At 36.4% G+C, this 72,089-nt stretch overlaps 1 protein-coding gene and 1 pseudogene across 1 annotated transcript in view; one reads left to right on the top strand and one right to left on the bottom strand.

The window, feature by feature from the left end:
• Positions 1–35,301: 35,301 nt before the first annotated feature.
• Positions 35,302–66,891, top strand: LOC111169568 (programmed cell death protein 7 pseudogene; annotated as a pseudogene).
• A 4,617-nt stretch (positions 66,892–71,508) lies between these two features.
• The window catches only part of LOC111169561 (melanoma-associated antigen B10-like), a 2,163-nt gene continuing 1,582 nt past the window's right edge, over positions 71,509–72,089 (bottom strand). Inside the window, exon 1 of the mRNA XM_089904657.1 lies at positions 71,509–72,089. This exon is cut by the window's right edge and continues 1,582 nt beyond it. Coding sequence (XP_089760783.1) covers positions 71,709–72,089 — 381 coding nt within the window. The 3' untranslated portion in view covers positions 71,509–71,708.

Here is a 72,089-nt window from a genome sequence, read left to right as displayed (position 1 = left end):
TCATTGACCATATACTAGACCACAAAGTAACTTTAAGGAAATTCCAAAAATTTAAATAATGTAAATTATAGTCACTAATCACAATGTAATTAAATAAAACTATCAATAATGAATAAATAAATCAAAACCTCCAGGGAGATAGGGAAAGAAGTAAGATGGAGTATTATATATTAGAGTAGCATAGAACACTTAATTAGGAGTATGGGATTAACAGATACAAACTGCTATACATAAAATAGAGAAGTAACAAGGAGTTACTATATAACACAGGGAACTATATTCAATACCTTATAATGATCTATAATGGAAAATAATCTGAAAAAAATATATCTAGATGTATAACTGAATCACTTTGATGTACACCTGAAACGAACACAATATTGTCAATCAACTATACTTCAATTAAAAAAAATCCTGAGGCAGAAAGAATGCCATTTAAAAGCAAGACAAAACAAAACCAAAAAAATGTAAGGACACATACATATATACATACATTAAGACATAAGGATTCAAAAGAATTATTGCCAACTTTAGGAAGACCCTATCAAGTTTATTTCACATATGAACGATAAAATGTGGGATCATTTCAAGTTACCTTGTACAATGACTACTAAAGACTTTCAGTCTAGCTGCACTAAGCTCTGCTTCTAGGGAACACTCAAACTTCATTAAGTAGAACAGGCAGCTTGCAAATAAATCAAGGACTATTCAGCCCTGCTTTTTTCAAAGAAATGGAGAAAGATAATGTCTTAGTTTAAGTGAACTCAGGAACAGAACCCAAGACAAGAAATTGAAAGCAGGAATGTTGATCCTCAGAAGTAGGAGTGAAAGAATAGGGTCAGTGAAACAGAAAAGGGGGAAATCCCAGAAAAAGTACTCCCAGTTTTGGAGAATCCTCTGAGGTAAAAAGCAAGCAGAGAGATGCTGGCAATGTGCAAAGGAAATATCCATCACACCCCAGCTATGTTAGAGGTGATGCCAGCCACCAAGTGTGCGTTACAGGTGAGATATTTGGAAAGCAAAATGGGCTCTGTTCACGCTATTACTAAGGCGTGGCTGCTTAATGGCTTCAGGTCCCCCTTTCACTCTTCTTTGGAAGCCTACTTTGTTATAACTCTATTTAAAACTATTTGTCCCTATGGAGTAACTTCAGTACTCCATATCATGGTGCACAGAACTCTTCAAACCCGACCCATCTGCCACCATTTTATTACATACTCCCTTCATAACTAGGGTTGCAAGAATTAGCAAATGGGCAGAAGACCTGAACATTTTTCCAAAGAAGACATACAGATGGCTAACAGGCATATGAATAGATGCTCAACGTCGCTAATCACTAGTGAAATGCAAATCAGAACCACAATGAGATATCACCTCACACTGATCAGAATGGCTATCATCAAAATGTCTTCAAATCATAAACGCTGGAGAGGGTGTGGAGAAAAGGAAACCCTCTTACACTGCTGGTGGGAATGTAAACTGGTGCAGCCACTATGGAGAACAGTATGGACGTTCCTTAAAAAACTAAAAATAGAGCTATCATATGATCCAGCAATCCCACTCCTGGGCATATATCTGGAGAAAACGATAAGCTGAAAAAAATACATGCACTCCAATGTTCATAGCAGCACTATTTACAATAGTCAGGACATGGAAATAACTCAAGTGCCCATCAACAGACGATTGGTTTAAGAAGATGTGGTATACATATACAATGGAATATTACTCAGCCATGAAAAAGAATGAAATATTGCCATTTGCAGCAAAATGGATGGACCTAGAGTATATCATACTAAATGAAATAATTTAGACAAAGACAAGTATTATATGTTATCACTTATATGTGGAATCTAAAAAATAATACATATGAATCTATACACAAAACAGAAACAGAATCACAGACATAGAAATAAAACTTATGGTTACCAAAGAGGAAAGGGATGGGGGAGGGATAAATTAGGAGTATGGGATTAACAGATACAAGCTACTATATATAAAATAGATAAGCAAGAAGGAGATACTGTATAACACAGGGAACTATATTCAACATCTTGTAATAATCTATAATGGAAAATGATCTGAAAAAATAGATATACATAACTGAATCACTTTGCTGTACACCTGAAACTAACACAATATTGTCAATAAACTGCACTTCAATAAAAAAAGACCTAAGGATTCAAATGAAAGAATTAAATGGTTATTAATTGCAATTAAAAACCATAAAACGTTTTACATAAAACTTTAAAGAATCTATAGACAAAATATTTACAAGTAGTAAGTAAAATCATCAAGGCTGGGACACAAGTTGAAGATAAAGCAATTACTTGTATTCCTATATTATCCTTTAAATAAACAAATAAAAATGAGATTAATAAAAACATTTACTAAGTCATCTAAAAAAAATAAAATATCCAGAAGTAAATTTAACAAATGTGAGCAAGATGTCCTTACAAAATATAGCTGAGAGAAATTAAAGAAGATCTAAATAATTATTCATTGACTGGAGAACGGAATGTTTTAAAGATGTCAAGTCTCCTCCTACTGAATCAATGCACTACCAATCAAAATTTCTGCCGTTTTTTAAAAATGGAAATTGATAAGCTGACTCTAAATGTGTATAGAAACATAAAGAGCCAAGTATAGCCAAGGCAATCTTGAAGAGCAAAATTTCATTACTTACACTACCAGATATCAGAAATGATTAAAAAACTACAGTAATTAAGACAATATGGTATTTATAAAAGAAGAGTAAATTAGGCCAATAGAAAAGACCAGAGATTTTTGAAATAGATCCACATATATATGAGCACTTGATTTATGACAACTGAATGCATTAAAAAAGAAGTGCCTATTTGTAAAAGGTACTGGATCAACTGAGTATTTATGAGGGAGGAAAAAACTTGATTTCTACCTCACATAATAAAAAACTTAGTTGTAGATGAATTGCATATCTAACTGTGAGAGTTAAAACAATATGTCAATTATACTTCAGTGAAAAATACACATATAGTGCTTAGAAGAATATGTGGTAGAATATCTTCATAACCATGGAATAGACAACAATTTCTTAAATAGAACACAAAAACAATAATCAAAAATTTTAAAAGTGATAAAATAGGGTACATTAAGATTGCCATACTTTTGGTATCAACATACACTATTAAGAGAATGAAAAAGCAAGCCAAGAAATAGGAAAAGATAAGTTCAGCACAAACTTCTAAGTCCTTATGTCCAAACTACAGAGAGAACTGCTATGAAACAATAAGAAAAAGAGACAGACAACCCAATAGAAAAATAGACAAAAGACTTCAATAAGCACTTTATAAAAGAGAATATCCAAATGGTCAATAATCATATGAAAAGCAGTTATTTTCATTGCTTCAATTTATATAAAGCTCAAAAACTGGCAAATTTATCTCTTAGAACTTTAAAAAATTAGGATAGTAGTTATGTTTTGGAAGGAGTAGCAACTGGAAGGAGGTATGTTGGGGACTTCTGAATTTTAGGAACAGATGGCATTGCTGCAACTTTTTTTTCACAGTACTGTCTCTGCTGTGGTTCTTTTTTTTGATCTGGATGACAGTTACATGGATGTGTTCAGTTTTTGAAAATACACTGAGCTGTATCTATGATCAGCTCACTGTTTTTGTTTTTATGGACACTGAATTTCAATAATAAGTTTCTAAACACACACATTAACAACTAAAGCAATAGAGACAACAAAAACTTCACTTCATGAATAAAAAAAATCCAAGAAAAATTGCAGACCAGCTGTTTATGATTTTGCCTGGTAAATATATTATAAATTTAAGGGTTAAAAAAAAAAGAATATTAAAGATAATTTGGGAGAGAAAACAACCTTTATAATATGACTCCAAATTCAGAAATCTTATATGAATGATAAATATGATAGATTTAACTACAAAAAAGTAAAATTCTGTATGTAAATTAAATGAACAAAGTAAAAATACAGACGCAGAAAGTGTTTTCCACAAATATTACAGAAAATGTAAAATACCGTGAATAAACTTTTAAAATGTATCTTTATAGACTGTCTCTCGATATGAAATTATGGGCGATTTTTATTTCTTCTTTGGGTAATCCCTCTCTTTTTTTTTTGGCAAAGAGGGGCGCTTGGCCCCACCACGGGGCGGTGCACCCCTCCAGCGAAGGCGAGGGGCTCTGCCTACGTGCTATGGCAGTCGCCATGGTGGCCACTGCACGCTTGGGAGGGGCAGCAGCTGGGGGGGTCCGGTACCCCAAGGCTCCCTCTCGGCTCGCTAGAGAAGGCTTTCTCACTGAGGGTGCATCATCCCCCACCCATCGTCTCCCCTTCGGGTCCACGGAGTCGCTCCACGAGCCGCCAAGTCCTCGACTGGGCGGGGGGAGGGGTCTGCGGTATGGGTAAGCACAAGGCCCACAGGAGCGTTGGCTGCCACGGCCGGCGCACAACCTCTGCTGCCCCCAGGCTCGTCCACCTGGCTCTTGAAGGGAGAAGCAAGCCTGAGAAGCGTGACAGCCCCCCTGTAGCAGGCCCCGGCCCACCATGATGGCACCCAAGCCCGCGTGCGACCCTCCCACAAGGAGGGGCACACGTGGCGTTCGCCTGGCCAAAGTCAGTCCCCCACAGTGCACCGTGAGAGGACGACCACGATGAGGCGGCACCTGGCCTCACCGAGGCGGGGGGAGAGGGGGACAGGTACGCCTCCCTTACCTTCTCGACCGCCGCAAGAGAGGCACTCACAGGACACACCACCATGGCAGGAACCCGAGGAGCACGCTGGGAAAGGGGAACGACACCACCGCTCGGCCTCGGGCACCTGAGGGACGACCTGGAGCGCTCCAGGGGAACCACAGAGGGCCAGGCAAGGCACGCTCACGCGCCGACCGGGGCACGCAGCGCGGCGGCGGGACCGCCCCCTCTAACGTAGGGCGGACACCTCGCAAGGCGCATGCGAAGGACGTGAAGCGAGAGCGTCTGCAGCGTCAGAGGACGGCGGCCTGCAGACAACGCGAGGCAGGAGGCCGGAGACCGAGGGTAAGGGCGGGAGGCCACACCCCTGCCTTCCACACATCCCTTGACCGGCGGGTGGGGGTGTGTGTGAAAAGAGAGGGGAGGAGCCCGCGGACAGAATGAGAAGAGAGGTCCCATTCGCCGGGAACGTCCGTCCCTCGTCTGGCGCGGCTTAGGCCCAGCCCAGGAGAGCGCAATCCCTTACTTTTAAAAGTAAGCATGCTTAATTTTAATATCTGAATAGATTATAATGAATTTTTAAAATATATATATATTTATCCACAAATCAAGACATCTGAACTCCCCCTTAAATGTATTCTTATCTCCTAATAGCAGTTGATTTTTATTTCACAAATTAGTATTTTAGTTGACCAATTATCATCACCCATTCTGGGTGAGCACATCTCTCAATATTCATACTGTTGCCTTCTCAAATATTGTGTGTACCTTGAAATCTTAAATATATATGTATCTAACATTTTACTAAAAACACTACATCTCATAGTGAAGAAATGAGCAGCAGACTCTCTTGTAAAAAAAAAAAAAGTATTTTAACTTGATAAAAATCAGTTACCTTAATCACGCCATAGTAAAAGTCAATAAAAAGGTGTGCGTTCCCAGAAAATAGTCTTTTTGATAGATTTTTGTGTAGCATGTGAAACAAGGTCACCTAAAAAGTTTAATCTTTCTTAAACATGAATATCATAGAGGGATAATGATGTTGTATTTTAGAGTCTCTTCCAATTTTATGAGCTTTGCTCCATTGTGACTGTCATTGACTGAAGTCTTGAAAGTTCTGTGATTCCAGTATTTAATTGTCTCATCATTCAAATATTAAGCTATGTGATCTCACTATTTGTACCTATAACAACTTAAAACTTGTCCCCTTGAATAGCTTTCAAGTTACTTTCATAAAACACCCTTATTAGTTATAGTTGTTATATTCCATGAACCAATACCAGCTATCCACACCAGAGTTTGTAGCCTTCTTCCAATGCCCCTTGTTATAATCATCTGCACATCAAGGTACTTCCCATGTGTAAACAAGGAAGTCGTGGTGAATCTGAAATACTTTAATGTGGAGTTCTAAGTCTCTGAAATAAAAGAGTAACATCTTTGTCCTGGAATTCATATGCGGTGGGGGGGACCACACAGATCATGAGTTTAAACTCGGCGTTCTTGTATCAAATGAACCATGAAAACCACAGAGGATAAGCATTTTAGAAATAGATGGTATGTCTGCAACATTTTTCTTACAGAACTATATCTGCTGTGGTTTCTTTCTCAGTTATTAATGTCACCATGACACTCAGTTGACATTTTAAAGTTATTAATGACACAGCCACATGTCAACAAACATCTTTTTTCAGGGTATCGACCAAAACATACAAATGTGAATGACTGGATTCTAACCTGGCTGTTTTCTTCTGCATTTTGGTTTCCACCTTCTTTTCCAGGATCTTTAATTAAGTAGTCTGATTTGCTAATGAGAGTCAGGCCATTCACTTTTGTCTTTCTGTTGACTCTAGCCCCCAATATGTAAACAACTCAAAAAGGAGAGTTAATGTGAGGGCAAAATACTGGACTTTCATATGCTAATAAACATCATTCTATTATGCGATCTACGTAATGGATGAGGATTATTCCCTGAAGTATTCCAGAAATTCTAGATAAAGTTAAGGATTCGAGGGTCTGGCAGCGGCATTTATAATTCATTTCTTTCTGAGTGTTCTATTCAGCAAATATGTACTACATGGTTACAATGTGCATGACACAGCAATAGATATTGCAAAAAATATAAAGGTGAGTAAGGTACAATTCTTACACTCGAAGAATGCAAGTGTGTATGTGGATTTGGTTCTTAAATGAAGTACATTTTCTAATTATTTTCTTCTTCTAAATCAATGGCATAGTACCTTCAATGCATTCATATTTCTGGAACCTCTAGTTAGTAATGAAAACCAGCTCCTCTATCACATTCTTATCATCCAATTAATGTATTATGTAAACAATATCTTTAATTAGTGAATGAATACTGTGTATGTCCACATTACATCAAATATTTTGTCATTCCCCAAATTTTAATTCTTAATAAGTGAGTTGTTAAACTTGTTTCCAAACTACAAGTTGTTAAGAAATGTAAGTACTTAGAGGATAAAAGGATAGATTAACTATTAATGTAAAGTGTCTGCAATAGTTGACACCCTACTTAGCATGACCGTTATATACTACAGCCTACAAAATTGTTCTTCATGCTCCCACAGCAGAGCTACAGTGCCATATGGCCATGCTTGTTTTTCATCAAATAATTTTACATAAACAGTTGGTGAACTGTTTTTATTGTAACAGCGCACATATTTTTTGAGACGTTGGGAAGGATTGATGCAACTCTAGTCAATGCTTGTTTTTATGTCAGTGTTAAGGAGAAATTCAAATTCATATTTTTAAAATGTGGACTTTTGTATCCTTGTCGCCATGGTCAGTTCATAAGAAAGATTTTTTTTAATGTAGTGCAGGAATTATTGGCATGTTTATAAACTTGTAGCAAAAAATAGAGATTAATCATAAGGGATCTTCAGTTTAACATGGCATATTCAGTGTTTTTATTTTTAAACTCATGAATTTTTAGAGGGAGAGCTGATATGTTTTGGACTATTTTATGGGCAATTTTAATATGACTATATCTGGTTTTGAATAACAGCTTCAACACATTCTGATAAGTGATATAATAACCAGAAGATTTTTAGAAGTTTTGTATGTATCTGTGATTTGAGTTGATTTAAAGACTATTTGATCCAAAAGCACCCCCATCCTCCTTGACAAGAAATTTCATCTGTTAAAATACTAGTGGTTTCAAAAATGCAAGTAGAGTCATTTTCTTTTGAATTCTAAGGTAATGATGATCACTCTTCAGGTTTTTGTAAGGAGATTATCACAGTGCTTAGAATGCTAAATGGTACAGTGGCTGCTGGAGAGAATACTGGAGTTCTGGGAGCAGAAGCGCAGGCAGAAAGCCATGTGGCTGACAGGGTCTTGGTGCTCTGGCTGGGTGTCAGGCCCGTGCCTCTGAGGTTGGAGAACCGAGTTCAGGACATTGGTCCATCAGGGACCTCCCGGCTCCAGGAAATATCAAACGGCGAAATCTCTCCCAGAGTTCTCCATCTCAACACTAAGACCCAGCTCCACTCAAAGACCAGCAAGCGACAGTGCTGGACACCCGATGCCAAACAACTAGCAAAAGAGGAACACAGGGGCTTCCCTGGTGGCGCACTGGTTGAGAGTCCGCCTGCCGATGCAGGGGACACGGGTTCGTGCCCCAGTCCAGGAAGATCACTCATGCCGTGGAGCAGCTGGGCCTGTGAGCCATAGCCGCTGAGCCTGCGTGTCCGGAGCCTGTGCTCCGCAATGGGAGAGGTCACAACAGTGAGAGGACCGCATACTGCAAAAAAAACAGGAACACAACCCCACCCACTAGCAGAAAGGCTGCCTAAAATCATAATAAGGTCACAGACTCCCCAAAACACACCACCAGACGCAGTCCTGCTCACCAGAAAGACAGGATCCAGCCTCATCCACCAGAACACAGGCGCTAGTCCCCTCCACCAGGAAGCCTACACAACCCACTGAACCAAACTTAGCCACTGGGGGCAGACACCAAAAACAATGGGAACTACAAACCTGCAGCCTGTGAAAAGGAAACCCCAAACACAGTAAGTAAAGCAAAATGTGAAGACAGAGAAACACACAGCAGATGAAGGAGCAAGGTAAAAAAACCACCAGAACAAACAAATGAAGAGGAAATAGGCAATCTATCTGAAAAAGAATTCAGAGTAATGATAGTAAAGATGATCCAAAATCTTGTAACTAGAATGGAGAAAATACAAGAAACATTTAACAAGGACTTGAAGAACTAAAGAGCAAACAAACAATGATGAACAACACAATAAATCAAATTAAAAATTGTCTACAAGGAATCGATAGCAGAATAACAGAGGCAGAAGAACGGATAAGTGACCTGGAAGATAAAATAATGGAAATAACTACTACAGAGCAGAATACAGAAAAAGGAATGAAAAGAATTGAGAACAGTCTCAGAGACCTCTGGGACAACATTAAACACACCAACATTCGAATTATAGGGGTCCCAGAAGAAGAAGAGAAAAAGAAAGGGACTGAGAAAATATTTGAATTGATTATAGTTGAAAACTTCCCTAACATGGGAAAGGATATAGTCAATCAAGTCCAGGAAGTGCAGAGAGTCCCATACAGGATCAATCCAAGGAGAAACATGCCAAGACACATATTAATAATACTATCAAAAATTAAATAGCAAGAAAAAATATTAAAAGCATCAAGGAAAAAACAACAAATAACATACAAGGGAATCCCCATAAGGTTAACTGCTGATCTTTTAGCAGAAACTCTGCAAGCCAGAAGGGACTGGCAGGACATATTTAAAGTGATGAAAGGGAAAAACCTACAACCAAGATTCCTCTACTCAGCAAGGATCTCATTCAGATTGGACGGAGAAATTAAAACTTTTACAGACAAGCGAAAGCTAAGAGAATTCAGCACCACCAAACCAGCTTTACAACAAATGCTAAAGGAACTTCTCTAGGCAGGAGACACAAAACAATGAAAAGACCTACAATACCAAACCAAAAACAGTTAAGAAAATGGTAATAGGAACATACATATTGATACTTACCTTAAATGTAAATGGATTAAATGCTCCAAGCAAAAGATATCGACTGGCTGAATGGATACAAAAAGAAGACCCGTATATATGCTGTCTACAAGAGACCAACTTCAGACCTAGGGACACATACAGACTTAAATGAGGGGATGGAAAAAGATATTCCATGCAAATGGAAATCAAAAGAAAGCTGGAGTCGCAATTCTCATATCAGACAAAATAGAGTTTAAAATACAGACTATTACAAGAGACAAAGAAGGACACTACATAACGATCAAGGGATCAATCCAAGAAGAAGATATAACATTTGTAAATATTTACGCACCCAACATAGGAGCACCTCAATACCTAAGGCAAATGTTAATGGCCATAAAAGGGGAAATCGACAGTAACATATTCATAGTAGGGGACTTTAACACCCCACTTTCACCAATGGACAGATCATCCAAAAAGAAAATAAATAAGGCAACACAAGCTTTAAATGATACATTAAACAAGATGGACTTAATTGATATTTATAGGACATTCCATCCAAAAACAACAGAATACATTTTCTTCTCAAGTGCTCATGGAACATTCTCCAGGATAGATCATATATTGGGCCCCAAATCAAGCCTTGGTAAATTTAAGAAAATTGAAATCATATCAAGTATCTTTTCTGACCACAACACTATCAGACTAGATATCAATTACAGGAAAAGATCTGTAAAAAATACAAACACATGGAGGCTAAACAATACACTACTAAATAACAAGAGATAACTGAAGAAATCAAAGAGGAAATCAAAAAATACCTAGAAACAAATGACAATGAAAACACGATCACCCAAAACCTGTGCAATGCAGCAAAAGCAGTTCTAAGAGGGAAGTTTATAGCAATACAATCCTACCTCAAGAAACATAAAATATCTCAAATAAACAACCTAACCTTACACATAAAGCAGTCAGAGAAAGACGAACAAAAATATCCCCAAAGTTAGCAGAAGGAAAGAAATCATAAAGATCAGAAATAAATGAAAAAGAAATGAAGGAAACCATAGCAAAGATCAATAAAACTAAAAGCTGGTTCTTTGAGAAGATAAAAAATATTGATAAACCACTAGCCACACTCAACAAGAAAAAAGGGAGAAGACTCAAATCAATAGAATTAGAAATGAAAAAGGGGAAGTAACAACTGACACTGCAGAAATACCAAGGATCATGAGAGATTACTACAAGCAGCTAAATCCCAATAAAATGGACAACCTGGAAGAAATGGACAAATTCTTAGAAAAGCACAACCTTCTGAGACTGAACCAGGAAGAAATAGAAAATATAAACAGACCAATCACAAGCACTGAAATTGAGACTGTGATTAAAAATCTTCCAACAAACAAAAGCCCAGGACCAGATGGCTTCACAGGCGAATTCTCTCACACATTCAGAGAAGAGCTAAAACTATCCTTCTCAAACTCATCCAAAATATAGCAGAGGGATGAACACTCCCAAACTCATTCTACGAGGCCACCATCACCATGATACCAAAAACAAAGATGTCCCAAAGAAAGAAAACTACAGGCCAATATCACTGATGAACATAGATGCAAAAATCCTCAACAAAATACTAGCTAACAGAATCCAACAGCACACTAAAAGGATCATACACCATGATCAAGTGGGGTTTATCCCAGGAATGCAAAGATTCTTCAATATATGCAAATCAGTCAATGTGATACACCATATTAACAGATTGAAGGAGAAAAACCATATGATTATCTCAATAGATGCAGAAAAAGCTTTTGACAAAATTCAACACCCATTCATGATAAAAGCCCTCCAGAAAGTAGGCAGAGTGGGAACTTACCTCAACATAATAAAGGCCATACGTGACAAACCTACACCCAACATCATTCGCAATGGCTAAAAACTGAAACCATTTCCTCTAAGATCAGGAACAAGACAAGGTTGTCCACTCTCACCACTATTATTCAACGTAGTTTTGGAAGTTTCAGCCACAGCAATGAGAGAAGAAAAAGAAATAAGAGGAATCCAAATCAGAAAAGAAGAAGTAAAGCTGTCACTGTTTGCAGATGACATGATATTATAATAGAGGATACTAAAGATGCTACCAGAAAACTACTAGAGCTAATCAATGAATTTGGTAAAGTAGCAGGATACAAAGTTAGTGCCCAGAAATCTGTTCCTATACGTTAGTGATGAAAAATCTGAAAGAGAAATTAAGGAAACATTCCCATTTACCACTGCAACAAAAAGAATAAAATACCTAGGAATAAACCTACCTAAGGAGACAAAAGACCTGTATGCAGAAAACTATAAGACACTGATGAAATAAATTAAAGATGATACAAACAGATGGAGAGATATACCATGTTCTTGGATTGGAAGAGTCAACATTGTGAAAATGACTATACTACCCAAAGCAATCTACAGATTCAATGCAATCCCTATCAAACTACCACTGGCATTTTTCACAGAACGAGAATAAAAAATTTTGCAATTTATATGGAAACAGAAAAGACCCTGAATAGCCAAAGCAATCATGAGAAAGAAAAACGTAGCTGGAGGAATCAGGCTCCTGGACTTCAGATTATACTACAAAGCTACTTGATTACTACAAAGTAATCAAGACAGTATGGTACTGGCACAAAAACAGAAATATAGATAAATGGAACAGGATAGAAAGCCCAGAGATAAACCCATGCACCTATGGTCACCTTATTTTTGGTAAAGGAAGCAAGATACAATGGAGAAAAGACAGCCTCTTCAATAAGTGGTGCTGGGAAAACTGGACAGCTACATGTAAAAGAATGAAATTAGAGCACTCCCTAACACCATACACAAAAATAAACTCAAAATGGATTAAAGACCTAAATGTAAGGCCACACACTATCAAACTCTTACAGGAAAACATAGGCAGAACACTCTATGACATAAATCACAGCAAGATCCTTTTTGACCCACCTCCTAGAGAAATGGAAATAAAAACAAATATAAACAAATGGGACCTAATGAAACTTAAAAGCTTTTGCACAACAAAGGAAACCATAAACAAGATGAAAAGACAACCCTCAGAATGGGAGAAAATATTTGCAAATGAAGCAACTGACAAATGATTAATCTCCAAAATTTACAAGCAGCTCATGCAGCTAAATATCAAAAAAACACACAACCCAATCCAAAAAAGGGCAGAAGAGCTAAATAGACCTTTCTTCATAGAAGATATACAGATTGCCAACAAACGTATGAAAAGATGCTCAACATCATTAATCATTAGAGAAATGCAAATCAAAACTACAATGAAGTATCACCTCACACCAGTCAGAATGGCCATCATCAAAAAATCTACAAACAATAAATACTGGAGAGGGTGTGGAGAAAACAAGAGGGTGTGGGAACCCTCTTGCACTGTTGATGGGAATGTAAATTGATACAGTCACTATGGAGAACAGTATGGAGGTTCCTTAAAAAATTAAAAATAGAACTACCATATGACCCAGCAATCCCACTACCGGGCATATACCCTGAGGAAACCATAATTCAAAAAGAGTCATGCACCAAAATGTTCATTGCAGCTCTATTTACAATAGCCAGGACATGGAAGCAACTGAAGTATCCATCAACAGATGAATGGATAAAGAAGATGTGGCGCATATATACAATGGAATATTACTCAGCCATAAAAAGAAACGAAATTGAGTTATTTGTAGTGAGGTGGATGGACCTAGAGTCTGTCATACAGAGAGAAGTAAGTCAGAAAGAGAAACAAATGCCATATGCTAACACATATATGGAATATAATAAAAAATGCTTATGAAGAACCTAGGGGCAGGACAGGAATAAAGAAACAGATGTAGAGAACGGACTTGAGGTCACGAGGAGGGGGAAGGGTAAGCTGCGATGAGGTGAGAGAGTGGCATGGACATATATACACTACCAAATTTAAAATAGATAGCTAGTGGGAAGCAGCCGCTTAGCACAGGGAGATCAGCTCGGTGCTGTGTGACCACCTAGAGTGGTGGGATAGCGAGGGTGGGAGCGACGCACAAAAGGGAGGAGAGTTGGGGATATATGTATATGTATATCTGATTCACTTTGTTACAAAGCAAAAGCTAACACACCATTGTAAAGCAATTATACGCCAATAAAGATGTTAAAAAAAATTGTGTGCACTTTGTTTTGAATATTTATATCTGTATCAGTTAGCTTTTGCTGCATAATAAATCACTCCAATTTAGTGGCTTAAAACAAGAACCATTTACTTAGCTCCCAATTCTGTAAGGCCATCAGTTTAGGCTGGGCTAAGCTGGAAAGTTCTGGTTTAAACTCTCATGGACTTGTGATCAGCTGGCAGATTAGCTGAGGGCTGGCTGGCTTACAGTGGCCTTGGCTAGTATGACATGTCTCTGTTCCATATTCTCCAGAAGGCTAGTTCTGATTTGTTCTTGTGACTGGGGCAGAGTTCCAAGAGAAAGAGCAGAGGCACCAAAGGCTTCTTTGAGGCTTAGGCTTGGAAATAGCACTATGTAATTTCCACCACATTCCATGAGTCAGGAGTAAGTCAGGAAAGCAGCCCAGATTCTAGAGTTGGGATAATAAATTGCATCTTCTAATGGGGGAAACATCAAAGTTACATTGTGAAGAATGTGTATTCAGGAAGGAGCAAATAATTGAGTTTCTATTTTTAATCTGTTTATGTAATACCAAATTAAAGCTAGATAATGATCAAATAAAAAATGAGGAAAGTGGAAACAAAACTAAACTTATATGTTTTGTCTATATTTCCATATTGTACTTTATAATGGTTATATATTAGTTATGATGAAATACAAGTATTTCCCAAAATGAATCATAAATTTGAGATATTTTTCTGTGAATACTTTTGGAATTACCTAGGGAGGGCCGTGTTAGCCACACTTAAGAAGAAAGAAAAACCTTTAATGTAGAAGTTGATCTCACTTATCTACAAGTTAAAAATGATCAATGTGGCACCAACCAAATTTGTCAAGGAGAACATGTCACTTAAAATCTCTTTGAATATTTACTATGTGTCTGAAGGATTATTTTCTTTTAATAGCTAAATATTAACCCCTGGAAAAGATGAAAATTGAGTGAAAATGCTGACAGGTCCTTAATTCTGGTGGAACTCCTGGGTACTCTCTAATTATAATTCCAATTGGCCTATTAAAGTAGGAATAAAAACATTGGTTTCATTCATGCAACTTACTATATCTTATCTTTTAATGTGTATGACTGATGTTTGCAGTTTTTCCAACTTCTTAAAACGTAGTTATATATTCTGGACAAAGAATGAGGATCAGTTCAGCTTTAGCTTTCCTAAACTAGCCGTATAAATCAAATTGGTACCGCAAAGGTGAAGAGGTAGGAGTGATGTTTGTAATAGTCATTTAAATTGTAAAATATAAAAGCATTTTGGACTCCTCTGTAATTCCTGTTATGTGTCAGATAAAGTAGTTAGGTGTTAGAAAATAGATACTTTCTTTAAGCCATAGAGAGTCACCAGTAAAAGTGAATCCTTTCCACACACATAAACCAGTTTCACATAGTAATCTCTCTGTTAGGCATTCTGTGGCCTGGTGATGGCAAGTAAAGTATTTTTCTAGTATGAAATGAATTTCCTCCAAGATAAGTGGGAAGAAATATATGATTATTGGGTGGATAAGAAGCCATAATAATAATAGATGCCCTTTGCTGTCCACAAAGGTTACAGAGTTTGCAAGTGGTAGAATAGAATAGAATTAATATTTTATTTAATCTGTGTTGTCCACAGTAATCAGAGATCTTAAAATAATCCTTAAGTATGAAGAGATCATTTATTTTGGAAGAATGGGACTATTTAGTTTGTTCAGAAATTTTGGTTTCCTTTTTCATTGAGACACAACAAATTTTATGTGTATGAAAAGGATTACTTTTCAGCTCTTAAATTTTTTATATAATACAAATATTTTTTTCTCTTTGCACTTTTGCTTTTCCTATGCTTCAGACATCTTCTTTGCCACTCCGTGTTACCTTCTTACTTTAGACGACAAACTAACAAACAAAATTTCCGAGATAGTCAGCATTCTCATTGCTTGACAAGAACATGAATAAACATTAGTTTTGAAGAGCTATAAGAGCACATAGGACAAAACACTGGATCTATAGGTAAATAGTGTCTATATTTTTTTACATCTATCCATTATCTATTTCTGTGTATATGAACACACTCTCTCTCCCTCTCTCTCTCTCTCTCTCTCTCTCTCTCACACACACACACACACACACACACACACACACACACATAGAGCAAGTGAGAGAGAGGGAAGGGTTTAAAATTTATTTTGCTATATTATATTTACTGTATAATTTATTTAAAACTTTCTATTGATATTTAATAAAAGAGTGAATTAATTTCTGACATCTCTATATTGCTTGATTTTTCTCTTCTTGGGACTGAAGGCAAGGAAAGGAACTTAGAATGAAGATAGGCAATTTGCTTCTGCCAAAGAAAAATACTTTATTGTGATAGATGAGATTTTGTTCTTCTTTTTAATTGTATTTACTTCTGGCAATGTAAAAATTCAGGAGCTTCATATATTAGTATGAAAAAGAGCAAAGTAAACTTAACATCTTGAAATTGATCCTATCAAATTGCAGAATGCCAATTATATATTTATAAGGAAAAAATAGTAGTTACAACTCTTCCCCAAATATCTTTGCATCTGTAATTCAGAGCTTTTACAACTACAAAACAATTCATTTTCTACTAACCCATAGCAGAAGGAAATCTTTCTCTGCATACTTACAGGTTTACTACCTAAATAACATCCTTTAGCAGTTCTACAGATGACCTCATTTTGGGAACTGACTTGGGATATTAAACTGTAGATACTGCAAACAACTCCAAGCATCCTAAATGATACATACAAGTCTGTGCTGAGTGGTTGAGTGAAAAGGGAAATAACACACTGTTTTTGAACATGTCTATACCATTGCACACATTGTGACCTCTATCACTGTAGTGTCTCTGACTATTGAAAGATAGTCACTTTGGTAGCTTAAATTCAGTAAAGATATAAACACTAACAGACTTGAAGATGGGGAAGTCATCAGCATCTTACAACATTATGATGATAAATGATTGGTTTGTTAATCATTTCTTTTCTTACTGTAAAGCACAAGAAGATATGACCATCAGAAGATTTAGCTGTCCTGTTGCCTTTCTAGGACAGCTGTGGACCTGACAAAGGAGTAAGGATTAGAACATGATATTATGTAACTATGGAACATCAAATAATTTCCCTAGTAATATGTAGACCTTTGAATGTTGATATGGTCCCTCTCTAAACCCAATGTATAAAGTGCATTAAGCCCATGGTTTCTTTGTTTCTTAAAACTTGACAGATTCCTCACTCCCTGTGGGGTACATAGATTTTCAAACTCTAGATTTGCTACCAAAAAGAAATATGGATACACGGAAATTTGGTGTCTGCATCCCCTCAAATTTAACTGCTTGTTTGTGGGCTCAGCCGTAAACATGAATGAAGGCAAATCTGAACTTGGTTGGAATCAACATTGTTTGAAATTTTTTAATCTAGACCAGCCCCTTGTCTTTTGCCCTAGCCCCAAGCTTCTTAGCCATTTTTGCTAGTTATCTACTACTTGCACCTAGTTTTGTTCCCTAAAGTTCTTGATAGGAACAATCAAACCAATGGGTGTGTCTCTCTGGGTTGTTACTAGAAATAATAAGTTTAGATTCCCCCACACACACCAGTATATGTTTGTGAAAATAACCAAAACTGTGAAAGTCATGCGGCTATATTCAGTTCATATCAAGCAAGAAGCCTTACCATTGTCATTCAAACTCTACAAGTTATTAATGATTTCTACTTTTATCCTTTGGCCAGTCATAGACATGACCCTGGTTATCTCTACATTGAAATATTTCTTGGGAATTTTCCTTCAGTGAGCTCCAGTATAATTCCTTTCAAGGAACAATCGATTTTCTTCCCCTTTCTCCATTTAAAAATATTTTTATGGACCACAGTGACACAAGGATACATGACAAAGGATTTCTCTGCTGCAGTTACATCTCATAGAAGGTGAAATTTGATTATGTAATGTTGGGAATTGAAAGTCATTTATTGGTTTGTGGAGAGAATTCAATTTGAATTTGTATGGGATGCTCTTCTAAATCCAGTTTTATATGGTTTATGATTACCTTTGAATGCCTTTTTACCTTTTGTTCACCAAATATTATTTTTTTCCCCAGAGCTCTTACCTTTTATCTGAATTCTTACTACTTGGAACTGTGGTCCACACACCAGCATCATCTTTCCTAGAAGTTGTTAGAAATGTAGGATCTCAGACCTCATCTCAGACTTACTGAACTAGAATCTGTATTTTTAAAAGACTGTCCCCAGGTGATTCATATGCACATTTAAGTTTGAGAAGTATGATTCAAAAATATTTTATGAAAGGAAAAAGAACATTCCAGCTGGTTATTCTCATTTGCATATCATGTACTCACTACTTCTTTTTCTTGCCTACTCACTACTCCCTTTCATCTTTGCCTGGATGCTAGTTCTCAAGCTGCCTCAAAAATATGCTAGTTTTCTTGTGGACGCTAGATTGGAAAGACTTCATTTCCACAAAAGTACTTTTTCTACATTTACATTTGACATTTTATTTTCTGAGTCTAGAGCTGCACCCTGCAATAGAGCAGGTATTAGCCACATGTGGCTATTTAGAGTCAAATTAATTAAAATAAAAATTAAATTAAATATTTGATTTTTCAGTCATTATAGTCACGTTTCAAGTACATACTGTGTATTAGATAGCACAGATATTGACCATTTACATCATTAGGGAACGTTCTATTGGACAGCAATTGTCTAGAGATGACTATATTCTAAGTTAGGCTTTGAAACTGTCAGTTTCAACAGCTTTCAGATCAGACTGGCAGCTTTAGTGAACCAGAATAACCAGTTGAAAGAGAAAATCTAGTTAACTCAAAGGGTTATTCCCAGTGTATTTGGTCTATTTCTGAAATATCAAGCTCTTTCATGTAGGTTAGAAGTGTGAGAGGAAAGGTGGTATCAAATGCCTCTTCTCCTCAAGTTCCTTTACCATTATAAGGAGATCATAGTAAGAGCATCCTACTGGAATTGGGAGACTTGGAAATGGGAGCCTAGGCTCCAGTTGGCCATCAATCACTGAATGTGTGATACTGGGTAAATCACTTGACCTGTCCGAGTTTTAGTTTATTTATCTACACAATAAGGATATTCTGTTTGGTGGTCTTAAGTTTCCCATCTGTTTCTATAATTCTTAGTTCCATGAATTAGACACTTGAAATCAACCCAGTGGGTATCAACCTATGGATAGCATTTAATGAGGGATGCACATTTGATATTATCAAGCACAAGTGCTGGGGTTACAGATAGTTTTTTTAAGGATCTGCTTTCAAGGAAATAATAATCTAGAGGAGTAGCCTATAAAGTGGAGTGCTTTACCTCAGGAGAGACCAAGTTGATTCTCAAAACTAAAGGAATGATATGTTAAAATTTTCTATATTGTTTATTTAAAATAAGCCTTGGGGGCTTCCCTGGTGGCGCAGTGGTTGAGAGTCCGCCTGCGGATGCAGGGGACGCGGGTTCGTGCCCCGGTCCGGGAAGATCCCACATGCCGCGGAGCGGCTGGGCCTGTGAGCCATGGCCGCTGAGCCTGCGCGTCCAGAACCTGTGCTCCGCAGCGGGAGAGGCCACGGCAGGGAGAGGCCCGCGTACCAAAAAAAAAAAGCCTTGGAAGAATTTGATGTATGGATTATCAGTAGTAAGCATATTTATGAATGAAATATTGTCAATAAATATGTTTATCAATAAGTTAAGTATACATGCAAACATACACATCATAATGCACACATTTATTGGTAGTGCATGTTCAGATATTTTTAAAGTTTTGGAGTGAGTAATCGTAGGAGTTTGGAGAGCAGTTGTCTAGAGAAGAGATAGGAAAATAATAATACAGTATGTGTGTGTGAGAGAGAACTGCTTTAATGAGAATATAGGATTCAATAAGTACACAAAACGGAGCACGTAACCGTGAGTGGGGGTCAGGGGCAGGGCAGCTTTTCAGAAGATGTGCTACTTGAAATGAATCGTCAAAGTGAGAAGCAAAGGTAGTCTGGGCAGAATCAATGGCATGTGCAATGACACGTGCACTAACAAGCATGAAAAATGTAGGAACCACAACTGGTTCCACGTGGCTGGAAGCTACATTATATGTCAAGGAGGGGTAAGAGACAAGGATGAAGAGGAGGACATAAGCCACAAACATATATGTATATATATATATGGCTTTCCAGAATAAAGGGAAGTTTTCATTTTAAAATGTTCCTCAAAGTGCTTCAGCTATGCTACCTTTTTCTTTTTGCCAAAATTAATGTTTTTTAAATATTAATTTTAAAAATTGCGGTTATATATCTTTCTTTTTAATAATCTGACTCATTCCAAAATTATTACACAGAGAAAAGGAACACTTTGATAATTTTGTAGGTTTCCATGTTTTATTAAGCTAGTTCAAGTTAACTGCAAACATTAAAGAAAACTTAAGACCTCTGAGAATCTCCAGGACTTTTCCAAATGCTTCCAAACATTGACCTATTCTAAGCAGTGGACATCATAGTTGATCTTTCTAATTTCTAGTGTTTAGCTTTATTTTAATTTTTACCTTCCTTTTATTTATTATTTTTTAATCCTACTATTTAAAGAAAAATAAATAACTTGGGATTATGACCCTGATTTTTCTCAGGATAAAAAGGTAAAATTATTATTTTTCTACAACACTTTCTCAGTATATTCAAGGAAAATATTTGAATGTTTATGATACCAACAAGTATTCCAGCATATACCAATAAAGTATAATTTTATTAACCTATTAATTTAATTAATTACTATTAAATTCATTAATTTAACAATTGTGTCTGATTAAACATAGATGCTATTATTTTTTTCCCAGAATTTTTTGATTAAAAAATATTGTGAAAATCAGGGAAATTTCAATATAGATGTATGTTTGAATGATCTCACAGGAAATAAATATTTCCCTGGGAATATATTGCTTACTCACCTGACATACTTGAGTTTATTCAAGGCATAAGGGCACTAGATGGTTAACTGTCTTCTGCCAGACTCTAAGTATTATAAGAAACACGATTACAGCTCTCTTTTTTTCCCCTTCACTAGTTGCAGACCTCTGGGCTTGGAAACTGAACTAGAAAGTACAAAGTAATAATAGGATTAAGACATAAGTTGCCCTAATCTTTTGACTGGCTGGTCAACAACATCAATTCTTTCCTGTGTTTGTATTGGAGAGGAATTATATATACCCTATTAGGAAAATATCCACTACTGATTATTTCTAATTTTCAGGTATATTGAAAGTAATAGTAACCAACTCTAAATATTCTACATAATAATGAGGTTCCATAAATTTTACTTTAACTTTAAGAAAGACATTTGTATTGTAGTCTACAGGTTAAAAAGTTGTGTCAATTATTAATTTGCATCTCAGCAGAAGATTCCTTTAAATAACTGTGAAAGTATTTCATTTTGAGTTTTATCGACTTTGTTGACCATGAAAAACAACCTTTTTGTGGTGTATTCTATTAATTATACTTAAATACAGTAAAGGAAATTTTCCTTTCAAAAATTGTTAAAGAACAGTTGCATTTCTACTACTTCTATTATTGATTCCAGGAATAGCAAAACTCTGAAAATGCTTTAAAGGATAAATTCTTTACAGTTTGTTTTTTAAGGCATATTTTGTCATTTGTTCTCCATTATACACAATTGTTTTGTAATATCAAAGCATTTTCAATAATGCTTCCTAAGAGAATTTTTTCTCTCTCTGTTAGCAGTAGATGGATATTTGGGAATATAAAATTTTATTCACTTTTAAATTGATGACACATGCCTTAGATTACAAGCTCTAGAGAGGAAGACGTGATCAACTATGATGTACCGAAATCAACGACGTTCTAAGTATAAATGAGCAATAAAATATTTTAACTCACACAGTATCTTAGGATGTTAAAAATAAAATTATATTTGATACAAAATATTGATTAGATACCATTTGCCTGTCACTTACAAGACCATTACTTAAAATATCTTTTTTTCACAGACCTTCTGAAAAAATCATGTTAACTCTTTTTAGCAATTAAACGAACTGAGGTTCAGAGAAAATAAAGAGCAGAGCAGTGATCAAATACATGGTAAAACACTATGTGGATAGCTAACCCAGAGTTTCTGAGTTCTGGTATACTCAGAGCTGCCTCTGTTATTTTCAATGGATATTCAAAGTTTAACTTTTCTTTCTTCCCAAAACTTTAAGTTGTAATTTGTGGATGCCATGTATATGCAGAGATATATATAGGAAAGTAAGTTACTGTACCTAGCAAAAATATAATATATTAGTCAAGGTTATAAAGTACTTGGATTAAATGAGACTAGCTAGGTTTTACCTTGAGTGTCTTGTGACTTGCTATATAACCTTGAGAAAGGCCTTTTTCATCCTCTGAGCCTCAGTTTCCGCATTTCTCCTTGTGTCCCTCAGGTCTCTGTACAATGATGCTGCAAAGCAAATAGCTCCAAATCGCAGTGGTTTGAAACAATAAACATTCTTTTTTCTTGCTGACAAGTTTGCAGGTCAGTCAGGGTGGCTTTGTTTCAGGCTGTGGGTTGGGTCTAGGTCTGCTCCACAAGTCTTTCTTCCTGAGAGGAGCAGTTATTTTTGTGGCACATGCACAGAAGGACAAGAGGCCAAGCCAGACCACACCAGCCCAGTTAAAGCTTCCACTTGCTTCATATCTACTATTTATTGTCCAAAGCTAGTCATACGGTGAAGCTCAAAGTTAATAGGGCAGAGATGTAAAATCCACCTATTCTGTTAATAGGCTCTACAAAGTTGCACAGCAAAGGGAATGTGTGCAGAATTCTGTTAAGGGAGGGAGTGAAGAATTAGGAACAATAATTAAATCTACCCCATTCCTCTTTAGTCGTCAGAAGTGTTGCTGTGCTTTGTTAAACAAGACTGTTCCAACCAACTTTATTTTAAGGTGCTACATATTTCCATGTAGCTTTAGAAATGGTGTATGTATGTAAGGATAGTTTAGTAGAATTATGGTATGTTGTTTATAGGCTAATGAAAAAATTCACATTAGAAAAATATGTTTGCTTTTAGAGGATTAAATTTTAAACACGTACTATGAGGCTCTGATAACATTAATTATTCATTTCTTCTACACTGTCATTTTATTTACATTATTTCAAGAAATAGAAATCTTACAGAAGCTAAGGGATTGTATAAGTAGACACATGATTTTTAATTTAGTTTTACATACTTCCTTTGCTAAATAGGGCAGCAGTTTACTGGGCAGTGCATAAAGCAAAGCTCTCCCTATTGGTACCAAGTTGGCAGGCAATTTGGTTTTAATCCTGTCTAGAGATTGCTTGTGCGTTCCCGTACATTTCAGCTCTGATCCTCTAATGGTCATCTGTTATGCTGTGATTACATAGATGAACTGCAAAGAGATCATCTGACTAAATTGTCAAGTTAAGGGCACGGTAAGGAAAATGTTACAATTCAGAATAAAATAGGCTGTGATTTACAATGAAGTTTGACACTTTAAAAATGGTATGAAAAATTATTAAATAAATAATAAATAAATAATTTATTATCCACTTAATAAATTCTGCCCATGAAAATGTTCTAAGGAATAATTTTCTGCATTGTTGACAATCTCAACAGAATGGCTAGATTTAAGATGGGTTTGAGGAGAGAAATACCTTTCACTCCTGTAGTTAGTAATATTAAAGCTAGAAAGTACTGGGAATTCACATCACACCTTCTGTAAGGACCGGTAGACTTGAGTTTGGTGTAGCATTTTTTTGTACTCTATTAACAGGAGAAAAACTGCCTATTACAAGCTTTTCCAAAGAATATTATATTTCTTGACGCAAAAAATCACTTCCTTCAATGCTTCCCCTTACGTAATAATAATCAAAAGTAAATTTTTACAGAGACTCACTGGTTCCTCAATGATAGATACAAGAGGTTGAGCCAAAATCCAAGGTGGGCAATAATCTCTCTTGGTATATGGGACTTGCTACCACATCACCTTCGGCTAGCTTTGGAGAAGCGTGAAACGCCTTTTTAACTCATGTTTCATCTAGAATGTAAACAAAGGTTGCATACTTCTAAACATCATCTTGCTTTTGATATCCTAATGTTCAGTTCCCATGTATAAGACTTTATGGACAAAACCTAACACCTGAGTTCCTCTCGGAATCTTAACAGCAGTTAATTCCACGATGCCTTTTATCCTTTTCTCATTATTAGCTGGCATTTAGTGAGAATTTTTTAGATTAGCTAAATTCTTTACATGCATCATGTCATGTGTACTGTCTACTAATTAGCTGACCTCTGCTTAATTGTCTTCGTCTGAACATTGGAAATTATCATAGTACTGATCTCCTGGGGTGGTTTTATGAATTGAAGAAAATGATGGGTGTAAACTGCTTAGAAAAAAGTGTGCATCATACGTAAACAAAAAATATAAAGTATTTCCATTCATACATTCAAAAGCATGTAATAAACATCTACTGCATGTTCAAGCACTGATCTATAGGGACTGGGAATTCAGTTTTGAACGAGACAGGTAAGGTTCCTATTCTCGAGGAGTTGACATTTCAGTGAGAGATGACAAGCAATAAATAGATAAAACAAACAAGATAGGTTCTAGTAATAAAATCATTTTACAAATGAAGAAATTTAATTTGAACCAAGGCATGTAATTTGCTCAAGATCTCAAAGCTAAAAGATGGTAGAGCCTGAATTAGAGTCCAAGATTATGGTACCCCAAAGCCCAAACTTTAAGCCTGCCATCCTTCCCATGCTGTTATGCTTATTATGACCTTTGAAACTTTTCCCCACTGCAGCCTTCCTCTTTTGCGCTTTCTACTCCATCCTCTGAAATCACTGTACATGTCTTTACCTTTAGTGAAACTTGATTCTCCTTGAAAGTGAGCATATCAGTTATGATGGTGGTTCTCAAACTTCACTGCCTATTGGAACCACTGGGGATCTTTAATAAAATACCAATATCTGGGTTGCCCCCAGAGATTCTGATTGAATTATTCTGGGTTGTGGATCAAGTGATTCCACTGTGCAGCCTTCCAGAATGATGGCTGCTAATACTCTGCATGTATCCCAAAAGGTTATCACTAGGTTGCCTACCTTTTAACTTTAACTTCTCTCTTGGGACAATTTCCTGAATTCTTTGGAAATTCCTATTATTAGGGGTCACTCCTGCATTTCCCTTGATCCAAGTGGATTTCTCTCCCAGATCATCACTTGCAGCTCTTTTCAAAGCCCTAGTATCGAAAGTACATCCCATTACTTGATGGTGGTGTCTGCCTCCCTCTAGATGGCCCTATTGGATGGTCTCCTGATCTCTTTATTACATTAAATAAAATCCTCATTGCATTTTCCTCCAGTGAACACTCCATTATTCTGGCCCCATCACAGCCAAATTTCTGAGAAATGTCTCTCCACTTACTCATCTGCAGTCATCTTCCACAGCTGTATTTCTATTCAATCTGTATCTTCATGTGTTACTAGAATATAGAACACACAACTCAGGGGATGTGAGCACAATACAATTTTGTTTTGTCCTCACCTTGCCCATTTTATTCAGTGGCAAAATGTAATGCTACCTCTGAAGAGGACTCAATACAATGTCATATTGGCTCTTTCTTATATCTAGTCCACAGGACTCTCTTGAACATTTCATGCCCCAAAGATTATAGGCTGATCCTAACACAGCCACCCAAATCCTGTGGTTAGAGACACTTTAAGCTTTCTCAAGCAGGAATCAAGCACAGGTTCTCCATATCTCAGGACTACACAATTGAGTGTCCGTATGGAAGTTCCCATTACTTAGACCCATGACAAAGGAGGGGAAGGTGATGAATTGCAAATCTCCAAAGAAATCTATTCCTCCTCTATTATTTAACCCACTTTTATGATGGAATGAGATCGAATATTCCACATTTATAATGGAATACATTCTCACATTATTTCCTTCATTGCTTCACCTGGACCCACTAAGATCAATCTTAACATCACTACAAGTAGTACAACCAGACGTCATGTGTCTCATGATGTGATGTAATGAAGTATTCTTGCTTAAAAAAATTGAATCTAAATCAAATCAGCCTCTAGATTTAATGTAGAGTTTATACAAAATACATGGCTTTAAGGAACAAGTTAAACGATACTACCAGAAAGCATGGAAGTAAAAAAAAAAAAATGTAAGAAGCTTTATAGGACAAATGACCTAGTTTTTCCAGAAAATCAATTGCAAGGGGAAAAAGGAGTGGGGATACGCAGCTCTTACAGAATAAAAGAGATTTAAAGGACAAAAGAGCCAAACATGATAAGCAGATCTTGTTTGGAACCTAATTAAAATGAAAAAAACTAACTGTAAAAATACTCTTTGAGAGAATCAGAGCATATGAATATTGTCTGGTTATTTAGATAGCATTAAGAAACTATTGTAAATTCTGATATGTATAAAAATAGCATAATCATTATGTTAAAAATCAAAATATCTATCATTTATGCATTATAGCAAAGTATTTATTTGTAAAACGACATAAAGTCCGGTATTTATAAATTTCTACCTCCCAAAATTTTGGAGAAGATCAAAAAGTGGGCTAGTACTAATCACGGGACTGGGTTTAGTATACTAGTTTCTCTAACTTTGTGTATGCTTGAAAATTTCTATAGTAAATTTGTAATATTGTTTTTGCCTTTTTAATTTTAGTTTTGTTGTTCTTGTTGTTACTGTTGAGTTTTGTTTATCCTTTCATAGCTCAGAGGTCTGTATATTTAAAACTGCCCCAGGTGAGTCTGCCCATTGGCTAGTTGTAATTACTCAGTTAGGGGATTATTCCCAATTGGATGTTCAGCATCATTTCCTCACCAGCTCAGGTCTCACATATTAATCTGAAGTTAGACCTATTTAAAACTTCAGCATTGAAAGAAGATTTCTGGATGTGTGACTATGCAAATCACCCTACTTTTATTTTGGGGAATTAGGAAAAATTGATAATTGTTGGGGTTTCCTGGCACTGTTGTTTTTTAACTATTAATTGGTACAGAGAGTGCACAAATCATTAAGTATATACATAAAGTTTTAAGTAGTGTCTAAAAATGAAATTAGCTTGGTCTTTCTCTTTAGAATAAGTCCCCTAAAAGAATTATCATACTTATTATCCCAGTTCTGTGAAGATGGCTAAAGCCTAATCAAAATGTGGCATCCCACTTTCCTTTTGACTGTATGTCTTAGCCCTACCTCAGAAAGTTACCAGATTTTATGGAAGGTAGACTGCGTCCATATTCCTATGTGATAACAGGATGCCTTCTTGGAAAGACAAGAGATATTGAAGTTCCAATATCCTAATCAATAATAGTGATTCTTCCAAAGCAGTATTTAGCAAATTTGCCTCACCATAAAATTTACCTCGGATATTTGTTAAAGACGCAAGCTCTGGGCTTCTCTCCTGGAGATCCCTAAAGATTTTGACTCAGTAGGTTGTGGGTGAGCCCCTTAATGTATTTTTTAAAAGTTCCTCAGATGATTCTTATGAAAAGCCAAGTTTGAGAAACATTGCTCTACAATAATGCATTTCACTTTAACTAGGTATGGAACATGCAGGCACATTTTTATTGCCACCAGTGAGCTCTGCTTCTGGGACGTGGCTCGTGCAGAAAGTCTACAAAATATCCAACTGCAAAGAAATAGCTAGAATGCTTATATTCCTGCCCAGGTTTGCTCAACCTGACAGACTCAGGATGTGGTAGTTCTCAACTCTTACATATTAACAATCACCTGGGTAGCTTGAAAACTACCAGGGCAGAAGACCAAGCAGCCCAGAGGGTATTATTTAATTGGTATGTCATAGGGCCTCGATATTTTTATTTTTTAAGGCTTCCCATGTGGTTCTAAAATGAAACCAGATTTGAGAAGTACTGAGATTGAGTTATACAGTAGGCAGTTGCAATTTTAGCGAGTATTGTGCTTCTTAAAGAGAATGGGGTTAGCACAATCTATGTGTCCCACAAGATCTAAAAGAAAATAGCTCAAATTCCAAACCCATTCTTCTCCCATTATGTATACTTTCATTTGTGTTGTGTGCGGTAGATGGGATGGTTTGGACTTAATTTCTTCTTCGTCACCTTTGATTATAATTTCCCCTTTACTGACATTTTGTTCTCTATTCTCAGCTTTAAAGTTTTTCCTTTTGTGTGTCTAGGAATCCAAATTAAATGTGGAATTCAACCTATTTCCTCACTTTTCTCAATAAAACTTTATTAAATTAAAGTAAACTGTACTAAGAGAAGGTGAAAGGATTGGTTTGATGCCTAACTATATACAAAAAAATCTTTATTTGTATGGCCTTAATACACTCAGCTTCTCTGCTGCATTACTTGGGTGTCTCTTCTCTTATCTTGGAAGTAGAAAACCAAACATAGGAAACCAAATCTAGAATTGCCCTGTTCCTTTAAATATAATGAACATTAGCTGAAGACGCCGTTCCGTGGTATGCAGGAAGTCCAATTTCCATTTGTGTGAAGCTCCTCAGATTGGGTTCTCACGTTCACTTCTGACCCTAAATTCCATTTCCCCTCTAAATTGGTCCAGATGATGATGATCTAAAGAGTCATTCACGCTTTCCCTGTTCTACATCATGCTAGCTTAGATATAGAATTCTGTTCATTTCCTTCATCCATACAAAAGGCTGTTGTGTAGCAAAATTTATTGAAATATGGGACAGATGGGGGGATTTACAGAGCTGAAATGTAAAAGTAAAAGCAAATAATGGAATATCTGCTCTTTAAAAAAGTCTCTCCATAGTTGCTCCAACAGAAGCTTCAACCTCCCACATTTTGTCTTCTATCGAACACTGCACATTGTCTGTCCCTGTGTGAGTAAATTGAAACCAATTACACTTGATAAAAATCTATCTATCTATCATCAATCATCTATCCATCTATCTAAATTATAAAATTTTGCTATGTAGAAAGTTTTGTTTTAAATTTTAAAACTCTGACCACTTTCTAAAATGTATAGGTCCTAAAGACTGGAATACCTTTTGTCTACTGATAACCTGGGTTTGTATATGTAAGATTTGAGAATATTGGACAAGGTCGAAATTTATTTGTATGAACATGATGAGAAAAAAATTCTTTGTCATTAAAAAATTTTAAATGTACAAAAAGTCCATAAACAAAATTAAGTATAAACCACATGATGGGAGAGTTCACAGAATAGAAACTCAGATGGGAGAGTTCACAGAATAGAAACTCAAACAGTCAATAAACATGATGTTCAAACTCACTAGTTACTGGGGAAATGTGAATTAAGCCCCAATAAAATGCAAATTAAAAGCACAGTGAAATACTATTTCAGTGCCCATTATGCTTAGAAAAAAATGACGTTACTAAGTTCCATCAAGGATGTAAAGAGTACAATTGAGTTGACATAAACTTTTCTTTAAATTAAGGACTTCAAAAATCCCCCACTGGATTAATTCTGAATCAAGGTAAGAGGCTCTTAGATTCAATAGGCACTCCATTATTTATTATAGAGAAAAGATCATATAATTATCTTGGCTTTTTTTCTCTTTAATTATTGTCAATCTTCCTCTCAAGAGCATAAGCCCCATGAAGTCAGGAATCATCTATTTTGACCACAGGTGTGTTCCTATCAGTTAGCAGAGAAACCTTAGCAGAGAAAATGGTTGCTGATCAATAATATTTTTGAATAGATAAATGAATATTAGTTTTGACATGTGTGTATTATTTGGGGAGAAGATGTGGATATGCTGAGGTCTGTATTGAAGCTAATTGAGGAAATAGCATTACATGTCTTTTTCAACAAACATATAGATTAGAATTTTTAACCAACAATTCAGCTAAATACAATTCAGTTCAGTTAATAAAATTTCTGGGTTTTGTCAACATAATAGCTTTTTAAGTATTTGAGAAATCACATACTCGACCCCTAAAATTCTTCCTGACCACATATAAGAAAGCACCAACTTAAGGTCTCCCAGTAAAAATGTGTTTTGCATTCATTGGCAACCAGGAGCCCACCCCAATATCTTGTTAGCCTCAAGTAGAGACAAAATGAAAAAGAACATCTAATAAGTGTAGTTTGCATACATTATTTTTGCTAACTCGATTCACTAACCCTGGATGCCCAATATAGCTTTTATTTCTAGGCTTACCCTTGTCATCCCTTAATGCTTTAGAGGTAAAGATGAAGTTCTTAAGAGAGTAAACCCTGAGGAGCTAAGAGTTCTCATCACAAGAAGAAAATACTTTTTTTCTTTTTTGCTTTTCCTTTTTATTGTATATATATGAGAAGATTGATGTTAACTAAACTTACCGTGGTAATCATTTCACTATATATGTAGGTCAAACCATTATGCTGTACACCTTAAACTTATACAGTGATGTATGTCAGTTATATCAATAACACTAAAAAAAAGGTCAAAAATATACTCTTCATGGGCCTTGTAATTAGCTGTTTTTTACAGAGATAGTACCTGGATTGTTCTAAGTGTTTAATAAACATTTGTTGAATGAATGAATGCATGCATTAATTTAATACATTGAGTTGAATTGTTTCTGAGCATTCCAAGACCAAGTCATAATTGGATATATTTGTTTCTCTGGTACCTTTCTTTATATACTTAAAATAGCATGTACCAATCCAAAGTCCCATCAGGGAAATGTTATGCTGTAAAATGACAATTTGATGTTTTAATTATACTCTCTTTTTCTTAGAAGCAGTTAACACCATCTAGAGTACCTGATTATATTTCATTAGGGCTGTGCAGCCTCCTTCATGGAATTTATTGCACTAATATTTTCAATGGTGAATTTTGATGGTTTTCTTTTGTAAAAAACCATTTATTCATGTTTTGCATTTGATTAAGAGTCTCATTTTGAATAATATTTTTTCCTTCTTTTTGTCTTTTGCCTTCTAGAGCATTTGTAGTTGCTACCTCAGAGCCTCCTCAGGAATCTTCCATTGTACTGACGATTTCAGTGTTCCTGCCTCTGCAGAAATGGTGGGTAACACAGATCTAGTCATAAAGCCAGAGAAAATGTTGTTGCCACTTTCTGGTGTTAAATATATATATAAATATATATATATAATTTATTATAGAATATCTCCAGTGTGCAGAAAATGTGAAAGAATTTTACAGTGAACATTCATATACCCAACATCAATACTCGACACAACATTTTGCTCTACCTGTTTTATCACGTTTCTTTGTCTAGCTATCCTTCTACCCATCGTATTTTTTGTAGGCATTTTATCATAATTTGCACACATCAGTATACTTGTGATAAACATTTTAGTATGCAACTCATAAGCTAGAGGTCAGTATTTTTTTACAGTTTTTTTTTAATTTGAGGTAAAATCTACTTATAACAATATGTACAAATTTTAAGCAGGCATTTTTTTTTTAACATCTTTATTGGAGTATAATTGCTTTACAGTGGTGTGTTAGTTTCTGCTTTATAACAAAGTGAATCTGTTATACATATATATATGTCCCCATATTTCTTCCCCCTTGCGTCTCCCTCCCTCCCACCCTCCCTATCCCACCTCTCTAGGTGGTCACAAAGCACCGAGCTGATTTTCCTGTGCTATGCGGCTGCTTCCCACTAGCTATTGATTTTACATTTAGTAGTGTATATATGTCCATGCCACTCTCTCACGTCATCCCAGCTTACCCTTCCCCCTCCCCGTATCCTCAAGTCCATTCTCTAGTAGGTCTGCATCTTTATTCCCATCTTGCCCCTAGGTTCTTCATGACCATTTTTTTTTTTTTAGATTCCATATATATGTGTTATCATATGGTATTTGTTTTTCTCTTTCTGACTTACTTCACTCTGTATGACAGACTCTAGGTCCATCCACCTCACTACAAATACCTCAGTTTTGTTCCTTTTTATGGCTGAGTAATATTCCATTGTATATATGTGCCACATCTTCTTCATCCATTCATCTGTTGATGGACACTTAGGTTGCTTCCATGTCCTGGCTATTGTAAATAGAGCTGCAATGAACATTGTGGTACATGACTCTTTTTGAATTATGGTTTTCTCAGGTTATATGCCCAGTAGTGGGATTGCTGGGTCGTATGGTAGTTCTGTTTTTAGTTTTTTCACGAACGTCCATACTGTTCTCCATAGTGGCTGTATCAGTTTACATTCCCACCAGCAGTGCAAGAGGGTTCCCTTTTCTCCACACCCTCACCAGCATTTATTGTTTCTAGATTTTTTGATGATGGCCATTCTGACTGGTGTGAGATGATACCTCATTGTACTTCTGATTTGCATTTCTCTAATGATTAATGATGTTGAGCATTCTTTCATGTGTCTGTTGGCAGTCTGTATATCTTCTTTGGAGAAATCTCTATTTAGGCCTTCTGCCCATTTTTGGATTGGGTTGTTTGTTTTTTTTCATATTGAGCTGCATGAGCTTAAGCAGGCATTTTGATGAATTTTGACAAGTAACCCAAACTCCTATCACAATATAGAATGTTGTCATCACCCCAGAAAAGTTTTCAAATGTTCCTTTCCAGTCCATTTTCACTTCATCCCTGCTTTCAGAGGTAACCATTATTCTGACTTTTTTCAACCATAAATTAATTTTTCTCTGCTTGTTCTAGGACTTTCTATGATTTGTTTATACACTATGTACTCTTTTGTGTGAGGCTTTTTTCACTCAGCATGTTTTTGACATTCATCCATGTCACTTTCTGTGCAAGGAACTTGCTACTTTGTAGTCCTAAGTAGTTCATTATATGAATATACTACACTTTATTTATTCTCCTATTGATCAACACTTGAGCTGTGTTTCCAGTTTTGGATTTTATGAATAAAGCTCTATGTACATTCTTGTACAAGGCTTTGTGCAAACATACATGTTTGCATATAACTTGGGTAAATAGCTAGTAGTGTGTTTCCTGGTTGCAGCATAAGTGTATCTTTTTTTTTTTAACATCTTGATAGGAGTATAATTGCTTTACAATGGTGTGTTAGTTTCTGCTGTATAACAAAGTGAATCAGCTATACATATATCCCCATATCCCCTCCCTCTTGCGTCTCCCTCCCACCCTCCCTATCCCACCCCTCTAGGTGGTCACGAAGCACTGAGCTGATCTCCCTGTGCTATGTGGCTGCTTCCCACTAGCTATTGATTTTACATTTGGTAGTGTATATATGTCCATAGCACTCTCTCACTTTGTCCCAGCTTACCCTTCCCCCTCCCCATGTCCTCAAGTCCATTCTCTAGTAGGTCTGCGTCTTTATTCCCGTCCTGCCCCTAGGTTCTTCATAACCATTTTTTTTTTTAGATTTCCATATATATGTGTTAGCATACAGTATTTGTTTTTCTCTTTCTGACTTACTTCACTCTTTCTGACAGACTCTAGGTCCATCCACCTCACTACAAATAACTCAATTTTGTTTCTTTTAATGGCTGAGTAATATTCCATTGTGTATATGTGCCACATCTTCTTTATCCATTCATCTGTTGATGGACACTTAGGTAGCTTCCATGTCCTGGCTATTGTAAATAGAGCTGCAATGAACCTTGTGGTACATGACTCTTTTTGACTTATGGTTTTCTCAGGGTATATGCCCAGTAGTGGGATTGCTGGGTCATATGGTAGTTCTATTTTTAGTTTTTTAAGGAACTTCCATACTGTTCTCCATAGTGGCTGTATCACTTTACATTCCCACCAAAGGCTTAAGTAATTTTAAAGCATATTTTAAAAATAAAATTATCTGTTCCTTTACTATAAGCTTTCTCTGATACCAGAGATTCTGAAAAAATCCTAGTGAAAAATTATCCAATGAAACAGCTCTGAAGACCATTGCCAGTTAAATGTTAAGCATCTTACTAAATTAATTTTATTTAAGATTGGGATAATCTTTGAGGGAAAAAGTGAGATATTTATTATCTTTAGAAAATTCTAATGCCAAAATGTAGGCTGGTTATCTTGCAGAAAAAAACATACTACTCCCTGGTAAAAAGCTTGTTTGTACCAAAAGCCTCTGTCACCATTAAGAAATGACACTACGTATATGAGAAATTAAAGGAAAGCAGAAGAAAAATGTTAAGGTGATACTCGTAAATTCCAGTCTTAAAAAATTCCAACATTTCTAAAAGACTAAGTAGTTTTCAAAGTCATGCTAAAATTAGTAAATTTTGAATGGTTTCTGTTCTTCTACAGTACTTTAGTGATGGTTACATATGTAATAACACACACTTCTTTACATAATGCCACTACTGTTACCTGGGTCCTTCTGTGTTTGCTCATACCTCCCTCTCTAGACAAAGGAATTTTGGTTAAAGTTGGTATCCATGGAATTCTTACTTATATTTTTGCTAAATTTGGATAAATAATTATTATGTAAATAGACAATCAAAAACATTTTTTAAATATCAGTGTTATAAAATCTATTAAATAACTTAAAGTGTGAGTTGATTTAATGAAAAAACAAAACATAGCCATACGAATATATTTACCAATAAAATTCTAGAGCAGTGGTTTCCGCCAGGGGACATTTGGAAATATCTGGAGACATTTTTGGTTGTCAGAACTGATGAGGTGTTACTGCTGGCATCTAGTAGGCAGAGAGCATGACCTTACTAAACATTCTACAGTGCACAAGACAGTTTCCCAACAACAAATAATTATTCAACCCAAAATGTTAATAGTGCCAGGGTTCAGAAACCTTCCTCTAGAGAAGCTTCCTATTCCAATGTGTAAAGGCCAACATATGTAGTTCATAGTAAAACTGCTATCACATAGCTTTGAACCATCTCTGGAGACTGTCTTGCTGCTTGTGGATGAATTCAAACTGTGGAGTCAAAGTAAGATATAGTATACAATTTCTTTGGCCCAATCACAAGGAGGCCCGGTTTGTGATCCTGACCTTTGCCAGCACAATGAATCTTCCAGAACAAATAATTATGAACCAATATCTAGCTGACTGTGTCTTCCAAATATGTCCTTCCATTGCTATACTTAACAGCCAATTACAGCATATTTTAGTGTCCTGACTCAAGTACTTAAAAGCCTTTGAGGATGGTGCCATCTGCTTGGTAGCCAGGAAGATAGTAACTCTCTCTGGGGATCCATGATGGCTATCTGGACATTTATAGGCATGCCACAAAGATCTGTGAGTTCTCCCACCAGAAGCCTAGGTCCCCTGGCCTGGTTACTGTAGCCAACTTAATGGAAGTTGTGGATGAGATGTTTTCATCTTCCTATATCACTGCCATAAAAATTCCTTGGTTCTGGAACAGGGCTTCCCTAGAGCTCTCATCACAGTGTTCTGTAGATCAGGATTGGAGGGAGCAGCATTTCAACAGATATACAATTAACATGTGGCTCTGTGCAGAATGGAGGGACTGCTGTACCCTACCATGTCGGGGACCATGGCTATGAGCTCATACCTGGGCTTCTGTCACCTCCTCCTTGTGAAGCCCAGCAGGAACAACCTGCTTCTTTGTGTGCAGCTGAACATCAGCCAATATGACAAAGAAGAGTAAGGTTTTCAACAAGGAAAGACTGTGGCCTGCTGTTTTTAGAGAGCTTTCTTTCTTTTTACTAAGCACATGGAATTATTGTAGCAAGATATACTGAATGGAAATGAACATGTCATGTATTTTGAATTTTCCATTAAGTAATATGCCTTTTCTAGAAACGCAGTTAAATAGATAGCTCTCTATGATAACGTGCACTTTGTGCGGGCATAGTTAATCCTGCAGTCAACTCCTAAATCTGAATCTTCAGCCCCCACAATATCCATTTGTTCACCAAAGAACTATTCATTTAAACATTAGCCAGTACTGTGATCTTGGGAAAGTCAAGATCAGCTTTCTGGGTTTCAGTTTTAACACTTCTAAAGTGGGAAAAAGGAAGGAAACTAAAAATACTGGGATCATATTATATTACATTTTTTTTTCCGCTTACCTCACTCTAATTCCTACAGCAAATGATAGTGATTTTTAAGCATATCTTAATACCTAGATTACAAACCCCCAAAGAACTGGAATTAACATCCTCTTATTTTTGCTTTCTTCAACATCCACCACACTGTTTGGCACAAATATGGTGAAGGCAAGTAAGCAACAACAAAAGCAATAACAAAACCACCTTACAATGAGACTGCCAGGATACTGGCATGATTTTGAAAAGCATACATACAAGGGTGTGGGGACGGGGAAAGTTGAGCCTATGGGAGAGAAAGCATGAAAATGCTCAAATCTGGAGCTTTTTTGGAACCCAAAAGGAATATAGCAAAGAATTAAATTCAAGATGGAAGTGAGAAAGTAAAGAGAAATGAAATGAAAAGTGGACCTTCCATCTGAGTCAGCCAAGTTTTGGTTAGGAGTGGACAGAGCATGACATGATGGAGCTAGCCTGGATTGACCTACACATCGCCACAAATGTTTTGTTTCCTTATTTCAGTGATCTACTTCCTTGAACCTATGCCTCTAATATTGGTTCCCATTCTTCACCCATTGTTTTTCCAAATCTGGATATATCTGTCAGCCTTGAAAATTTGTAATGGTCTACCTTTCACCCACTGCTCTATATGTGAGATCCCAGTCATTGTCATTGTCTCATCCTTACCATTATGCTGTCCAGATCTCTCCTGGAGTTACACACTAAATCCAGCTGTATGCAGACACCTTAAATGTAGCATATAAGAATACTGCACTATTCTTTCCTCCACCAGATTTTTGTTTCCTTCTAGATTATTTTATATCTTACTTAGTTATACCACCATCCACCCAACCATTCCAGCTAGGTGTCATTTTTAAATCTCTTTTTTCTCTCAACCCTGACATCAAATTCATTATAATAGTCTGTCAGTTTTACCCTCTAAATATTTTTAATAAGCTCCCTTCTATTCATTCTCATAACAACTTCAATATTTCAAGTTTAAATCTAACATCTCACTATTACAACTTCCTAAATCTGCTTGGGTGACTAATCAATATTCAGTGGCCCCCACTAAAAATGTGGAAACCCTGTAAAAAGCCACCAACATTATTTAAAAAGCAATATTTCAAATAATTCAGCTGCTTAAAATGCTTCCATGGGTCCTAGTTACTTATAGAATGGATTCCAACATTTCTAAAAGACTTATACAAGGCTCTCTATGACCTGACCCTTTTTCTTATCACTGACCATTTCCCTGCCTCAAATTTCTGGCTTCAATAACCCAGAATGGTACTTGTTTCCTTCATACACTGTGTAGTTTTGCTTTTCAAAGACTTTCCTTATAACACACTAATTGCCAAAAATATCTTCTGCTCAATCTCTACCTCACTTCTTTCCTGTCCCTATTCCCGCAGCCAATTCATACTCATACCAATGACTCAATATTCAATATTCATACTCATACCAGTGACTCAATATTGAGGTTATTTCTTTCCTGAATTCCTCATCTTAAATGGTGTTACATTCTTCCTCTAGGTGCCCAATAATACTATGTGCACATTTCTATTAATCCATTTACTATATTGCTTTATTTTTTATCTTTTTATCTTCAGTGTTTATCACAATAAATTATAATTGCCACTCAATGCTTGTTGATTGTATAAAGCATTGATAAATGAAAAAACAGAAAGAGAGAGAGAGAGAAAGAAAGAAAGGGGAAAAGAAAGAGAAAAAGGAAAGAAAAGAAAAGTCAGTTCTTTTGTAGGCTGTTATTCACATTTCAGTCTCTTCTTCATTTGTAAGGTCTCTTTTTCATTCTTGAATTCTATCATTTGGAGGAGGATGGAAGATATTCTAACAATGGATTGATATTTTGCTTTTTGTCCTGCAAATACCTCATGACTAGATATGCCGGATTTCCTCATCCACCAAACTAGATGGTCTGATACAAGCATTTTATATGGCAGTTCCCTCTCCAGTGTTAATAATTTTTATTCAAAATGCCTAGTTCTAAGATCAGGACTTTCCCAACTATTACTTTTCTTTGGCCTCTTGGTTGAAAAGCAGTGCCCTTTATGGCAGGTGGATTTGCTTCTTAAATTTATTGTCCAGCTATATTCCACTTTAACTTGCAAATTGGGCACCATGCTTGTAAACAGATTTTTCAAGTCCTCACAGCTCCACAGCCAGGTCTTCTTTTATTCAGGAGTAATGCTGCAGCCCCCTGCGTCCACAGAGAGTGAAAGTTTAACGCTCAGGGCTTCTTTTTCATGTCCCAAGCTTCCTCTGTTACAAAATATGCAGTCTCACAGCTTATTTATTGCCAACCACATCCTTTATTATGAATTTTTCTATCTTCATAAACAAGTATAAATATAAATAAAACAGCAGATAAAAAGAATGTAAAACAGCATGACAGAGATAATTTAAATGGAAAAAATGAAATAAGGAATTATGAAAGTAGAAATGAGACATAAATATCATTTCTATATTTTGAAGAATCCAATTATACATTCTATTTTATACTAAATATATTATAATATACAATTATAAACCCACTTTAAATCCACAAAAGCAATACAATTTAAACAACAACGTTTGACAGTCTCTTTATATAGTATATTTGCCCATCCTCAAGATTGCTTCGTATATGACCAAAGAAAATGTATTTCTATCAACCATGAAAATTTCTGGTGTTCAGTCACTTCTCTGGAGATTCCATAGTCCAGTAACTACTTGAGAAATCTAAGAAATCAAGTTTCACTAACTGAAGAAACTATATTCTTTCTCCTTCTCTGGATTTCTGCTGCATAATTTCTATTAAACTTTTTTTTCAAGCCAGCTCTTATTTATCCATATTTCAAAGGACTGTAATATAACTCCGATAACTAAAAACCCTAAATATTACAAGCTCTTCTACTTTAAGCATTTTTTAAAAAAAATTATTTGCTTATTTTTATTGAAGTATAGTTGATTTACAATGTTATATTAATTTCAGGTGTACAGCAAAGTGATTCAGTTATATATACATATATATCTATTTTTTTCAGATTCTTTTCCCTCATAGGTTATTACAAAATATTGAATATAGTTCCCTGTGCTATACAGTAGGTTCTTGTTGGTTATCTGTTTTACATCTAGTAGTGTGAATAGGTTAATTCCAGACTCCTAACTTATACTGTAAGCATTTTATAGCAATCTTTAGAAAGAAATTCATTGACTGTTTATTTTCACTTTTGACTAGTTAACAGTTCCACAGCAAAGGTAGAAGTAGCAATGAAAGTACCTCAAGATAAGAAACACAATAGGCTGTGAAAATTTCTTAAATTAGGTAATAGTGAACTCTACCACACTTAGTGTTCTTACTGAGCATCCAATTTTTGAGAATTGGAGGCAATCAGATATTAGTACACTCTTCTGATATGAAATTATATGTTTTTTACAACAGCCAAGAACTAAATCTTTTAGTTCACTTCACCACCTGGTCCCAATATTTATTGTTTCTGTGAAGAGTTACATTTTTCTTTTTCTTTAACCATAATAAAACCCACTCATACTCCAGAAGCCAATTTGGATCTCAACACCCGGAATGAAGGAAGTGGTCTCCTCTTACATAAAGCCTGCATCTCTCCTATCATTTGCCATCCATCATCTATTAATGTAATTAATGTATGAGTATATATTCAGCACCTGCTATATATCAGGCAATGGATAGGAGACAGCAAACTTTTGCTGCAAAGGGCCAGATAGTAAATACTTTAAGCTCTGCAGGCCATATGATCTTTGTTACAGCTATTCAACTTTGTCCTTGTAGTATAAAATCAGCCAAAGATAACATGCAAATGAATGGGCGTGGCTGTCTTCCAATAAAATTTTATTAACAAAAACAGGTGGTGGGCTGGATTTGTCCAAGGGGAGGTAGTTTGCTGAGCCCTAGACAACATGATCGACACTTAATGGTATATAGTAAGCAAATACAATCATAGGAATCAAATAATAGGGAAATTTTTTAAGATGAGAAAAACGCAAAGCCTTTGGAAGTTGGTTGGAAGTCCTAGACATCTGGATAAGGGAGGCATCTGGAAAAGAGGGAGAGGGGGAGGGAAAGTAGTTGGTTAATTTATAAGAATATCACAGTTTTCTTCAAAATTTAAAATCAACATATCATATACTTTATTTTTTAAGAACGAAGTATTAAACATTCATTTTTGTTTTGGAAAAAATTAACCCCAACATATAATACAATATGTTATATAACAGAAATATTAAACAAAAAGTAGGACTTTTCAGAGAAAACCTTTCTCTTTACATATATTGACATATAACTTGGAAAAGTAATTGGCCATCTAAAATAGTTAAAAAATGGTAACTATGTGAGGTGAAGGATATGTTAACTAACCTTATTGTTGTAATCATTTCACAATATATAAATGTATCAAATCATCTCATTGTACACCTTAAACTTACACAATGTGTCAGTTATATCTCAATAAAGCTCGGGCAATATTTTCTGCATGAGAAAATATTTGCTGCATGAGTTTATTCTTGAGTCACTTTTTCTACAAGACATTTGAGGAATAATTTTTAGATCAAAAGGCTCTGATTGTCTATCAGAAAATTAAATACATAAATTTAATTTAAAATGTTCTTTCCAAAAAATTCAACTATCTCTAAAACATTTACAAATAACCCAGGATTATAAGATTTGATGCAGATTTGAACACTGTGATAATGTAATATGCCCAATGGTAAGAGAAAAGAACAAGGTTAAAATATCATTCATTCTTTATATCCTCAGCATTTTTATTGAACCCTTATGAGCAAATGTTGGTTGGCAGTGAACTATTTAAAAATGTAAAGGTGACGTGAAACATTACATAGTGTAGAGTTTCTAAAGAGCAGGCCTCATTGTGTATGAAAATGAATTAGAATCAGTCCAGTCAAGCTTACTAAATACATGAAGAATCTCAGTTGGGAAAATCATCTAATTCAAACTTAAATACTGGAGTTAGGTTTTAGGGATAAGGTTTAAACTATCATTTTTCCATTCTTTTAGCTTCTGTTGCTATTTTCTAGCTAACCTTCTTAGGGTAATATTTCCTTAACAAAAAATTTATTTTACTTTGTTAAATGCAATTTATAAAGTATCTAAGATATATTAGGCATACAATATATTTGAGTTACATTTAAGTAGCATAATCTCATTGCCCTTATTGTGTCTCATTTGTGTCCTTTGTTTTTCATGACTACATCATTATTTTTTTAGTCTAAAATTGTTTCTCACCATCAGTGGAAATACACACCAACCCTACTGGCCACATACTCTTTGTACATTTTTAAAAACTGATATGGTTCACTTCGGTTATGCCACTTTTATCTATAAAATGTTTATTTTGAAGTATGTGAGGAGATTGGGTTTCTCTCTATCTTGAAAATTAATAACATATATATTATGACATATAACATATGGAGACAAATCTGTGCTCATAACTTATGAAATGCTTCATTGTGCTCTGAATTGTTTTGAATATGCAATATCATTTTAAAGGAACAAACAGTACATTTTAGAAAATTTCCTTAAGAAGCCTGATGCAGAGTAAAAGGAATTTACCTGTAAGTTTCTTAAGAAGCAAAGAGTTTATCACACAATATCACTACATTGAAAATAATCATTTAATACCTACTCTTGGCCATGTGCTAAGCTAGAGGCTAGAGACACAGCAATGGAAAAGGAAGCTATGAGTATACATGCTCTCGTGGAGTTCACAGGCTACTAGGGCAGGTAATTTTAAAACTAAGTGATTACGCAAATAATTAAATATTTGCAACTGTGATAAATGCTTTCAAAGGCAATGTTATGGACAAATGAGACTGGGAGACTTGCCTTATTCTGGAGATGAAGGAGAAGTTAGAACCCACACTGTTTGGGGTAAAAGCAGCACAATAGTCTTATGAGGTTAAAATTAAAATATTGCTCAGAAACCAGGAAACTCTGCATGTCTGCTTCATGCAAATTCTCTTTGAGATGACCAATTTGCCTAGGAGCTTATCTCTCCTACTCTGTGACCTTCTGAAATGGAGACTTTGTCCTCAAATCTGATTCACTATAGTATAGCTATGGACTTAGAAGATACTCTTAGAAGCTCTGAAAATGAATGAATTTTGTGTCCTAATTCGCTTCAGCTTGTTAAACAAAATTTCAGAAATAGAGAACTGATTGGATTTTTTTTCTTTTTAGTGTTTATTTCGGGTTTGTTAGTACTGCACCTTGGGAGACACAGCTTCAAGAAGCACTTGAATTGTGTTCCGCCCGACTACAACATGGGGGAGGCTGATAAAGGCAAAATCCTCAAGGTTACAGTTATTTACGTAAGTTGTTTATCAAGAATTATAATTGGAGCTGGCAAGAAGTAAGGATGCTTGTTAAGTAATGGTTGGTTGGGGTCCGAAATGGTTGCTTAGTTACAAGCAACCTTGAGACCATAAGGTTGCAGCTGGCTGGTGATGTCCTTGGCTCTGGTAGAGTTCAAAGAAAATTCAAATTCTCAGTGGTGCAAAGATGTGTCTGAAACCAGATCCTTAATGGCTGCCCAACTCCAGTTTTGTATGCCTTAACTGTGATTAACTCCATTATAATTTCAGTTTGTCATCAAGTCGATAATTAGGTACAATTGCCCTTACTGTTTCCGACTCTTTCTTCCTTCCATTACTCAGTACTGGTTTTCTTGAAGCTGCTTACCTGAAAACAAAACAAAACTAAATAGCACTGTCTTAGGCCTCATTCAGGGTGATAAAATGTGTAAATTGTGTTGTATGGGGGGGGTGTGATATTGCTCAATGGAAGATTCCATTTTCTGACCTAAACTCAAATCAGTAATTATTCTTCCCAGCAACTTAGGGTTAAAATGTCACAGTTCATTGTGCACTGACCAAGACAGCCTTAACATTCCCCTCAGCTTGACTAAACTTTAGCCAGGCTTCTTCCTAACTACAGACCCCTGACTTCCTTTGTGTAGAACATTTATTTAAGAAAACTGGCAATGATAATTTTTTTTCTCTGTCTCTTTGAGATGTAAGTCTTCTACAACCTAGGAATGTCTTTTTCAAAGACCTGGGAGCCATCCCTTTGAAATGTAATTATCAGAAATATTTCCCAGACTCTGTGATAGTTGAAGACTAACTTAAATAAGCACCAGTTAGCAAACACAGATAGCCTAATCACACTGACACACTTCCCTCCAACATCCTCCAGTATTTTTCCATTAGCTCACCTCAGCCTTTAAAATTTTCCTGCTTTTTGTTTCAGTGAAGCTGAGTTATATCTCTCTCCCCTATTGCAATAGTCTTGAATATGTTTTCCTTTGGCTGTTGAACCGATCTGGTGCAATTTTTCTTTTAAAGCATAGAGAATTCTGTTTCCTTCTAATTTCATGTGGAATAAGATCAGATATTGCAGCTATACTAAGGACCACAATCTGGGTTAAACCAAACATATGAGAGGAATGCAATAATTTTTCAGAGGGAAATTACACAGACTTTATGATTACAGTCTGTTCTTAGCAAACCCAGTAAGGTTTACACAATCACAGCTATGAAGCAGAGACATATATCCCAGTGCAAATAGTGTGAGGTAGGCCCAAGGCAGCTTTTGACAGAGAAGAGGAAAACAGTTGCTTAACTATTATCCTACTTCATTGATTGAAAAAGAAATGGAAATCGATGTTTAAAACCCATCGTATAGGCTGTTGAACACATATTTGCATATTATATGTGTATAGTTAAAATTCTAGAGCGTGGCCTCAATTGTTCTCAAGAAAAGTTTATTTTTATTTTACTTTATTTTTGGTTATCTTGCTCAGTCCTTAACCTCTCTAGATATTGTTGTAGGTACATGACTGATCATTAAAAGTAAAAATATAAACTTCAGAATAGATAACATTTCCCACCCCCATTTCCTTCACACACATGATATATCATTCATGGTGTCTATCAGATATTTCACTTTCACTGTGGTTCATATGTGGAGTCTCTAGATTAGCATTGTGCAATAGAACTTTCTACAATGATGGAAATGTTCTAATAAAGAAACCTCTAGCCACATGTGGTTATCGAGCACTCAAAATCTAGCTAGTATGACCAAGAAACTGAAATTTTCACTTTATTCAATGACAAATTTAATTTAAATGTAAATAATCACATGTGGCTAGTGACTGCTATACTGGACAGTGCACTAGATCATATCAATCATAAATATAATCTCTGCCAGTGAGTTAGATAGAGCTTGCTAAGAGGTTAATCATAAAAAACTTTTTACAAGATTTCCGTAGTAGAAAATGAGATCCATGCCTACCTAGGTCAGAGTTGCTCAGTCTCAGCACTATTGATATTTTGGGTCAGATAATTCTTTGGTCTGTGTGTGTGTGTGTGTGTGTGTGTGTGTGTGTGTTGGGGGGTGTCTTGTGCATAAAGGATGTTTAGCAGGATCCCTGGTCTTTATCCCCTAGATGACAGAAGCACCTGTACTCTAGTTATGACACCAAAAACGTCTTCAGTCATTGCCAAATGTCCTCTGGGGCTTTAAAGAGCATCCACATAAGCACTACCTTTAGTATTCCTGGTGAAATTCTGCCTCCAAGACCACCTGGCTCAATTAAGGAGGCTCATTGACAGGGGCTGGATATCTGAATATATGCCTGTGAAGTAAGAGGAGGAGAGAAAAATAGTACAGGAAAAAAAGGAAGAGGAGAACTAATTCCATAACAGATACAAGAATAAATTAATTTTTAAATTAGATACTTTGAGTTCTTGCACTTTTAACTTTGCAAAATGACCTCGTCTACATTTCCTAATGTGTTTGAATACTTGGAATTACCACCCATTTAAAGAGTTTCTAACTTCATATTATTTTAGCACATTTAAATTAAGAAGTATTTAAATAGCATTCATAAATCTCACCCCTGTGAAACAAGAATAGAAATAAAAATCTGTTCTAAATCTGTCAAGGGTCAGAGTCATATTTCCTACCTCAAATGAAAGCCAATTAGCTCAGTACAGGTGAAGAAAGGATGTGTATAGAGGCATCTAGGAAGGGGGAAGAGAACATCATCTATGGACATAGTTCTAGATACAGATAGTCTAGAAGCAACAGTCATATAGAAACAGTCTTAGAAATGTCTCTGGACGCACAAGATGTGAGTTCTATTTCCAAATCTGACATATTCAAACTGCGTGAACTTGGGCAATTATGCTCCTTCATCCTGAATGTTCCCATTTAATTGTACAAAGGCATACCCTATCCAGGTACTTCATCTTTGATTTGGCACTGAGAATGAAATGAAATGCTGTGAGTGTTTGGTTTGTAGCAGTTTTGTGAACACAGCTAGTTAGGTATCTCTTTACAAACTTGCGAATATAGTCTGGGCTGCAATAACATATAGTTATCTTCATAATGAAGGGCTACAGCAATATAATAACTACCTGTACTTTTACAAAATACATAGTACATACTCACTTTTAGCAAGTTATTTCTCACTTTTCTGAAAATTTCTACCCCAGTATACCAAATCAGAAGTGATTTCACAAACTACCATTTATCAATACACTAGTGTCTTTATTTTTTAAGCTAAAGTATAAAATACCTCTAGTATTTTTTAAATACAACATTTGAAGCTTTTCTGGAAACAAATCAGCATGTGTTTACTAATAACCTGAGCAAACATTTCATTGTATTTATTCCTATTGAGTGTACCAAGATGCCGCTATGTTTTGTTGGGGTTCATCTTAGATATAGATCTACATATGATAATAAGGAGAATATAATTCAGTTTAACAATTGCCAAATGCCTCTTATTTGCAAGTGGTTGTTAACAAAACAGTATAAAACATGCCATAATTCTATTAAAAAGACTTCAAAATTCTTGATGTAAATTTATAAATACGTTTTAGATTTAAAGTTAGTTGTTCCTCTATTTCCAGAGCAAAATATGAGATAGGAAAACACCCATAACTTAAGCCAAAAGGAGGTTTTTACTCTATGACAAGTTGAGGAATACAATTTTGAAAATTGTGATGCTTTTAAGTAAAAACAAGAATGCTGGATGTGTTAATTAACTTGACTGTAGTAATCATTTCACTATGTATTGTATATCAAACATCATGTTGTACACCTTAAATATATGCAATTTCTATTAAAAATCAAGAATGCTGTCTATGAAGAGGGAGAAGGGATTGTAAAAAAATGTGATGAGTTAAAAAAAATCAAGAACTTAAGTTTTGAAGGAGTAGGCAAGTAGATTAAATTGTTACAGTAGTAAAACATGCTATTTGAAATAAAATACATGCCTTGAATCTTTAAAAGGTAGGTCACTTTTAAGAAAATGTGGAAAGGTAAGTTTATATAACTGCCATTTCAAAAATAGCACTATTTTTTTCATTGATAATATTGGCAGCATATAGAAGGTGGGGATCTCCATGAATAATTTTTTGAAATGAGTGTAGATTTACTAAGCAAAAGAGTTGACCTAATTATTTTCTCCATCTATTTGGATAAAAATAGTTTGGCTTGGTTAAGTGTACTACTGTGATGCACACACAAACTGAGTTTGTTAATAAACAACGTCAGAAGATGAAATATTTCCCACAGTGTTAATATTTATTAGTCTTAAAGAATTTAGAAATCCTAATATATAAATATTTTGATAATTAGATTATTTAAATTCAATAAAGTACATCTATAATGGGATAATCTTAAAATTTTGGGATTGATATAATTAAGAATAATTTTAATTCAATGCTATTGGAAGACAGCAAATATTTGGATCAATAAATGTTGATCAGCCACAGGAAGTCCCTTCATATGTTGTAAGGACAGAAAAGAGGTCTAAGACACGAAGTTACTTGAATTGTGGCAGTTTTATAGAAGAGCTGTTAATAATAATGGTAAGAGGACTTTCTAGAGATGAAGGGAGGATCAATTGGGAGTTTGTGCTTTGCAGTGAACAGAAGCCCAAAAGAAATCTGGAAATTCCAACCAAATGATACATATTCTATTTCTTCCCCCCAGTGTGGGTAGAGGAGGAGTTATAGGATAAATAACTGTCATTTACTGAGTAGCCACTTACTGTCAGAGACTACAGAGGTACTTTACATGCACTGCTTTATTTAAAGTTTAAGTGTGATTTGCTTTTTGAACTTGAAATCAAATCAAATGCTCGCATCCTCGAATGATTATATCAGCAGGAATCCAGTTTCTGTTTCTTGAGTTGAATAGTCCTCTTAATAAAGAGTCTAGATCTTCAACTGCTTTACCCATTTCTACATAGCACATAGCTTGTGCTTGGTGGCCTTTCATGTCAGCAGATCTTGTCTAGAACCATCACAAAACATCAGTGAGTTTTTAATAATGTTTGACCTCCAAAGGGATTTGCAGGAGTTTTAATCCTTTCCTCCCATGTGACTCATTGGCTCTCAGGCACATTTATCCATCTCCTCCCAGTAAACAGAATCTGCAACCAAGGGATATTAAGAGGAGCCTTCTTTGCTAGGCTAATTATACTGCAGATATATACATCTCCCAAGGCAACAGGCGCCTCCTTTCTTCATATTTGCATAATTAAGATGGGACACGTAAGAAAAAGAAAGGGAAGGTGAAGGTGAAGGGAAGAGATAAAGAAGGAGAAGAAAGAGAAGGAGGAGGAACTCGAAGATGAATTGCTTTATAGAAGAATTTTGCAGTCTTTTCTTTAAAAATACTCAGGTATACTTTAAATGTAATACACTCCAGCAAGGTGGATCAAGTTCTCTCAGTTTCCAATATTCTTGAGGATACACATAAGGGTATTCAGTGAAGAAAAGTGTTATGTTCCCTGACATTAGGTACTATGTCATTTTAGTAACAATAGGAGTGATATGTAGTGAATTCTTCTCACAATCATTTTATTTCTGTACCTGTAAAAAATATGCTGTTTTTTGTTTGTATGCTATCGATTTAAAAATAGATGGCATATGATGTACAAGAGAGAGTTAAAGAAAATGGAAATTATTTTTTTTGTAGCAATGGAAATACACAGTCACATCATATCTCAAGCAAGAATAAGACATTATATGAACATTTTAAAAACAAAGATAAATACTGCAAGAAAAAGTGTATCAGTCATAATTAATCAGAAAACCAAAACACCTCCTATTAAAGAAAGATTAGAGGCTAATACACCGATTGGAATGGCTGATACAATAAAGATGAGGAGGCAAAAATTTAGAATTACTACCCCTGGGGTAGAAATTGCAGAGACCACAGTCAGTTATACCATGCTCAATTGACTGATTTCAAGACAACACTTGGTCAAATGATTTGGGACTATTTGACATCTGCAAAATCTCTTCACACCAGTACCTAGATTAGTGTTTTATTGAGAAGCTGGGAGAAAGTGTGTGTATACCGGGGATAAGAATCTTGGGAAGACATGTTAGTACTCTATCACAATGCCTTTAGTCTATAAGTCAATAATTTTTCTCCTAGAGGAACTCTTACAAATATTCCAAAAAACCCATGTAGAAAAATGTTCATAAAAATGGAAAAAATGGAAACAATCTTACTGTATATACTTATTAACAAGATAATGGATGTATGGAACGTGTTATTTTCATAAAATGTGAAAGGTGAAATTAAGCCAAATGTTTCAGTATGGCTGAATCTCAGAAATATAATGTTGAAAAAATTTGCCACTTATAGCAGAATTTATGAAGTATAATATCATATACAACAGATATTATATGCAAAAATATCATATATATGTTAGGGGTACCAAAGCAAATAACTCCTACAAATCGTTAACAAAAACCTAATACAGATAAGGACACAGACAGGAATTTCACAGAATAGGAAACGTGAATTTAACATAAAAATATATTCTTACCAGAAATTTGGAAAACACAAATTGATACAACTAGATACAATTTCACTCCCCTCTGAAGGCCAAAAACTATAAAGTGTGAAAGGCCTAGTATTAGTTAAGAACATTAATGGCCATGCATATTGATGCAACTACTTTGGTCCAACATTTGAAAGTGAATTTAATCCACAATTCAACAGGCTAAAGAATAAACATCATATCATGATACCAATTGACACATAAGGCATATGACAAAATCCAACATCTATTCATGATGAAAACTCTCAGCAGACTGAGAACAGAGTGGAACTTCTTCAATTTGATAAAGAGCACCTACAAAAAACCTACAGCTAACATCATCTTTAAAGGTGAAAGACATTATTTTTCCCCCTAATATCAGGAACAAGACAAGGATGCCCACTCTCACCACTCTTAATCAACATAGAACTGGGCATTCTGACCACTGAAATAAAGCATGATGATGATGATGATGATAATTAATAAATAAAAGGCATACAGATTGGTTGGAAAGGAAGAAATAAAGTTTTCACTATTTGCAGATGACATCCTTGTCTATACTGAAATAGTAAAGAATCCAAAATAAAAAACAAAAAAACTAGAACTAATAAGTGAGATTAGCAATGTTTTAGAATACAAAATTAACACGTAAAAATCAATTGCATATCTATATATTAGCTATAAACATGTGGAAAATGAAATTAAAAACAATACCATTTACATTAACAAAGAATATGAAATATTTAGGTATAAATCTAACAAATCATGTACAGAATATGTATGCTGAAAATTCCTGTGAGAAGTCTGCATCCATCCTGGTCAATAGCGCCAGAATGCCTAGGCAGATAAAATGCCAGTCTCACTGTTACCCCTGTGATCCCTCCTTGTTAGGGTCTCCTCCCTGCTGAGTGTATGGGAGAGTGTTTGTGTGTTTCATAATGGCCATGATTCCCCAGATAGATGTTTGGAGATTTCTCAGTGTACCGTGTGTGTGTGTGTCTGTGTGTGTGTGTGTGTGTGAAGCTTAATGAAATGTGATATCTTTTTGAGTTTTAGCAACAGCCAGCTATAGGTGCTCTTTTAGTTTTTACTTAGCATGGTGATTGCAGAGTGACCAGCATAATGGACATTGAGGTTGTTCAGATGAGACAGAGGGGAGAAATGATCATTGTCTTCACAAAATAGTTACAATATCTTACTAATGAAATAAACCAAGGAAGACTTCAATAAATGGGGATACATACTGTCTTCATGGATTAGAGGACTCAATATAGTAAAAATGTCAGTTCTCCCCAAATTGATCTATAGGTTTAGTGTGGTTACTATGAAAATCCCAACAAGGATTTTTGTAGATATAGAAAATGTTATGGTAAAATTTATGTGGAAAGGCATAGGCTTTCGAATAGCTAAAACAATGAAAAAGAATAAAATGAGAGAAATCTTTCTACCCAATATTAACTCCTACTATATAATTACAGTAATCAAGACAGTGTTGTATTATCAGAGGAACAGAATAGAGGACCCAGAGGCAGTTCACATAATATGCTCAACTGATTTTTTTTTTACAAATATGCAAAAGGAATTTAATGGAGGAATCATAACCTTTTCAACAAATAGTGCTATAGCAAATGGACATCCCTGGGCAAAACAATAAGAACACCAAAGAATCTTACCTAAACCTCACACCTTACACAAAAATTAACTTAAAAACAGATACTGAAATGTTAAAGGAAAACTATAAAACTTTGAAAAAAATAGGAAAAAATCTTTGGAATCTAGGTCTAGATAAGAGTTCTTAGACTGTAGACCAAAACCATGTTCCATAAAAGGAAAGACTGATAAATTGGGTCTCATAAGAATTAAAAACTTTTGCTCTGTGAAATATCCTATTCAGAGGACGAAAAGACAAGCTATCCAACAAAGGACTAATATGTAGCATACTATATATACTATATAAAGACTTGCAAAACTCAACAGCGAAAAGCCAATAGATCCAATCATAAAATGGGCAAAAGATATGAAGTGACGTTTCACTGAGGAGGATATATGGATGGCAAATAGTTACATGGAAAGATGCTCAACCTCATTAACCATTAGGGGAATGCAAATTAAAACCACAATGAGATATCACTACACAACTATCAGAATGGCTAAAATAAAAAATAATGACAACATCAAATGCTGGTGAGGATGTGGAGAAATTAGATCACTCATAGGTTGCTGGTGGGGATGTAAAAATGGTGCAGCCATTCTGGAAAACAGTTTGGCAGTTTCTTATAAAACTAAACATGCAATTACTGTACAACCCAGCAATATATATCCCAGAGCAGTGAAAACTTATGTTTACACAAAAGCTTGTACACTAATTAACTGCTCATAGCAGTTTTATTTGTAATAGCCAAAACTAGAAACAACCCAGATGTCCCTCAAATGGTGAATAGTTAAACAAACTGTGGTAATCCATATCATGGAATACTATTCAGCATGAAAAAGAATGAAATATTGATATGCAAAACAACTGGATGATCTCCAGGGAATTATGCTGATTAACAAAAAGCAATCCCCCTAAATATTACAAACTATATTATTCCATTTATATTACATTCTTGAAATGACAGAATTATAGAAATGAAGATGAGACTGGTGGTTTCAGTTGGCCAGGGACAGGCAGATGGTAGCTATAAAAGTCATCATGAGGGATCCTTGTGGTGATAAAATTATTCTGTATCTTGACTTTATTAATTTCAGTATCCTGTTTCATAGAGTAGTAATGTTCTACAAGTGTTACCATTGGGGAAAACTGGGTAAAGGGGACAAAGGATCTCTCTATATTGTTTCTTATAGCTACAGATGAACCTATAATTATCTCAAAATAAAATTTTTAATTTAAAAAATAAGTGCAATTAATAGTTAAAATTTCAGACTCTAGATAGAGACTATCTGGTTCAAATCCTGAGACTACATCCTGTCATCTTGGGTAAATCTATTTATCCTCTCTGTATCTTACTTTCCTCATGCTTAAAATAGGAATAATGGTGGGTGAAATAGGTAAAGGGGATTAAGAAGTACAAACTTCCAGTTATAAAATAAATAAGTCGTGGGGATGTAATGTACAGCCTAGGGAATATAGGCAATAACATTGTAATATTTTATGTGGTGACAGTCGGTAACCAGACTCATAGTGGTGAACATTTTATAATGTATTAAAATATCAAATCACTATGTTGTACACCTGAAACTAATATAATATTGTAAGCTAACTATACTTCAATAAGTAAATAAAATAGGAATAATAAAATTTATCTCATAAGGAGTTACTTACATAGCTTAAATAAATGAATGCTTGTAAAGTACATGGAATGGTGCTTCTCACAGATTTATGCTCAATAAATGTCAATTTTATTTACTACAATTATTATGGTTGTATGTATGTTCATGCTTATGAAAAATTTAAAAGCCTGCATGGGATAGGTACATACTAATTGCAATATAAAGGCTACTTTTGGAGGCAGAAATAGTAAGGGGATAGAAGGTGAAACTTGAGTTGTGCATATTTTATATCCTTAAAAGATAAAGCAGGTAAATACATTTTATCTTTGTCTTATGTTTTATACTATGCATCTATTTTAAATTATTATATTTGTTTTAGAAGGACATTATATTATGTAATTTAGAAATAACACATTATTTGATGAATTCATTGCATAATTAAGTTTTCAACATTTTCTAGAAATAAGCTATTTTCAGTGCATTCTCTTGATTTTCAATTACTTTATAACTGGGTATACTAAACCTAATTTTACTTTTTATTAATGACAGAAGAAAATGTTATGAAAATGATTTATTTTATTGTGCTAGAAATCAATAATATTCCCTGGCATTACTAAATTTTTCAGAGTTTAAATTACTCTCTGAATTCTCCCAATTGTAATGTTTTTTGACATAGTTGTTGATATCTCTGCTTTCTCCATTCTTGTCAACTGTCACTCTCGGTAGGAGGCTTCTCTTATTTCGCTTTCATCTACACCTATAATGTTCTCATTATCATAGCAAGATATTACGGTTGATAGGAAATGGACAGATCAACAATCCTACTTAATATTTTAGACATCATCCTAAATTAATTACCTCATTACACCTGCAAAAATCTTTCATTCCCCAACCCCCGAAAAGTGTATCGTGGGATCAGTTACACTTATTCTCTCACTTCTTAGAGTTGATGTCACTAACCACCATGTGTGTGACCCTAATCAATATTATTAAAATTTGTTGCAAATCTAAGTTACAGTGTACAGTTAATTAAAATATGTTTTAGTCTTTAATGATTATTTTCTCAGATAATTGGATCAAAACTCAAGCCTTAAATAAATGATAATCTACTCATATTAGCCCATATATGATGTGTTAATATATTAGTGATATCATTTATCCATCATTTGATCCAATTCACTCTTATATAAACAATATTTATGGAGTATCTGATATAGGCTAGGTATTATCTACGTACTGAATGTATAGAAATGATTGACATAATCCCTGATATTCAGATGTTTCTTATTTTGGACATTAACAATTATAAACTGTTTTTATTTTACACCTATAATTAAAGAAAAGGGGAATTACAATTATATTTATTGTTTGACTTAAAATGCTGGAATTGGTACAACATATCTCATTAAAAATAAGGAAGTAAATTTTAGATAACATATTCTGATTAACTCAGAATACTGTAAAGAAAGGACTATGTAAGAAAAATCTATTTAAGATCAAACTATGCATAATCTATTGTCTGAGTTACAAGAACCTCTTATGCATAATAAGTAGTAAAAAGCAAGATTTATAAATGTAATAGTTTATCCATGTAAACTTGTAAATCATGTTTGTTGCAGGAAATATTATTTACTTATATTATTAAATATTTCTTTTAGAAATGTAACTTGATCACTTAGCACATAAAATAACCCACTGGCCTTGTACTAATTTGATCCACAACTATTTCTATCTAAATTTGTCTAGTCTCTCTCTCTCTCTCTCTCTCTCTCTCTCTCTCATATAACTCCTTCTGCTAGTCAGAAAACCTCAATCCCCTGAGTCTCTTTGTTCCATTTGCAGACTTGCAAACTACAAGTAAATAAAGCATGCAATCAGTAGATTTCTATTCAAAATCAATGTGAAGATTTGTTCTTCCACACTGTCTTCATCAGTTTGGTCTGCTATAACAAAAATATAAATTGTGTGTCTTAAACAACATACATTTATTTCTTACACTCTTGGAAGTCTGAGATCATGGTACCAGTATGGTTGGGTTCTGGTGAGGTTTCAGACTCCTGACTTCTCCTTTTATTCTCACATGGTGGAAAGAGAGCTAGAGAGTTCACTGGGGTCTCTGTTACAAGTACACTAATCCCACTCATGAGAGATCCACTCTCATGACCTAATTACCTCCCAAAGGTCCCACCACCTAATACCATTACCTACGGGGTTAGGATTTCAACATATGAATTTTAGGGAGACACAAGCATTCAGTTCATTGCACACACATAGTAGTAGGAGAAACAGATGCTTAAAGAATTTTATTATGATGTGGTAAGTGCTATGATAGAGGGATTTAAATAGTCCTATAGGTTAACAAAAGGAGTTTATTTCATCGGACCTCCAGGAGTTATAGAAGTTTACCTGGAGGAAATGATTCTTGAGTTAGTTCTCAAAAGTTGATAGTGAAGTGGTCAGGAAGAAGATGATAGAAGGGTTTATAAGAAGAGGAAACTTAGGAGAAATGACATAGAGGTATGTAGCTGCTGTGTGTCAAGGTCAAAAAACAGTCCAGTATTTATTTCTATTGTACAAAGTGAGTTCTGAGAAGTAGTGAGAAATAAAATTGGATAGGAAAATAAAAGCTTTCAGGTTACCTAAGACTTTTTACATCATGGCAAATACTTTACTTTCATATTAATGCAGAAGAACCACTGGCGTTTTTTGGTTTTTTTAACATCTTTATTGCATAAAAGTGGAATGGTTAATTTGAATTCTCTGTAAGTCACTTAGAAAGTGGAATGGGGAATGGATTTGAAAAGTATCGTGCTAGGAGAAGAGATAATTTTGAGGGCTAAATCCAATCCAGAGTTGATGAAGACCTGACTAGGACAATAGTATTTGAAGATGAAAAGTGGATTTCATTAATATTTGTGCAATGACATTGACAGAACTTGATGATTAGTAAGGAGAGACAGAATAGTTGTATTGGTTATTCAGTGCCACACAACAAATTACCCCCAAACTTAGCAGCTAGAAACAATAACATTTATTATTTCAGTTTCTGTGAGTCAGGATTCTGGAGCAGCTTTACCTACATGGTTCTGGCTTGGGTCTTCTCATGTGGTTGCAGTCATGATGTCAGCTAGTGCTGAAGGATCTGCTTTCAAGATAGCTCACTCACATGGCTGTTGGCAGGAAGCCTGTGCCTTGCTGGCTCATGGCAGGAGGACTAATTTCCTTGCCAATAAATATCTACATAGGATTGCTTGAGTATCCTCATGAAATGGCAGCTCACTTTCCCTAACAACCAGTTATCCAAGAAAAAGGAAAAGGTATAAGCTGCAAACCTTTTTGTGTTTGAAGTCAAGCACAGTCATTTGGGCAATATCCTATTAGTTGCATACGTGCAAGATGACTACACATAGGCATGAATAACCTGAGGCAAGACTCATTGCAGACACGGTGGTCAATAATAGAGCCCACATTTTTGTCTTCAGTGTTCAGTTCGATTATAGTGACATCTACAAGATAAGCAATAGAAGAGGAGCAGAGTTATTGTGGGTGCTTGCTTTGTTTTGTGTGTATGTGTGTTTCTAGAAAGTTAGAAGGTAATAAATTCACTTTTGGAAATTATCAGCAAGTACCAAATAATATGCTTCTGAGGTACATTAATATGTTAATGATGGAGAAATAGATTTGAGAATCATCAGCATTTAAATGGTACTTTATATCTTAAGATTAGGAAAGTTCATCCAAGTAGAGGATAAAAATGAGATGAAAGGAAACAACATTTTTTTTAAAAAAAATGAGAAAGGGATTAGAAGGTCATGAAAGAGGTTAAGCAAGATGATCAGAGAGGTAGAAATAATAAAGATTAGCACTGTAGAAATAAAGGAAACAAATAGTTTAAGAAAGTGAATAGTCAGAAGTGTCAAACAAAGCAGAAATATCCAAATCTAAAATTTGTCCATTGGATTTAGCAATATTTTTTGCCACTAATGATGTTGCCAGAGCAATTTCAAGTGTGGGAGCATGGAAGCAGAAAACATGTAACAGAGGGTTAAGTACAGGTAAATTAAATAAAACTGTGTTTAAGTATGCACACGTTACGTTCCATTCTGGAAACAGAAATATTTCAGAATATTTAAGACAGAGGGAATTTAATATTGGAAGTGATTACATAGGTGATAGGTGAAAAACCTAACAGGAGATAATGAGGCAACTCAGAGATTAGCAATCTCAAAAGCTGCTGCAGTGCCTTTGCTAAAGGAACGAAGGGAGGAGAAGCCCAGAAACCAGGGAGTCCTCCTGGTGAAAGTTGGATTCAATTCTTGTAAGAACTGAAGCCACAGAGGAGAAGCAGCTGATGCCAAAAATGCGCCATTGGCAGGCAGAGAGAGTGAGAAATACCCATTATACTCCCTCCTTCTGATAGTGCCTCCCATTGGCAGACTACAGGTGAAGTCAGCTGACCCAGGAATCTAGGAGAAATATTTCTCCTGGGGTCAGCCCCAATGATATAAAATGGAAAAAAGGAGAGGAATGTAGTTGAGAACAAACAGAGGAACAACGGACACATTTTTAAAAACCTGCCAGCCTCATAAAGACAAACCAAATTTGAGGTCCCATGTGAGAAACTTTGTAGAACTTTAATGCATAATGAAAAATGAACTTCACTTAAAATGTTTCAAAGACTGAGGCCTATGCTCTAAGTAAAATACCCGTAAATTGAAGAGCTTTTATCTCAGCACTTTCAATGTAGAAAGATTTAGCCTGATCGAAAATAATTGAGCTTGACATTATCTCTCATAATACAGAAAATCATCAAGAATTCCCTGCACAGAATACAATCATGAAATATTCAGAATACATTTTATTTCTAATTAAATATTTCCTTTTTTTGATTCAGTGAGGTTTTTCAGTTTTTAAAGGTATGAAATAGTAATAGAATGAGATGTATTTAGAACCACCACAGCTATGACAGAACAGCAACAGCAAGTAAAATATAATTTTATCACGTTATAGATACTCGTCCATCAAAATGTTAAATATTATTGATCTGGTAAAATATGCAGCAGTATACAACTGTAGTGGGCATTGTGGAAGCTCTCACAACATCCTTTCCCCTCTTTTGAATCCTAACAGAATCTTGATGTAGGTCAAACATTTAGTACTCTCATTCCATGTGCCTCAGAGGAATCTGACCCTACAAATCTCGTTGGTGTGAGAGTCTGATTGGCTTAAGTTAATTAGCACATACTACCTCCTAGAAACTGGACAGAAGTGGGCAAATGAGATAAATGGGTAATGGGGGGGTGATAAAAACGTCTCTTCGAGTGCCGGAACACCAGAGTTCTTTCTTATCCTCTGCAAATTGTTATATGCCGTTGTGGAGCCCAGAACTGCTACAGCTATCTTGCTGGTAGACTAAAGACGGAGAAGGGGGTTGGCTAGTGTCAAGATTATTTCAATAAAATAAAGCAGAAGTTATTGGCATAAGCCAAACCTGAAACCTAACTTACAATTTCACTGCCAGTTATATGGGCAAATAAAATTCTTTATTGTTTAGGTCAGTTTAAGTTGTGTTTTCTTTCAGTGGCTGCCAGAAACATCTTAAATCAATATACAAAATGTTGGGTGTGTGTGTGTAAATATGCATATATACATATATATAACTAGTTCCTAACCTTACTATATTTATACTTGATTCTTATATATATTCTATTCATATATATATATATAATTTTAAACATTTGAGATACTAATAAATATTTTGAAAATCCCCACATAATAATCTATATGCTATATCTATTTATCAGTTCAGGTGACAATTATATCTGACAATATTCTTTTGGAACTTAATCATTTTAACTCAATAAAAGTATTTGCGTTCTTTCATTTCATATTTTAATATCCAAAATCAAATGCTTCTTTACACTTGAACTGACCCTTTCTGCCTCTTTATCAATTCTCCTAACCATATACAAATGAGTCAACTTCTGCTTGCAGAGCCATTAAAAAAATAAAATTAATAAATTTTAGAATTTAACTTAAAATTCCAGTAGTATGATAGATACTGGAAAAGAAGTTTTCAACTATCTTGGAATCATTAACACTTTAAAAAAATATAATGACAGGCACTGAATCCCTCCCATGAAGGAAAACTGTACAATGCATCAATACATACAAAAGCTTGCATACACTATAGTGGATTCTCAGACTGAGTGATACGGCAAGATATGGTTTAAGAAAAAAAAAAAAGTGTTAATGCACATGGTTTATAAAATTTTATTTTTTTTACATCTTTATTGGAGTATAATTGCTTTACAATGTTGTGTTAGTTTCTGCTGTATAACAAAGTGAATCAGCTATACGTATACATATATCCCCATATCTCCTCCCTCTTGCATCTCCCTCCCACCCTCCCAATCCTACCCCTCTAGGTGGTCACAAAGCACCGAGCTGATCTCCCTGTGCTATGTGGCTGTTTCCCACTAGCTATCTATTTTACATTTGGTAGTGTCTATATGTCCATGCTACTCTCTTCGTCCCATCTTACCCTTCGCCCTCCCCATGTCCTCAAGTCCATTCTCTACATCTGCGTCTTTATTCCTGTCCTGCTTCTAGGTTCATCAGAACTATTTATTTTTCTTTTTTTAGATTCCATATATATGTGTTAAAATACAGTATTTGTTTCTCTCTTTCTGACTTACTTCACTCTGTATGACACACTCTAGGTCCATCCACCTCACTACAAATAACTCAGTTTCATTCCTTTTATGGCTGAGTAATGTTCCATTGTATATATGTGCCACATCTTTATCCATTCGTCTATCAATGGACATTTAGGTAGCGTCCATTTCCTGGCTATTGTAAATAGTGCTGCAATAAGCATAGTGGTACATGTCTCTTTTTGAATTATGATTTTCTCAGGGTATATGCCCAGTAGTGGGATTGCTGGGTCATATGGTAGTTCTATTTTTAGTTTTTTAAGAAATCTCCATACTGTTCTCCATAGTGGCTGTATCAATTTACATTCCCACCGACAGTGTAAGAGGGTTTCCTTTTCTGCACACCCTCCCAGCATTTATTGTTTGTAGATTTTTTGATGATGGCCATTCTGACCGGTGTGTGGTGATACCTCATTGTAGTTTTGACTTGCATTTCTCTAATACTTACTGATTTTGAGCATCCTTTCATGTGTTTGTTGGCAATTTGTATATCTTCTTTGGAGAAATGTCCATTTAGGTCCTCTGCCCATTTTTGGACTGGCTTGTTTCTTTGATGTTGAGCTGCATGAGCTGCCTGTATATTTTGGACATTAATCCTTTGTCAATTTCTTCATTTGCAAATATTTTCTCCCATTCTGAGGGTTCTCTTTTCATCTTGTTTATGGTTTCCTTTGCTGTGCAAAAGATTTTAAATTTCATTAGGTCCCATTTGTTTATTTTTGTTTTTATTTCCATTTCTCTAGGAGGTGGGTCAAAAAGGATCTTGCTGTGATTTATGTCATAGAGTGTTCTGCCTATGTTTTCCTTTAAGAGTTTTATTGTGTATGGCCTTACATTTAGGTCTTTAATCCATTTTGAGTTTATTTTTGTATATGGTATTAGGGAGTGTTCTAATTTCATTCTTTTACATGTAGCTGTCCAGTTTTCCCAGCACCACTTGTTGAAGAGGCTGTCTTTTCTGCATTGTATATTCTTGCCTCCTTTATCAAAGATCAGGTGACCATAGGTTCGTGGGTTTATCTCTGGGCTTTCCATCCTGTTCCAGTGATCTATATTTCTATTTTTGTGCCAGTACCAGACCGTCTTGATTACTGTAGCTTTGTAGTATAGTCTGAAGTCAGCGAGCCTGATTCTTCCAGCTCCATTTTTCTTTCTCAAGATTGCTTTGGCTATTCAGGGTCTTTGTGTTTCCATGCAAATTGTGATATTTTTTGTTCTAGTTCTGTGAAAAACACCATTGTAGTTTGATAGAGATTGCATTGAATCTGTAGATTGCTTTGGGTAGTATAGTCATTTTCACAATACCGATTCTTCCAATCCAAGAACATGGTATATTTCTCCATCTGTTTATGTCATCTTTCATTTCTTTCATCAGTGTTTTATAGTTTTCTGACTACAAGCCTTTCATCTCCTTAGGCAGGTTTATTCCTAGGTATTTTCTTCTTTTTGTTGCAATGGTAAATGGGAGTGTTTCCTTAATTTCTCTTTCTGATTTTTCGTTGTTGGTGTATAGGAATGCCAGAGATTTCTGTGATTAATTTTGCATCCTGCAACCTTACCAATTCATTGACTAGTTCTAGTAGTTTTCTGGTGACATCTTTAGGATTTTCTATGTATAGTATATTGTCATTGGCAAACAGTGACAGTTTTACTTCTTCTTTTCCAATTTGGATTCCTTTTATTTCTTGCTCATCTCTGACTGCTGTGGCTAAAACTTCCAAAACTATGTTGAATAATAGTGATGAGAGCGGGCAACCTTGTCGTGTTCTTGATCTTAGTGGAAATGGTTTCAGTTTTGCACCATTGAGAATGATGTTGGCTGTGGGTTTGTCATATATGGCCTTTGTTATGTTGAGGTAGGTTCCTTCTATGCCTACTTTCTAGAGAGTTTTTATCATAAATGGATGTTGAATTTTGTCAAAAGCTTTTTCTGCATCTATTGAGATTATCATATGGTTTTTATCTTTCAGTTTGTTAATATGGTGTATCACGTTGATTGATTTGCGTATATTGAAGAATTCTTGCATTCCTGGGATAAACTGCACTTGATCATGGTGTATGATCCTTTTAATGTGCTGTTGGATTCTGTTTGCTCGTATTTTGTTGAGGATTTTTGCATCTATGTTCATCAGTGATATTGGCCTGTAGTTTTCTTTCTTTGGGACATCTTTGTCTGGTTTTGGTATCAGCGTGATGGTGGCCTCGTAGAATGAGTTTGGGAGCGTTCCTCCCTCTGCTATATTTTGGATGAGTTTGAGAAGGATAGGTGTTAGCTCTTCTCTAAATGTGTGAGAGAATTCGCCTGTGAAGCCATCTGGTCCTGGGCTTTTGTTTGCTGGAAGATTTTTAATCACAGTCTCAAGTTCAGTGCTTGTGATTGGTCCAGTTCTTGGTTTGAAAATTGGGTTGGAGAAATGAAATATTGGATCAGAGATGAATATAAGCTCATTTATTCTGTCATTGATCACGTGACTTGAATATGTTTTGTTACTGGTCTTAATACAGGATTTATTTTTGGGACTTCCCTGGCAGTCCAGTGGTTAAGACTGTTTTTGCACTGTAGGGGATGTGGGTTCGATCTCTGGTCCGGGAAGTACGATCCCGCATGCCACACGGAGTGGCCAAAAAAATATATATATATATATACTGGATTTATTTTATTTTTGTTTATTTGAGGTTAGAACTTTTCGAAGATTTTTATCTTGTATATTTTAATACGTGATTTATGTAAAAGAATATGTACTTAGATACCCAGAAGGAGGGGAGAATTAATTTCTATTCATCATATGTACAATAAGTAGTTTGGGTTACTTTTCGAAATACAGTATCATATATTTGTTCATTTGTTTGATGATAAACCAGCACATGGTATTCAACTGCCTCTTTAGAGGGCATGGAAAAGGGAGAATTTTAGTTATTCCTGGGAAAGGCTGTATGAATAAAGATGTCAGTATTTTTTAGCACATGGGAACATTTAAAGGTGAATATCTGCTTTAAAAGAGGCACACATCAATTTTGCTATACATATTAAATTCCTATAGTATTCTTGTTTATAATATAGTTAAACATATGCATCATATTGTCCATTCAAGGATAGAGCAAGATTAATCTCTAACTTTTAGTAATATCCAAGTCATGAAGATAAATCTAAAAGCATAAATTTTCTACATTTCCATGTTATATGAAAAAAATTAATTCTTATTTATAAAAAAGGGATTAAATGTCAGATGAGAGTTTAAGTCTGTAATTTTATTCTTGAAGGAATCACTGTGGAATGCTAAGAAGATTTGGTTTGAAAGAGCTTAGTAACTGTGTTTCCATGGACCTCCATTTTCAAAGGCTATTTTTCACAAAGTTGAGCTATTGATACTGTTTTACCATCTGATACTTTTTTGACATTCATGTAGCAATATTTCAAATGGGAAATTATATCTTGAGAGGATAGATAGCTAAAAAAAGAGTATGCAATCCTCTTCTCTTCTTTTCACAATAATCACAGCTTGGCCTTTGGTCTGACTTGAGACTATCCTTCTCTACAGCACAGTGGGAGGCGGCTTATTCTGCTGGAATTAAGTGGGGCAAGATGCCATGTGATAATAATAACTGCTTCTATCTCTCCTAATGTGAAGTTTTAAGATACCAACTATTTGGTAAAGACAGATGTGTAATACATTTTCTGGATTTTTATCTCCTTTTTTTTTCCTGCCAGTTAACGTATTATTTTTTCTTTAAAAGCTCTAAAAGTTTCATGTCAGTGAACAGGAACAGAATATTTTACAGAAAAATTAAAAAGTTTTTTTTTTGTAAAGATGCACCCCTACTGATGAAGTGTTTGTGCTGGGAATGATAAGGGTAGTTTCCCTATTGTTCACACAGCAGGCTGTCATGTTTTTCTTCTTAATAGGGAAAGGTCTTATCCTCAGCATTGCTGCATGAGTTTTTCAGTTACTTGGCAACAATAATAAAAAAAAAAAAACACAAGCAGTAAAGGACCCATCATCAACATCATGACAAACAGTAGTTCCTCAGCTGGTTTTAATGGCCATATGGAGACATTAAATTTCTTGCCTTCAAGAATTAAGCCCAGTGCGTAAGATCAGATTGAGCTCTGGTATGTGCAGCAATGTAAAACATTTTAGCCGTTGTATGTGAATTAGTATGTGGAAAATAGTGAATAAACATGAGGCATTCACCTGAATAAACAAAGTACCCCTGGAATGCACAAGACAAACAGATTTTTCTAATTTAGATATCTGGATGCATATTTTTGGCACATCCTTATGATCACGGCCAGCTGATATGGATATTATGAGGTCATCTACTGTGTGTATGATGATGTCTGTTGGTAAAGCATTAATCAATAGAAATAAATACTTGGTTAAGAAATGCTGCCATTAATAAATGAATATTTAAAACCAATCAGGATGTGGGAGAAACCCAACATGAGATACAAACACTAACAAATGAAACTACCGGTAATAAAAATCAATAACATAACTATACTGAAGGTAAGGGGGAAAGAACTAACCCAAATAACCTTAGAAAACAATAACTTGACTGGATGCTAAAAGGATAAAAATGAAAAGAACTGTGCACAAATGTTATGTAGTCAGTAAATATGTTTCTCATAGAGGCATTGATAAGACATTCTGAAACTAATTTATGTGAATACTAGAATTGAACAAATAAGTAAATAGGTTGTTAACAATAAAACTAAGATTTCTTACAATTGGAGAAAGAAATTACAATTAAATAAACTGGGGAGATTAAAAAGATTCCTATGGTGTTAAATTGGAATCTGAGGTATTAGTATAAACTCATTACAGACACACACACACGCACACACACAGATATAAAAATAGATATGTGTGTATACATGGGTTAATACACAAATATTTCCCAGTCCTGGCTGCTGAGAGAGCCTAGAAACAATGAGATTCCAGTAGTAATCAGCATACCTAGAGAAAAGATCTTGGTTTCTTAAGCATCATTCTTCTATAAAAGGAACCAAGGATCCTTGGAAAGGTGGTTCTTTCAGGGCTGAGATGGAAAAAATCAAAATGAGCTTGGAACATCTTGTAGAACCAGAAAAAAAAAGAATATTCTCAAAAGATACGGGGAAGAGAGCATTGTTGAAAGAAGACAACATTAGAAGGACCTCTTAATGGCCAAAGCTTTGAGCAACAAAATAAATAATGCTAATATTGGATTATAACCCAAAGAATAAAAAAAATTCCTGAGTCCATAACAATATAAATAATTAAATATGTAGATGGAAGAGACACGACAGCTCCTCCTCATAGTGGAATTGCAATTAATGAGTATTTAAAGAAGGGAAATGGAAGCCACTATTAGGCATATATCACAGTGGTGATTACTGCATACTTAATCTACTAATGGGTGCTACAATCAGTGCATCTGAGGAGAGAACATATTTGCACTGTCTCAAATTATCTCCCTGCAAGATATTTGTTGACTACAGGAGAAATCATAGTAACTTTACAGTGGAAATGCCCAGCAGAGATCATTTTGACCAGGTGATCAAGGTCATTGTTGCCGGTAGTAAGATGCATTGAAATCAGGAACCCTGTGATATTGGTGCACTGTTGAAAGAAATGGCACCATTTCTGTGTTTCTCCTTTTTTTTAAAAAATAAATTATTTTATTTTTGGCTGCGTTGGGTCTTCGTTGCTGCACGCGGACTTCTCCCTAGTTGCAGGGAGCGGGGGCTACTCTTTGTTGCGGTGCATGGACTTCTCATTGCGGTGGCTTCTCTTGTTGCAGAGCACGGGCTCTAGGCACACGGGCTTCAGAAGTTGTGGATCGTGGGCTCTAGAGCGCAGGCCTAGTAGTGGCACGCAGGTTTAACTTCTCTGCGGCATGTGGGATGTTCCTGGACCAGGGCTCGAACCCTTGTCCCCTGCATTGGCAGGCGGATTCTTAACCACTGTGCCACCAAGGAAGACCCTTTGTGGTTCTCTTTTCAAGGAACTATGACCTCAGTCCAGTAATGAGAAGATACCAGATAGGCCTAAAGTGATGGACGTTCAGCAAAATAACTGATCAATACTCTTCAGGGCTGACGGTGTATTGAAAAAGCAGGAAAGACTGAGGAACTATTGTAGATTGTAGGAGTCCAGGGAGAAATAACAACTAAACGCAATGTGGGACACTGATTAGGATCTTTAGAAAGGATAATAGTGGAAAAAATTATGAAGTTTAAATGAGGTAGTTAGTTTGGTTAATGCTACTAAGACAAAAATAATTACCTTGTTCTAGTACTCGTATGATGGTTACCTAAGATGTTAACATTGGACAAGGCTGGATGAGGGATAAACTCTCTGCACTATTTTTGCAACTTTTCTATAAGTCTAAAAGTAGTTTCAAATAAAACGTTTTTAAAAATTGCCATTATACCCCCGCCGCCCCAGTGCCGGCCCTTCCTAGGGAACGACGCCGGTGAGCGCCCGCGGCCGCCACCTCCAGGCCCGGGGCCGCCCTGGAGCCCGCGCTGGCCTGAAGCACCGCCGCCGTCCGACGTGCTTGGGGACGCGGCCCTGCAGCGCCTGCGCGACCGGCAGTGGCTAGAGGCGGTGTTCGGAACCCCGCGGCGGGCCGGCTGCCCGGTGCCCCCGCGCGCGCCCGCCAGCCCCAACCTGGGCGAGGTGCGGGCCCGGTTGCACGTGTCCCTGCGCCTGGTGCGGCGGCTGCGCGACCTGGGCCATGCGCTGCGCGAGGCCGAGGCTGATGGCGTGGCCTGGGCACAGCTGCATGCGGAGGCAAAGCCGCTGCGCGCCGAGCTGGCCGAGCGACTTCAGCTCCTGACCCAGGCAGCCTATGTGGGCCAGGCGCGGCGCAGGCTGGAGAGGGTCCGGCGCCGCCGGCTGCGGCTTCGCGAGAGGGCCCGGGAACGCGAGGCCGAGCTGGAGGCGGAGGCCACGCGGGCAGCGGAGCGCGAGCAGGAGATTGACCGCTGGAGGGTCAAGTGCGTGCAGGAGGTGGAGGAGAAGAAGCGGGAGCAGGAACTTAAAGCTGCTGCTGATGGTGTCCTATCTGAAGTGAGGAAAAAACAAGCAGACACCAAAAGAATGGTGGACATTCTTCGGGCCTTGGAGAAATTGAGGAAACTCAGGAAAGAGGCTGCAGCAAGGAAAGGGGTCTGTCCTCCAGCCTCAGCAGATGAGACCTTTGAGCATCACCTTCAGCGACTGAGAAAACTCATTAAAAAACGCTCTGAATTATATGAAGCTGAAGAGAGAGCCCTCAGAGTTATGTTGGAAGGAGAACAAGAGGAAGAGAGGAAAAGAGAATTAGAGAAGAAACAGAGGAAAGAAAAAGAAAAATTTTTACTACAGAAGCGTGAAATTGAGTCCAAGTTATTTGGGGATCCAGATGAGTTCCCACTTGCTCACCTCTTGCAGCAGCCTTTCCGGCAGTATTACCTCCAGGCTGAGCACTCCCTGCCAGCGCTCATCCAGATAAGGCATGATTGGGATCAGTACCTGGTGCCATCTGATCATCCCAAAGGCAACTCCGTTCCCCAAGGATGGGTTCTTCCCCCGCTCCCCAGCAACGACATCTGGGCAACCGCCATTAAGCTGCATTAGTAAAGATGCTCCAGGAGTGTCGTCCAGCCAAGGCTCTTTCCAGCTCTAAGTATTAGTGACGCTGCCATCTTCTTGTACTGTAGTATAAATCACAACCTCTAAACTCCATGTGGCATTTCCCTACCCAGAAGTTACGTTTCCCTTCTGTCCTCTGTCCTGGCCAAGGTGCCTCTTGAATCAGGAGATTAATATGGTTCCTCAGGAAAGGACCTAGGTGAACTGAGGTTTTTACGACAGGCAGTGGCCTTGGTTCATGAAATTCGCCTCTGTTTTGAGGGGCTTGGTCCAGATTGATTTATAAGTTTACTCTTATCTTTCTTGTGTGGTGATGGATAAGTATACGCTATACACTCATACCCTCGACACAGGTGTGCACTGGGTAGATTTAGCAGTCCCTCCCCCAGTACTCCTTGTTAAGGCAAGCTTGATGCAAAACCTCCTTACCTTTCTTACCCAGAGAGCCTCCTAACTTCCAGGAAGAAAGGTCAGAAACGCTTTATCTTCAGTTTTGTGAATCCCACTTTTGGTGCAGCTGGAGAGGCTGGGTTGCCAGAAAAGCTGGTGGCGTTGTCTGGTAGTCAAGTGGAGAACTTGGAAAGCCTGAAGAGTACCTGTACCCAAACTGGATGGTGTTTTAATGGATGATGGCTGCATTTTCCCCATATTAGAAGGATCCTAATGAAAGCACCTGCTTTTTAAGTTCATAGAGGTCTGCTTGTTCAGAATCCGCAAGGATAAAAATTAATTTCCTTATGGGAGTGGGACCTTGATTAACCTCACTCAGTCACATTGTGGGAGCTGGTATAGTGGAAATTGTGGAATTTTCTTAGGAACTCAAGCTTCCAAAAATATACATGTAGTTTAAGCTGGGGGAAAAGCAGATAAAAATAATAAAATTTATTTTTTTATACTCATTAAAAAAATGCCATTATAAAAAATTCAGGAAGACTTCCACATTAGTTGCTGTAAACAACTTTCAAAATAGGCAGAATATATGAAGTGACTGGAAAACAGTCAGCACAAGATTATGATCCCCAAAAGTAGGAAAACGGATGAGGTAGGCTCCCCAAATGACCCTGTATTTCTGCTTAGAGGCAACGTCTAGACTGTAGTGCAAGGAGGATAAGCCACCACAGAGCGCGGTGGACTCATTGAACTGAGGATACAGTAAGTAGAGTTTGGGAATAGTAAAGCTGCTGAAATTTGCAGAGCAAGTTGGTGGCGAGAAGAGAGCTGGGTGGAGTTAATGCTCCAGAAATCTGTAGAAGGTCCCCTTGGGTCTTTCACTGAACATTAAGCTGCTCACGTAAAGGGCAGGACTCCATGGGACTGGGCAAAGAGCAACTACCAGGGGAGTTAAAAAAAATACTAGAGAGCAGTGAGCTGAACAACTATTGGAAGACAAACATGGCTGGAAGACTTCTAATATTGAACAGCCAGAGGGGAGCATCCTCTTTGAACACCCCAAGTAATTTGGTACAGTTTCAGACAAGTCTAAGCTGTAGGAATAGGATGAATGTAGTCCAAAAATAATGGCTACCATACAGCATCCTAACTGCCTTCAAATCACAGATTGGATTTCTGGGGAAGGCTTAAGTTGGAATAAGAGGCCCTAAGCCTAAAATGTTTATAGCTGCTATAGACCAGTTAGATAACAGATTGTGTTGTGAAATTCTGGCCTCTCTGGACTTCATATTCCCTCTCGTGGACTCTGGTCACTGCTCTCTCCCCGGTTCTTTCTAATATTCCTCACTGGCTGGGGGTGTTCTGTCTGAACCCTTTCACTGACACCTGGTCGGTCTGATCAAATTCTTCTTTCTCAAAGTAAAGAGAAAAATCTTATTGACATTTCAGAATTTTAAAGCATGCCCAGAGGAATTCTGATACTCAAAGCATCACTGAAGAAATCCCACTTTCTATGGATGAGGGCTTAAGTTAATTTTCTGCTCAACCTACTTAGAAAACCTGGAAATTAAAATAACAGTGAGACAATATGTTTTCACCTAAAAGTTTGACCAAAATTTAAAAGGTTGATACAATAAAATGCCTGTGAGAGTGCAAATTAAATACATTAATATGGGAGAATATGAATCAGTACAGCTTTATTTGAACAGAGTATCAGCAATATTCATAAAAATTTACAATCATCACATTCTTTCCAATTCAATCCAGTTTGCACTTTGCTGTGTATTTCCTATAAGAAAACATACATATTTGCCCAAGAATTCATGCTCAGTAATGTTGATATAAGTTCTATTAATCATAGCAACAAATGGGAAATAATTTATGTGTCCATCAGGAGGAGAATGTTTAAATTAATTATGGCACATACACACTTTAGAATACTTAGGAGTAGTTAAAAGAGTGAGATGGATCTATATGTGCTCTCAGGGAAAGACCCTGCATTCGTTTTAGTAAGTGACAAGGGCAAGAGACGGGACAATATGTACACTGTTATCCATGTATGTTAAGAAACTCACAATGTATTTTTATAACACATCTATGTAAGGAAAAGTCTAGAATCAATTTTAAAATAACACAAAATTTTAATTGTGGTTGCTTCTGAGGAGAGGGATGAATTCTAGAGGAATGTGATAGGGAAGGGGAATTGTGAGTTATCCATACTATTAGAATCTGGGGGCAGTAAGAGCATTTGTACTATTACTTAAAACCAAAATTTTCCTCAGGGGCAAACATAGAGACAAGAGGCAGTGGAAGAATGTTGACTTTTTCTTTTCTTATCAAGGATGGCACGTCTGCCACAGAACCATTTTCCACCTCCTAGAAGTACACCTGAGTTTTTAGGAGTTCTGTCTATGTAGATGATCTTTTCTCATCTACTTCTTATGGAGGAGGCTTTGGTTTTGACCAAAAAGGTAGACTCAATCATTGGTATGTGGTCAGTGGCCAATCTCAAATAATTCAGCCCATTAAAATTCTACTGCAAATGCCAGGGTGGTTTCCAAAACCTCCTCTCTAACTTCAGGGTTATTACCCTAACAACCAGTAGATTCTGTGCCAAATCAGAATCTAGTCACCAGCAGGTTTGCAAACACTGAGAATGTGGTGGAGGCACCCAGTGGGGATAAGGAGGTGTGTAAACGTCACTGTCTGAAGTGAACAGTTACATGGAAAGGGCAGCTGCTGTCCCAGGGGTCCACAGTGACGAATGGGATCTGCGGGGAGTCGGGATGCTCTGAGTCAGAGGAGGGCAGGGCATATGGGCTGTCCGTTCCTCCGGGAGCTGAGTGCAGCCTCCAGAGGAAGATGCAGAGAAGAGCTGGCCAGCAGGTCAGGTTCCAGTCTGGACACGAGGGCACACTGGGGAAGACCCAGGGGCAGGGCGCTGTGATGCCGGAAAGTGCTGGGACTGGACCCCCGTGCCGGGACCGGGGCAATCAGCTCTCAGGGAAGCCTGGGGCAAGGGGCAGGAGGATCCTAGGTAAACGAAGCCCACAGACAATAACCAAACTGTGTCTGATTCTCATGTTCACCTTCCTTCTTTAGGCCTGCTTTTAATATTTTGGCTACAAGTTCCTCTTTCTTATTGCCTGAGAGACATCATGGAGCAGTGAGAAGAGAAATGAATTAAGAGACAGAAGGGCTGCCTCAGGCTGGGAGGAGTGGAACAGTATGGGCTCTGGAGGAATTTCGACCAGCGCTTTAGTTTTGCCCTGTCACTAGCTATGTGAACTCAGCACATTACCAAATTCTGTGAGCCTTGGATTCTTCTTCAATGAAGTGTGTTTGATAAGCTCTGTCTTCTAGGACTGTTGGAATGTGTATAATGTATGTAAAACACCTGGCACAGTGACTGGTGTGCATTGAAACTTTAAAGAGTGGCAATTTTTGCCATGATTTTTTGACCCAGATAATACCAACCCTCCTGCCGAGAATTTTTGTTTTGTTTTGCTGTTGTTTTAAACCAGGAGATATCTGAGAATATGCAGTGCTATAGGACACTGAACATCAAGTCAGCCAAAAATTCTGCTTAACAAAAAAATATACCTCAGTAAGTCATGCCCCTTAGAGGATGTATTATTTAATTTGGATGTTGGGGAATCCGCCCCATCTGGATGCAACTCAAAGCTAAATGTGTGTCAAGAACCAACTCCTTCTCTCCCTCCCAGCTGCCCTTGGATCCAAATCACCCCTATTTTCATTCATTTAACTCCTACCAAAATCAAGCCCTCGCATAGGGGTCGCCAAATTTTACTCACATTAACCCAGTTAAAATACCCTACTAATGGAGCAGACTCTGTTTCTCCCAGTCCAGGTTAAAGAGTAGGATATGGGCACAGTGGCTTCTTGGCATCCCACCTCAAGGAAGTATCACCCTTATTTATCAGAATCTCCTTGGTGATGATGTGGATAAAACACCTAGTTTGTGCACTGGGACAAGAGCACAGGGTACCTTCCACTCCCTCCCCACGTAGAGATTTCTCTCTGGTTAATCCATGATCCCAAAATAACCGCTAAAAGCAGTTCTCCATCGGAGGCTCAGTTTCTCAACTCTGAGACACACCACGCAAGGGTCTGGCCCTTGCTCACCACGCTCACACACCCTCCTCTGACCCACCACCCATCTTAACTGAAAATTACCTCTCACTGAAGGACTTGAGGTTTTTCCAAGGCTCCAAGTTGTCTTGCCTCAGGACATTTATACTTAAGTGCTCTCATCTGGCCCTCCCCCTCCCCCTCATCCTTTTTTTTGCTTGTCTTTTTTGTCTTAGAGGGCATCTCACCATCTTCCTTATATGTTAGCTGCTGCTAGACTCTAATTCAATGGGAAAAGGCTCAGTCTTCTTTTTCTTACCACCCCCCGTACTACCATGGAGCCTTCCAAAGAGCAGATGCTCAACTAATGTTTGAGGGGAAAAAAAATGAACAATTTATTATGATTTTATTTCTCCTATATTATTGAATAAACGAAGCAAGTTCAGGTGTATAACTTTTATTTTACAGAACAGCAAAATACAAGGAATAAGGGAAACCGAGAAATGATCTTTTACATTTTTCTCTATTTTTTGATCCCAACTATTTTACTGCTAATTTCTTTCACATTTCTAAGGAAATGCCTATTACAATGCTATCTTTTCTTGTTCCAGGTCACTAAAAAAGATGGAAGGTTACCCTATTTGTTTAATAAAATGGCAAAACTATTACTCTTAAACTTCATAAACAGCATTAAGTATGTAACCAATATCATTCATATACTTAGATTCTGAAGCTAATTAAACTTTTTTAAAGAAGAAGCAACATTTGAAAACCTTCAACAACAAAACATAAATCTGTAAGTTATTCTAATATGCTATTCACTGTGATCCCTCCAACACCACCTCAGCCCCTACACTACTACAGGAAGGTGCTTCAGATTTCACTACAGGTGGGAGAAGCTGCCCTGGAAGTCGGCCCCGGAACGCACACTGGCCACGGCACCAGTGAGAAGCATAGCTGCAAATCTGGCTTGGGCTCTCTCTTCCTCATCTCTCAAAGCCTCTTGATACAAGAGTGGGAAGGCACTGGGGACCGTATCATGAATCTTGGCCAAGAATTCAAGGACTTTCATCTTGCTGGTTTCAGCATGGGCTCTCGGGCCCCACAGGAACTCATAGCGTGGAGGATCACTGTTGGCCACCTGGCGGTACTCCAGGTACCCTTCCTGCACCAAATCTTTGGTGATGAGCTTCTTGGGCTCCCCATGGATGAAGTGCTTCTTTCCAGCATGTATCCCCATCACATTGAGTACTTCCCAGATATC

This window comes from Delphinapterus leucas, chromosome X (genome assembly GCF_059928025.1).
Source record: "Delphinapterus leucas isolate spDelLeu-1000000601 "Yukka" chromosome X, BTC_Dleu_Yukka2, whole genome shotgun sequence".
Lineage (NCBI taxonomy): Eukaryota > Metazoa > Chordata > Mammalia > Artiodactyla > Monodontidae > Delphinapterus > Delphinapterus leucas.
The sequence above is the reverse complement of the archived record's forward strand: the minus strand, read 5'-3'. Positions and strand labels throughout refer to the sequence as shown.